Source organism: Mesocricetus auratus, unplaced genomic scaffold (assembly GCF_017639785.1).
Source record: "Mesocricetus auratus isolate SY011 unplaced genomic scaffold, BCM_Maur_2.0 Super-Scaffold_100025, whole genome shotgun sequence".
Lineage (NCBI taxonomy): Eukaryota > Metazoa > Chordata > Mammalia > Rodentia > Cricetidae > Mesocricetus > Mesocricetus auratus.
In genome coordinates this window covers 4,727,288-4,798,890 of record NW_024429206.1, presented here as the reverse complement: position 1 = coordinate 4,798,890, position 71,603 = coordinate 4,727,288, and the positions used below count along the sequence as shown (strand labels likewise).

The window sequence follows — 71,603 nt, the reverse complement described above, 5'->3', positions numbered from 1 at the left end:
TTTTCATGCATGGTGTCAGGGAGCCTTGGTCATGTCACGGCAGATGAGCCAAGGGGGTGCAGAGATATGCTGAACTCGATCAACTGCACAGACTCTTGAGTTTGGGGTCCTGAGCAGCAGAGCAGAACAGCGTCAGGGCTTGAGATTGGTAGGAAATGAGAGCAGTTGGCTCCTGTGGTGCAAGAGACCTAAGTTCTAGAGATCTGACTCAGCTAGCTTTGGGCACAGTGACACTGTGCTGTGCACTGGGGTTGGCTGCTAAGAGTAAGATTTTAGTGGGTTGGGGAGGGTTGGAAAGCCATTTAGTTAATCTGAACAGGCTTTCTTAGACCTCCAAGCCCCCAAATCAGGACATAGAGACTTATTACGATGAATACTCAGCCCTATCTTATGCTTGTCTTACTAGCTCTTATAACTTCCTCTACATTTTACCTCAGGGCTTTTTAACCTTCCTTTCATTCTGTGTGTCCTGTTCTGTCTGTCAGCTGCCTGGCTGACTGGCCCCAGATGTCTCCCTCTTTCCCCCTCATTCTCTCTTCTCCTGAGCCTGGGTTCCTCCTCCTACTTATTCTGTCTGCCAGCCCTGCCTGTCCCTTCTCCTGTCTAGCCATTAGCCATTCAGCTTTTTTGTTATGCCCATCAGGTAGGTGCCTTAGGCAGGCAAAGCAACACATCTTTACATTGTTAAATGCAGCATGAACAAATGGAACACATCTTTGCCCAGTTAAAGTGATATTCCACAATAGGGAGATCCTGGGGGAGGCCCAGGCTAGCCCACTCAGCTACCACCCGGGCCCATGTCCAGGGCCTTGGGTTGGCCCACCCTAACATAGATCTGCCCCATCTGTGATCTACTGGAGTGCATGAAGGGACTGGTCCCTCGGAACTAGAGCTGCATGATGTATGTGACTTGGGGCAATATCAGCAGGATACCTGAGAGGAATTTCTGTGAAGGTCTAGTATTGATGGTGTACCAAAAGTCAGAGGCCTTGAACCAGATCAACAACTCGTGATGATGAGTAAATGTGTTTGGTCAAAGGGTACGCTGCCTGACATGCCTCCCAATGCCACTAACAGGAGTGAAGATGTGAAGGAGAGGCAGGAAACACTGGGGAGCAAAATGGTTTTTAGTTTTTGAATTAATATTTTTATTTTTTATTTTCTTTTGGGGGGCACTGGAAGGGTGAAGGGCAGATATGGGGAGGACTGGGAAATCAGTGGGATTGGGCTGCATGGTGTGAAATTTCCAAAGAGTCAATAAAAAAATTATGTTAAAAAAGGAAAAGGCAGCTGGGCGGTGGTGGTGCACCCCTTTAATCCCACACTCAGGAGGCAGAAGCAGGTGTATCTCTGTGAGTTTGAGTCTAGCCTGCTCTACCGAGTGAGTTCCAGAACAGGCTCCAAAGGTACACATGGAAATCCTGTCTCAAAAAACAAAACAAAACAAAAAACAAAAAAAGGAGGCTCATACCTAGTTTTTCTGATTGCACTTTGTCTGTGCAATGGTCTCTGAATTGTCTTATTGCCCTGGTCTTTTAGACCATTGTGTCCATCCTGCTGTTACAAAAGACAAAATCATGAGAAAAACACATTTATTCCTAGCTCTAGAATCTGGAAAGTCTTACATCAAGGGACCAGTGAGAGCAGTCTTGCCTATAGCATCCTCCCATGGTGCCTCCGGGCAAGACAGAGCTGGCTCAGTCTGCCTTTGCATCACCCCCATTTCCCCAGTGAGGAACACAACATCCATTCATGACTGAGGCACCATCAGAGAGAACCCCCCTGAAACACCCTGTGTCTGTTACCCTGAGGATTATGGTTCCAACACATGCACCTTGGGGGACCATTCAGCCCACAGTAGCTTAGCTCAAAGACCTGCGGGGAAGGAGGGGGAACCGGGAAGCTTCCCTGTGTGACAACTCCAGTTTTAGATCAGTGTGGGGGAGCCAGCACATAAGCCTTGTACCTAGTCCCAGAAAGTAGCAACCTGTCTCATGAGGTGTCCACAAGACACAAGTAACAGCAGTGTGATTCCACACCCAGTGGGCATGCCAGGTCTCAGGGTGGAAGACAAGGAAGAGGAGTTCCCTAGAGAGTACAAGTCTTAAACCCATAGAGGCCACAGAGGCCTAGGGGGCTGATTGGAGGAATCTCTTGTCCGGAAATGGAAACTTGAAGTAGAAGTGATAGGATTTATTGGAGATGGCATAAGGTCTTTAGTGGCCCAGGCAGGGCAAAGCTAATCCACAGGTAGGTCTCATCGGCTAGTGCCCACCTGGACTTTGTGAGCATGCAGAGAGCTGCAGACAGAGCTAGGAAGAGAGAAGGGGTCCCAAAGGGATGCTTTAGAACGATGTGCATTTCATTAACTGTTTGTTCTCCAGGAGGGTGTGGAGTGGAAATTTGAAGCTCACTTCTTCCCACCAGGGACATCTGCTGAGAAGAGCCTGTACTTATTCCCAGGACAAGCTGAGCACAATGGCACATGTCTTCCCTGTTAGGTGAAACACCCCAGCAGGGATGTGCAGGCTCTCAGCCTGCCCTGGTCCACAGCTCAGCTGTCTCAGCATCTCTGAGAGGGGTCCATTGTCTCCGTGTCAAGTGTCCCCCACCCTTGCAGTCACTTCTCAGGATAAGAGCAGGAGGACACCCAGGCACTGTTCCCAAGGCTGCTGCCTCCAGGGCCCAGAGGGAAGAACAGCAACCTTTGGGCAAGTCAGTCCCTCTGGCCTCTCACTCTAGCAACCTGAGGGTGAGCATACAACTTTGTGCTCCCTCAGGAATCTGTGGCATGGGCATGGACGGTGCCTTCTGCGCCCACCTACCACTTTTTTCTTTTTTTTTTAATTTAAGTTAGAAACAAGCTTGTCTCACATGTCAATCCCAGTTCCTTCTCCCTCCCCCACCTACCACTCCTTTGCTCACGCATTTCAACCATGGACCAACCATGGACCATGCGTTGCCGAGATCAAAGGCAAGCTGGTGAAAGAGAAGGTATAGGTAGGTTCTCTACAACAGAGCATCAGCCTCCCCGCCTGCTTCTGTCCTGGGCCTGCACAGGCTCTAAGGCACAAGGACCTGTAAAAAGCCAGCTGCCCCGAGCATGCATGTGGACTCCCAGCTTCCCCTGAATGGCCGCCATCCCTCAGCTGCCCCTCCTCCAGCTGACAGGACATCTCAAGGATCCAATGAAATTGCATGTGTAGTTTACTAGTGTTGTCTAGACACCACTCCATGACCAAGCGCCTTGGGGTCCTTTCTAGATCCCTGCGGAATTCTGCAGGCCTCTTCATTGGAGGAGGCTGCTGAGGAGAGCTCACCTCACAACCCAGGGCACTGTCTACTGAACTTATCTCTGGCAGAGCTGAGAGAGTTTGTGGGTTTGCCCCATGCACACCCAGGTGTGTCCAAGACCCTTGCAAAAAGAAGACTGCATTCGGAGCCCCAGGACACTGCAGAAAGGGAGGGAAGTGACCACCGCGCAGGCGAGCAGTAGGCCAGCAGAGCCGTGGTTCAACAGGGATGCAACTCAGCATTTAAGTTCCTCCGGATCCTGCCTGCCCCGGCCAGGGCTCTACAATAAAGCTCTGAAAACAGCTCTAACCAGAGTTCCAGACCCGGACTGTGAACTCTGGCCCCAAGTGTACCACCATCCAGAGTCACACAACTCAACCCAAAGTTTCCTGCCACTTCAGAAGAGGGAGGAGCCTCATCCTACTGCAAGCTGCCACCCAAGCATCCTCTAGAAAAGAAGGCGGGTACCCTGTGTTCCAGATGAATCTCTGGTGTCAGACAGGAGCAGACGCTATCACATGAATCACACACAGGAGAAAGGTCTAAGGATGAAAACGGGAGATTCCTATGCTCACACCTATATGAGGGGACTCTGTCCCTTGCCATCACCCAGACTGGGCCTTACAATCATCAGCACCCATTACCTTCCTGCTCTCTGCTCTGCTGCCCAGGCTCTCATGCATAAGCGTGGCAGAGGAACTGGAGGGAGAGGGATACCCATGCCCCGGGCCTTGGAAACCTGCTGCATCCCCATGTCTGGAAGGAAGCATGGCTGTCCTGCCCACGCCTTCCCTCCCAGGCCCTTTCAGCCCATGTGTATATTCCTTGCCTTCAGCCCCGACTCACTGCTCAGTCTGCTCCTAGTAAGGCCTGCATCACAGGACCCACACATGCCTCCCCCGCCCTTAGCTGGGCAGCTCTCCCCACCCCCAGTCCCCCTCCCCTGCCTGCCCCCTGGCTAAGAGCATATTCTCTCTGCACGGAAAGACCAAGCCACTTGACATCTCAGGGCGACATTCACAGCACCTGTCCACCTGATGGTAGCACCTGACCCCTTCAGTGTGGTCTCCTCTCAGGGTCCTCCAACTCACATCATGGAGACCCACACCCTGGCCCTTCTACAGCTGTCCCTGCTCTGGGGCCCGGCCTCACACCAGCACATGTTACTCATCACAGTACTGCCCCCAGTCCTGGCAGTAGTTCCTTTCTTTGTGAAAAATGGCAGTCTAGACATTTCCCACAGTCCTTCCCGGTTCCTAGAGTCTACGGTTCACTCAGCAGGAGAGGCTCCTTACAGCCTCCAAAACTCAGCTTAAAAGTCAGCTTCCTCCAACAGGGACTCCGCGCATCTTTCTGCCATCCCGAGCCTGTTCTGCTCTTCAAAACTGTGTGCCTGAGGGTTGCAGCGCAGGGCAGTTTGTCCCGGCAAGCAGGCCAAGCAGGAATCAGCTGTGTCCTGTCTTTTTTTCCTTCAAAATTCTCTTTAGATGGGAGTGACCTAAATATACAGTTAGAGGTAAGAGACTAGCACAGCGGATTAAACAGCAGCAAGACCTGCACGTATGTGAACAACAACAAGAAAAGTCGACCTTCAATACAGAAACCCAAGCTAAGATAAAGGGGTGAGGAAGGCGCCTGCTTTGCTCTCACAAGTCAAATGTAGACTGAGCAGAGCCACCAAACAAAGCAGCCACCACCATGAGTCACATGATCACGGACAAAGTTCACCTTTGCTCAGTAGGTCAGCCCTCAAAGTCACCGTCCCCAGCATCCATGCCCCTGGGTTCCCTCACGTCATAGGAGGCAAAACCAGGTAGATTTGCAGAAGAGGCATATAGGTCCCTTCGCACAGTGGGAGACTTAAGTCTTCCTTTAGTAACTGATAAATGCAGATGACAGAAAGGCAGGAAGAACCTCACAGACAGGCGAGGCCTCACCTGGATCGTATCAGCCTCCGCACAATGCTGCCATGAGCAATGAGAGCCTATATCAGGAGCCATGAGACATTCCTGGACAGCCCATGGTGTTAGCGCTGCCCTCACCCAGCACAGCACAGTGCATCCGGGAGAGCCACACAGACACACGTGGAGCGCAGACAGCTGGGAAGTCCACACGTGTTCTGAGAACTGATGGGACGTGAAAACTGTGGAATCAAAAGGAACTAAGATAAATCTGAAGATGTCACATGAGATACGGAGCAGGTCAACTCATATGGCAGGTCAACGTTGAGCTCAGTACCGGGTACACACACAGCAGGAAAAGGGGAAAGACCCAATCACTAACTTCAGCCTCTGCCACGGGAAACTAGCTCAGGAGACAGAGGGGGAAGCCGCACTGCCTCCTTGGCCCACTCTTCAAAGTCTCCCTGTCTCCTTGGCCAAATTCTGTCGACCTCCCAGGCCAGCTATGACTCGTGGAGGAAGATGATGTCAACTGGGAGGAGCTATCTGAGGTGTGAGGGCCTGGAAATCCCTTGGGAACCATAATCTTCAATTTCTCAGGATGGTGGCTGAGTGCCAGGCGCCATGCCAGCACCGGCCACTGGTGATCTCACTGGAGCCCATCCCCACTGGCTTCCTTCTCTCTCTCCAAAAATGCTTTCCGCCCTAACCTTGAGTGCTGTCTCTAGTACAGTGCATCTGTGACACTTTGTGTTGGTGCCGGAGTGTGTTCTGTGCTCTGTAGCAGACACACATGGAGCTAATTGTCAGGAGCCATGAAAAGGAGTCCATTCCATCTTGCCTCAAGTTCAGAGAACTCAAATCTGTCTTATTATCTATAAGACATTAGCTTGGTGGCTACAGGATGTTTTGGCCTTGGTGGCAGGTGTCTCTTATCTAGTTAAAAATAGACTTGGGCCCAGGTGTGTTTACTCTTGACCCCGAAGGCTGGATGGCAGGTGTGGCTACCAAATACCTGGAGGATTAAGGAAAGTAAATCTCTTTGCCCCTTATACATGATAATAGACGTCTTCTGCCATTTTGTCTTCACTGTTGATTGAATGCTTAAGATCATGAAAGAATAAGCTAAGGGCACATTCAGTATGGATGGAATGGCCCTCCTGACAGCTATCCTGTGTCTGTCTTGGATTCTTAACCCCTTTATAGAGCCTTTCTCTCATCCACACTGCCCCTCTCAGGCACGAATCCGGCTGGCTCCGATTGCAGACCGGCAAACACAACTTCTGACAAATGGTGCAGCAACATGGAGCTAACACAGATGGCGGCAACAGCGAATGAGCTGACTGACACACGTGTAGCTGAAATGAGGCCCCAGGCAGCTGAGGAACTGAACTACATAGTTTACGTTTTGTGATGTTTGAGGTCTGGGGGAACATTCTGGCCCCGCCCCCTAGGGGGCTCAGCGACCTTATTTATGCTAACAAGGACCTACAACACTCATCATGGCCGCCCGGGGCCCCTCCCATAACCTGTCCCGACCTCTGCCTGTTATACTGGTTTGCTTAGAGTCTGTGGAAACCAGAGCACCAGCTTCCCCCTCTATCCAGAACATTCTTCCCCACACAAACCCCACTTTTTTTTTTTAACCTGCCTATCTGGTTTCCCAAACCAGGGTTCCCTCCTGGCTTCTTTGAGAGGCTATTCAGACTTGGACATCACTGAGCAACAAGAGGGTAGAGACACAAGACTGGCCTGAGGGGAGGCAGGGACGAACCCCATTCCAGTCACTCTCACTCACTTACAACCTCAGCTTTCATATCTGTAAAATGGAGGTAAGAAACGCCGGCCTCTTCCTTGGGAGGCTCACCGTCCTTGTGAATTACATGCATGGACCAAAAGAGCAGGTGAGCGCAAAGCTGGGGAGGCAGAGGTTTGCGTGGGCCAGATGCTGACATCATAACCTTATGGTTGCAGAATGGAGGACTTCGTTTTGAGCTGCGAGGATGGTGGAACCAAGTCCACTCACAGCAGACTGAGGAAAAAGGTAAAGCCAGAGAGAGCGGAAGCATCGCCAGAGTCCATCTGTATGGCAGCTCTGGGCTGTGTGTGCTGTTGCAAATGCTCTGGAACCGACGTGCCAGCAGCCTGTGCACCCAGAGGATGGTGGCGCAGGGCAGAGACTCGCAAAGGTGGTCACCTTCACTAAGCATGTCGTTTCTTCTTCCTGTCACACCCCGAGACTGGCCAGTCCTCCCTGAGTGAATCAGAGACTGGACTGTTGTCCTGTTTACCCCTGAGGGGTGCGCTCCAGATGGGGCAGAAGCAGCAGGCGGGTGCACCAGGCACATGCTGGGGACCCTGTAGGAGGGATAAGGCTACGGTCAGTGCCAGCGGTGAGTGCCCCTCTGTGTAGGCTTGAGTGGTGGATGGGACGTACACTGCGAGACTGATGGGTCCAAGAAACAGAGGGAAAAGGCGTGTGCAGGCTCCAGGCCAAGCTGCCCCCAGAAGCATCCCAGGAAGAAGACAGAAGGGCTCTGCAAGGGGCCTAGCTGAAGTCCGGGCAGGGGAGGCTGCTCTGCTCATGCCACTGTGCCCCAAGCCTCTGGACACCCCTCTGAATGCCACAAGTTGACCCTGGGGACTCAACGTGTGCAGGGGATGCTTGTGTTAGCCACAAGTGTTAGATGTGGAGGAGCAGCGAAACTGCGACCCTCTCAGCTGCAGGGACCAGGGAGACCAACTGGGCTCTCTACCCCAGGGTACACCATGTGTCCCTTGCCTGGCAATTGTGTCCTCCTCTCCTGGACAAATTGATCTATGACTGGGACCAAAACTCTCCCTCCCTCGTGCTTGGGTGACTGACTTCATCCCCCACTTCCTCTGTGCCCTCAGTTTCCTGGAGGTGTCTCCTCGAGGACGACGACAAGGCTGCCACTTTGGAGACACTTTCAGAATTGGCAGTGTGAACTAGCAAAGCACTTGTAACCCTCCCGGGGGTCTGGGGACGAACCCTTCTCCCACCTGTGCACAGTTCACTATGAGCCCAGGGAGACCCCTTCCCAGTCCACTCTAAGCCCAGTTCTGATGCACGTTTGGGGTCTGGTCCAGAGAATGAACCAGCAATATAAAGTCTAGGAGATTTTGGATACAATACGTCACTACCTCTCTCTGGGCTCTGGTATGTCATCTGTGCAAGATGGATGCTCTATTGTCCCAGGCTGGGGCATTGGGTGAGGAAGGAAGCAGTGACTGATAGAATTGTGGGGTGCCTACTCCACTACTGTGGGGAGGGTGCTTTTGGTTGACACAGATGCCTTTAAGTTACTTATCTTCAGTTATGTATCCCTCATCCACCCACACTCCTGTAATAAACTCTCAGTAATTCATTGGTTCACCAAGCTAGACTCAGGAGGGGTCGCTCCTTTGACACGTGTTGAGAGGGGCTGTCCTCTGAATCAAGCAGCTGCCCTCTAGGTGCATTCAGCTGCTGCCCTTTGCAAAAGGTCCTCCCAGCTAAGCTGGTCTGAACTCATCACCTGCCAGTTGCTCCCTACCGACTTGCACACATGGCCTGGAGGAGGAGCTAGAGACCAGAGACTAAAATGCGTTGAGGGCTCCATCTGTGTGGCTGAAGGGAAGCCCTCATCCCAGCTTTGGGGGGGGGGAGTGGTCAGTTCACACCCTGTAGGTACCCATCACCTATGATCTATAAGGAAGCCTAATCAACTCATGGGTCTCCCCGGCCCCTAGTGGACTTCGGAAGAATCATGCATGCCTCGGTTTGTCCTGGAGAATTTAGAAGGGTCGACACTGCTTAAGTCTCCCCTGGGAAGGAATTTTAGAAGAAAAAAAAAAGAAGCCTGTCGTTGTTGCCCTCTCTCGGGTCACTACGTGTCTGTGTGTTACACACACATGCCACCCCTGGGAACAATCACCCAGCATGCCTGGCTCACCACAAGACTGTAATCCTGTGGGTGCACTCTCCCTGCTAAGCAAGTGCCAGTGTTTGCCCCCTAGAGGTCCTGCTGAGCAGTGACATCCATTTCTAGCTGCCTTTGTTACACAGGCATTGGTCATATACTGACCCCAAGCATAAAGTTCCCCTCCCACTGTATCCTGAGAGTGGACTCTCCACACCTGCTTCAACTGGTGTGTGCCTTTTGCTACTGACTGGGAGACTCTGGCAGGTCTCTTTCCCAGAGAATACAAGCAGTGGTCTTTATACATCCTATTGATTTCCTGTCACATTCAGAATTAACTGCATTGTGTCAATTGTGGCTGTGTATAGTGTGTGTGTGTGTGTGTGTGTGTGTGTGTGTGTGTGTGTGTGTTCCATGCTGCTATATGGTCCTGTGTCATTTCAAACATGTTTCCCCTCTGCAGCATTCACAATCAATATCACAGACCTGAGATCTCTGAGGATCCTAGAAAACTTCTGAGGGAGACTGTCTCTTGAGACCACCCCCTGCCATCATCCCATCCTTTGCTTTGATCTCTGAGCACTTGTGTTCTCTTTTGGGAGACCCTGTATCCTGAATGGACTCTATCACTCAGCATAATTTTCAGTGACGGACAGTCCTGAGCCCCATCATTCCGATGCACATTGACCTGAGCTTGGTCTAACATCACAGACCCACCTCATTCTCATTCTTGGGGTTTTAATTTTAGCTCTCACAAATGACAACAACTGGGAGACTGTCTACTGCAGTCTTACTTTATGTTTCCTCAGCCAAGCACTGAGAAAAGTCCCAAGCACTTGATCTGCCACTCCTCCAAGCGCTCGGCTGATTTCAACCTTAATAATGAGTTACCACACGGCGGTTGCTCTGAACTGTGGTGACCTGGTGGTTAGTCAGGAAGCAATGGATATTTCTCCCTTACCCTTTCAATCCTTTCTTTTCCAGACCATGCATTCCACAGTATCCAGATTGTTCCAGAGAATCTCGTTCTCCCAACACACACACACACACACACACACACACACACACACACACACACACACAACCCTGCCCTTTCTCTAGCCATGTTCGGGTAGCTCGGCTCCAGTGTACCACCCAGACAGAAGGTGAACGTGCTCCCGCAAGTTGAGGACAAAGCCACCACAAGACCACCCTTGCATCAGACACCAGTCTCAAACGCAGTGGAAAGCACACAGAGAGGCAAGGAGAGCCCTAGATTCATTATTAGGGCTTAGTGTAAAGACACCCGTGGGTGACGTCTAACAGGGTCCTGAATGTGGAGCTTTGCACCCTCTGGATGGGGTCATAAGCTGTCACATCCCTTGCCCATCAAGTCACCGCTGAGCTTGGACGCTGTTACATTCTGAATGTGAAATAACCATACAGGTTCATGTGTTTGAGCACTTGACTCCCCAGCTTGTGTTTTGGAAGGTTTGGGGACTTTTAGGGCAGAAAACGTATTCACTGGGTTGAGGCAGGGGGTAGACTAGTCCTCTTTACTCTCCTTGCTATCCATCTGTCACACTGTGCTACACAGCTTGTCCCGAGGTATGACCAGTCCAGCCAACTTATCCTCATAGACTGAGAGGCACAGGTACCATGAGCCCAAATGAACCTCTTCCCACCTTAAGCCAGCCTTCTGCCTTCCCTGGAGGTCAGTTCACCCAAAGTCAACAGCCATCTCGCCCTATGGTTGGCAGGAGCACATTCTTTGTTGCACTCCACTGGAACACACTATAGACTATTTTTAGTTTCTATATTCCCCATACAGCTCCGTAAACAAGGGGCGGAGAAATACACCATCCAGGAAAGCATCTGCAGCATGTCCAGGGATCTCTGCATGTGGTCAGTACCTGAGTCGTCCATTCCATCCCATCCTGCCTCGTCTCACCCTGGGCCCCCAATCCCCACACAAATGCAGCTTGCTCACACAGAACAAATGAAGGACTGTCCTCCTTCAGGTATGAGAAAGGAGACCTTGAGGGTGGGTGTGAGTAATAGGTGCATAGAGCATGCGAGCCAGGACTACCTGTTAACCCTCTGATCAAAACCCCTCTTCCTCCTACTCTTCCTCCTCCTCCTCCTCCCGCTCCTCCTCTTCCTTCCTGGGAGAGACTCCCGTCTTCAACTCTGAGGCTGGTGTGAAGTCTGACTTCATGCCTGTGACTGGCCTCCTTACACTGCATGCCACCAGACAGTCCACAGTGATGCCAGAATCCTGCTTCTTCAGCTTGTCAGTTCAAGGGCTATCTTCCCAGCGGGTGCTGCATTCCCTCTTGGTCCTGTCCACATTTCCCAAGCCTTGCAACGACAAAGAGGCATCAGAGAGAATGGCTGACCCATCATCATGGAGCATTGAGCTACCCCTCTCGATGACACACACATGCCAAGTGTGGGTCTAGTAGGGGTCTAAAAGAAGGGGTCTTACAGAGTGGGGGGCAACCTCACTTTCACTCTCTCCATGGAGGCCAAATAGTTCTCTTTGGAAAACAGTTACCGGGAGCAAGCAGATAGAGCATTGCATGCCTTGGATGGAAAAATCTGTCCGCCACCACTTATACCAGCTATTTTCTGAACACTGCACAACATGGCGCATAGAATGGAAAGAGAAACAAAGGCCTGAGCATGCTAGGAGGAAGAGGGCTGGCCACACATCACCAGGCACAGAGACTACGGGCCAAGGGAATCCCCAACCATGGTCCTGTCCAACTTGACATGAAACAGGTTCGGGCAATACTCGGAGACTTCACAAGGAATCCAGGCAAGCAATTTGCTTACACAAAATGTACATAGAAAATAAGGCAATTCTGGACTTGAGGGAAATTTTGGATTTGGAAATTTGGAAAGACTGTACGACTGAAAATTGCCACAATGTCATTTTACACCTCCCCACCACCACCACCTCAGGAGCAAACATTTATCTAAAGACTGCCCCCACACATCCCTGATCTCTAGGACAATTTCCCAGAGGTACTTGACAGGAACTTGCTGTGACAAAACACTAGTAGTGAGAACTACAAGACCAAAGGCCCTAGGAGGGCAGAGGTAGCTGCCCAGGGTATTCGATGGAGAAGGTAGGGCTCAGCTCAAGGCCTCGGGCTCACAAGGGAAGGAGGTCACAGTTGTTGGATTGAATTAATGTCCTCACCCGAGTGCAATTGCTTTTGTGTTCCTCCCAGGAGAGAACAATGGAATGTAGGCATCCTGGATGAATGGAGAGCTACATATGTCTGGCATCTGCCATTCCAGGAGATGGAGTTCCTTCCCGCTCTGCCTCTCCTCCAGCTACTGTGGCATTTAGGACACTTTGCTATGTGGGAGATTGGGAAGAGGCAGAGACCAGGATCTGTGCCTCTTGCCTTCAGACCCAGACTGGAAGACAGAGGTCAGCAGGGACAAACCCAGGTTCAGGACAGACTCTTGACTACAGAGTGAGGGTATCCACAGGACTGGGGAAGGGTCACTTCCTATTTTTCACCTGCTTCTAGAAGTCAGCTATCAGCAGTCTTTGGGTAGGCTTCATTAACCATTTGTTGTTTGGCCTACAAACACATTCCGTTAGACAATGTGACACCATTCTCCTGGGGCGGTGGTGCTCATTCTTTCTGCAGGGGAGGCAGAGGGCATGGGCTCCAGTACAGGGTGAGGTCAGTGGGGACAGTGGCTGGTCCCCTTGGTCCCTTGTATGACTCAGACAACATCACACTGGCATTGTCTCTGGGATACCTTAAATCATCATTCCTAATCCCATGTCATCCTTGTGAGTAGAAGGATCCTGGCGTTGCTAAGTCACTGCTGGGCGCCTGCTTAGGCCCTGTGAGTATCTCTGCTCCGAAGCTCATGTGGGAGGAACCCTCTCAGATGTGGGAGGGATTCTTACTCAACTACTCAGCACTAGGGGTCACTGCTGGGGCTCTGCAGTGGAGTCAGGAGTGAGAGTCCAGACTCCTGGAGACAGTACCATGTCCTCCCTCCCTGCCCTCCAGCACCCACTGATCTGGTCCCATCTAGAAAAAGTATTCGGGGCCCTGTTAAAATGTAGCCCTGCTGGGAATCCCTCTGTGTCTGGATGTTGACCTCGTTATTTCACTGTCCCAAAGAAAAGCAGATGTATATTTGCTCCAGGAGCACTAGTGAACACATGAATGATCCTATCCGGGTGACTAGTCCTCTGTGGAGAGTGGCCACAGCTAGTTCATCCTTGGACTTCAAGGTCTATCTTATTCAGCTTATCAATCACTCACTACCCGGTGTAGGACTGGGACCCAATTTGGTCATTCCCCGATTTTCAAAAGACAAGCAAACAGGCAATCACGCGACTACACAAATCACTTTTAGGTTCCTCGTATAGGTGGATGCCATTGGCTACCTAAATCCACGACGTCAAAAACCATAGGAGGACAGGTATAGAATGGTCTCCAGCTTCTGACCTCAGGCCCCTCTCAGGGTCTGCACACTGAACACCTCTGAGTCCAAAATGTGTCAGTCACCATAGGAATTTGATGGGTGATTTTTCCATTTGAGAGTGTCTGACCCACAAGGAGATCAAGGGTGATCAACGTCTTGCTGAAGGCCCCTGACCCTGCAGGGCTCGGCATGAGTCTGAGAGCCCAAAAAAGCACAGGTGGTCGTGGGTGATGCACCAAGGCCACAGCTGGAACAGCAGCCACAGTCTAGAACTTTCTACTTATGCCAGTGGTTCCGGAGGTCAGACTGCTGGCAGGCCAGGTGTGATTCCCGCCACAATGGGTGACGTCACTCAGGTCCGAGCAACACCAGCGATGGGAGACTGTGCCCAGAGCAGTCAGTGTGCACCCTCTGCATCACAGACTGGGGGAGGGGCTTGTGCATCAAGCAGGAAAAGGGAGAGTGCACGGGAGTCTGCTCTCGACATGTTTCAGTGACCCTGCCGAAGGGGTTGTGCGCCTCGGGCTGATGTCTCTGTCACCCCCTTTTCTTGCTCTGCCATTTAGATGGGATCCTTCCTAGGAGGCCAATCCTTTATCGCAGGGATTTTCAAAGCCCTGGGACATGTTTGGTAGAACATCTACTGTATGGCACACAAAATTTGGGTTGGGGTGTGACTCAATGGAAGGGATCTCCCAGGAAAGGACTGTCCAGGCACAGCCTTGAACATGAGGACAATGCCCTAGCAGGTGCCGGGTGGTGGCTGAGAATCTCCACACTGCACCATCAGCTCTGCTGGCTCCGGGATTCAGGACTCGAGAGTTCAGGGCAGAAGTGGGAACTGGCTCAGCTCAGCCTCTTGTCTCACCCAAGGATGAGACTAAAATTTACATGGGGGGGGGACCCAGGATGGAGCCCATAGACCATGGCCCTGGAGGGCCACAGCCATAGACAGCTATGATGCACCTGGACCCCGGGCATACCCATTCTGTTCTCTGACACAAGACCTTCCACCTGCGAGTCCTGTTCATTTGACTCAGTGTGCTAGGTAAACCCTGCCAGACCCCTGTCTCTTATGCATGCCTAACTCCAAGTCCTAACCCACAGGCTTGATTTTTTTGGAGAAGTTGTCCACACTGCTACACTTACATTTACCATTTTAATGGCCTGGAAATGTGTGGGGGTTGATATGAAAATTCAAAATTGTTTGAGTCCCTAACATCATGCTAGGTGCTAAGCAAGGATTCAGTTACTCAACGTTGGATTTATCTTATCCTAAATCCCGTACATAGCAAGGGCCCCAGACGAATAGGAATGGACCCAGTAACAGCCTAGAGAGAAGGCTGTTTATAGCCCTCTGTGTTCTGTTAGAGCTCTGTCTGGGACCTGACGTAGTAGACACAGCAAAGGTCATGTGTGCTATTAAGGAGAAAAGATACTGCAAGGAGTCAATGTCGTGGGCAGAAGGTCATAGAGACTTCTCAGAGAAACAGGATGACATAGACATGGAATTGGACTTTTGGGAAAATGTAACGATCAGAGGCCCCCATCCACCTCTTCCTGTAGAGTGAAAATGTAATGATTAGAGACCCCCATCCACCTCTCCCTGCAGAGTGAAGGAGTCTAGGCCCTCGATGGGAGCTGCAGACATGAGGCGACACTGACAGTGTCTTGGAGTGAGTGGTGCGGGGATAACAGCCCCAGGATAAGAAAGGGCCCTGCGTTCTCTCCTCTACTCTACCCTCCCCTCGGCCCCATGGCTACCTCATCAATACCACTGCTCCTGAAATGCGGAAAATCACTCGGCAACAGTGAAGACTCAGAAAGGACCAGCTTGGGCATTGGCCTCCTTGGCCCCACCCCTTTCTCATCTTAGACAGGGGTACCCACTTGTAATTCTTCCCTGTTCTTCTTTCTCCCATTTAAGACTCGCATCAGCAAGGGCCTGGTGCATCCAGACACTTGACATCCTGGGGGCAACAGTGAGGCAGATGACTCTGCAGAGTAACACCCTGGTTTCTGACACCAGTCTACAACCCCGAGTAGGAGGAACCCTTCAGGGCCAGGCAAGGGGTCCTTCAAGGAGGACAGGAGGCCTCAGCATTTATGTAGGGGTTCTGGAGAAGGCCCAGGATGCTGGGAGCTTTGGATATGAGCAAGTGGGGTCCTGCCTTCCCACAGTGTGCCTCTCAGCAGCCCCTTACATGGAACACACAGCACGGCTTGACAACGTGAGGAGGGATGAAGAGCGGGGAGAGGGAACCCAGAGTGTGGGGAGGGGTGGTGAGCAGAGGCAGAATGCTCCCATGCTCCCCTCTGCTTCCTTGGCTTTCAATTTTGGGAAACCAGGATCAAGGAAAGGGCCGTGGTGGCCCAAGATCATAGGAAAACTCATGAAGTGAATGCATGTCCTGAGAAATCCTCCTCCGGCATAGGGACTTGTTTCTAGTTAAAGGCACAAGCCAGCTGGGTGGGGATATCAGAAATAAAGTGGCCCCTGTACAGGGTAGGCATGGAGGGGCCCTGCATGGCTCCACCCAGTTACCATCAGGCCCCTGAGTCTCTGGGTCCACGGGTACTTGAGAGTCAGCTTCTCCACCCAGGGTCCAGGAGATGCCCCATCCTCTGCTTCAGCTCACTGTCAGAGATGCCCCTGAAGCCTGCCCAGTGAGAGCCCAGACGACCTCCCTGTGGAGGACTGTCACACTCTTCCCTCAGACAACACCCTTAGCTAATGTCACAAGACAGAACTTGGTAGCTGCCCGGTGAGAGTAGCCAGATATCTGAGGAGCATTCTAGAATGACACAGCCTCCCAGCTAGCCTCCTCTTCCTCGGTCACTGCATCGCCCCTGGGACCGGCCTCACCCCCCCACCTTCCTGTGCTGCTGCAAACTTCTATAATGAGAAAAAGACCCCTTGGAGGGTCAATGACCCGCCTACCTGGCACTCAAGCCACCTGGCTGCATGTCCCCTCCTGTCTGTAAAATGGGGTTTGCATTGGTTAGATTGACTGGACAATTTAGGGAATTAACATTGTGTTCGACTCTTCCATATTGAATGATGCTCATGTGTATTTTATATTGAGTGTAAATTTCTAGGAGGCAAACCTCAGGCCCAGGGAGCCTCCCCTGGGTTCTACCAAACACCCAGGTAGGAACTGTGCCGACCTTTCTGAGTGTAGACCTGAAGGGAAGCCCGCCCATTTTTTCCTAGGACAGGATGCTCTTGGTGCCACCTCAGCAACCAACACCGCAGGAAAGCTGAATTACAGCCCTAACGTCGCGGGAGACACATGTCAAAACCTGACATCACTAAGAGTAATTTAGACTCAGATGTGTTCAGAAAGGAGAGGCTGAGGTTACAAAGTGGGGCGCCCATGAGGTGGGTGAGGACAGAGTCCCTGCTTTGGGGTGCCGCTAGGACTGCGGTAGAAGGGCATTGCCATCAAGTTAGTAGGGGACATTTGATAGCAGAAGGATGTGGCAATAGCAGGGCCAGGATGGTTCAAAAGAAACCTAGAGTGAAGGCAGCAATGGTTATGAAGGGACCCTCCCCTAGAGGAGGTGGTACTCTGGCCCTGGCTGTGCAGGGCAGAGGCAGGATAATTTCCTGAGTGAGTTCAGGTGGGCAGGAGGCAGCAGGAAGGAGCACCCCCCTCCCCTCCGAGCAGGTACAGATGCTGCTGCCTGGTCTCAGCCAGGCCTTCTTCTCATACAAGGTAAAGTGTCAGGTCAGTGAAGACCACACACATACATGACAGCTTCGTCCGCTACCAGGGAACCACCAACCACGGAGCTACTTTGTCCCCAGTAATCAACATGAACAGATCTTCCAAGGCTGCCCATCTGAGTCCAAGCAAGCAGACTCGCTGTGGTGGGGCCATGGACTACTTCAGAAGGTTTGAGTCTTGAGCCACAAGAGCCAAGGAGACCAATGGTCCTCCAGAGGCTCCCCCCTGCTGCCGATGAGGGAAATTCTTACAAAGTGGGACCTAGAAGAGACCCTTCACTCCTTCAAGAGGTTTCCTTTTGGGAACATGTCCTAACCTGCAGTGCAGAGCGGGGAGTCTGGGTCAGCTACACGCCATTCTCTTGGCCAAGCACTCCTTCTGGGTGCCTACTCTCTCCACAGCCTCTGTGGGGTGAGAAAATCTGGGGAAAGGGGTGAGGGAGCCCTTGGGAGGGAGTCCACAACATCAGCATGGACTCTGGTTCATGCTCTGTCCCCAGGGAGCCAAGCACGTTTCTTCCATCTGGTCCATGAGACCTGTGTGACTCTGGGCAAGTCATTCATGGACTGACTATAAATACGTAACGTTCCCCTCACCCCACAGGGCTGGTGGGGCCACAGGAATGGTAACAGCTCCTCCTGGGAAATTCCGTAATACCATGCTCACAATACCACGCTGAACCTAACAAATGGCCACTTAGCTTTTTGGCTAGAGGTAACAACTCCAAACACCAGGCTCCCTCCAGACTGGTGGTGTTGGCTGCTTAGGCATAGCCAGGAAACACCAGTTCTTTTTCCTCGGGTTTCATGTACACTCAATATATTAAGCTTTTTTTTCTGTATATAGATCCCCTCCACCATGGGGAGTTTTTATTCACTTTACATAGCAATCACAGTTCCCCCTCCCTCCCCTCCCCCTCAATATATTAAGCTTTTCACCCTGAGAATAGTAGACCAAAGGGACATTCCAACAAATAAGCAGGGAACCATCTGAGAAGAGAATGTGACGTCCCTTTCCCCATGGATTCTTATTGAGACCCGAACACAGGCCAGCAGGCAACTGCCTGGACTTTGGGCCACTATACTGCCTTTTCTCTCTAAAATAATCCTGGACTCTTGAAAGACCTCAGTACACCCCCCTTGAGACTCAAGGTCGCCCCAGTGGAAAATGCCCCAAGGTCGCCCCAGTGGAAAATTCCCCAAGGTTGCCCCAGTGGAAAATTCCCCAAGGTCCCCCAGGCAGGGAACAAGGTCAGATCGAAAAGAACATCTGGTCCAGAGTGCTGACACATGAAGCTGCCAGACTGTTGAGATAAGCTTAATTTTGACCTTGTGGTTTCTCCAGGAAGAAATTATGCCCGTGCTTTTTGCAATACCCCTATTGCTTGCCAAGATTATATATATATATGTATAAAGAAAACTGTCTTAAAGCCCGGTGCTCTCAGCTAGCTAAGGCTGCTGGAGTGCCCGCAGGCGCCTGTGTGAACAGTAAACCTCTTGTGGTTTGCATCCAACTGTCTGGTTATTGAGCTCGGGACATCGCGATACGTTGGACCTGATTACCTTAGGTCCTTTACTCTGACCCTTGAGCAATTTAAGTTTTCACCACACTGTAAGACCCTCTTCCCAATCCGGCTGTGGTTCAGCTGGCGCCTGAGGCAGCTGGGGGACCACAGAAGAAAAGAACACCTCAGCACAGGGGGAAATATGGTGATGTGTTCCCTGGGCACCAGTCTCTCTCTTTTGAATATGCTTTCTAAGCTTGCCGCTGAAGGACATATGAGACAGAGATGCTGAGACATTCAAACGCAGTAACCCAGAAAGCTACTGCAGTGCCTGCAAGAGATCCTTGTCAAGAGAATCCGGGACAGGCCAGGAGGCAGCCACCAAGGGCATCCTGCTATCTACCGCAGTGCAGGGTTTGCTGGGCTCCTCTCAGCAGTGCCACGTAGTGAGTGCTTTTGGCACACTAGCGGCCAAGTCCCAGTGAGCTAGGATGTGAGCAGGAGGGTGCAGCTCCCAGTGTGGCAGCCACAGCCAGCTCTCAACCTCACTCGTGTCCAGGCTGCCTCGGTGGATCAGTCAGATCTAGTCAACATGACCCTGGAAACAGTAGACTTCCCTGAACCATCCAGCCCCAACCCAGCAGCTCCTCCCAACCCCTTAGTCATCACTCTCTTCTAGGTTTGACCAGCTCAGGCAGATCTAATTATTTATGCAACTGTCACACGGGCAGCAGTTGGTCGGAATGTCCTGAGTTCCGGGCCAGTTAGGCATCAGGCAGACTACTGGTCTTTCAGGGTGGCCAGTGCTAGAGAGAGGAGGAGGGGACTTGGGTCCCTACCTTCTTCAGGGCTTCATTTGAGGATAAGGCACTGCCTGTCAAGTTTAAGGTGAAAATGGAGAGCCTCAAGTCTGAGCAATGTTCTTTTCTTCCTCTAGGTAGGGCCTCTTCTTCCAGAAAAACAACCATTCCCTCTCTTGCTTGTCACTGGCAGTTTTAAAGTCTGCTCTGTCTTTTTAAATGTCCTGTCTGTTTGCTACAACACAAATTTCAGTACAGATCAAAAACAACGGAAATGCTAATGTGTCTAAAACTCAAACTCAAAGGAGTCTTGTAAGTTCCAGGGAGCTAAATTGGACCCACCCAAACAGGTTTGAGAGACCCCAGAGAGTTCCATACAGCCTGGACTGCGACGTAGCTACTCCAGGATGTGGCAGCTCCTCAGCTTTTGCTGCTGCTGCTTCTGAGATCTTTGTTTGTAGCATACTAAGATGTCGTTTTAGTTTTCTTATTGTTTTTTCAGAAAGCGGTTTAAATTTACATTCCTGGAGTTCCATCAACGTTTTATACGAATGATTATTTCCAGGCTGTCAGAATCTTCGCTCTGCCTTATGAGTGACAAAGCTTTGTCAAAACTGATCATCTGGATTTCTTTCATATGGCTGCATTGATCTGTTAAGGTCAAACGTGGTTTACTTGTCGTTTGACCTTGTTCACCTCACTGAAAGTCTTCTTCAAAGGCTTCCGAAAACAGAAAATCCCATCATTCTATTGGTTCTTCTCAACAGGAATCTTCAGGTCTTCAGCTTTTTCATCCTGTCTTTGTAGGACTGAAATTGAAGCAGTGAGATTTGGGTTTTCCAAAGCAGGCACCACGTTGCCTCTGTGCCTCTCGGATTTTGCAGCGGCCCTGTCTTCGTCGTCTTTTAGTGAAATGGAACCATAGGAGTCGGATCTACTGGACTTCCTGTCTAGTTCATCAACTTCCTGTGTTTGATTTTTGGCTTACTAAAAAGTTTGCCATCTTTTCGTTGTTTTCCACTAGAACCAGAAAAAGCAGTGCAAAGCCACCCTCCAACTTGTGTTCCAGCCCTCCTAATGTACACTTCACTTAATGCCCCTTCATTTAACGCCGCTTGTGAAAGCCCATAGACTCACTCACCTCTGGACTAAGAAATGGCCCAAACTGGCCACCTAAAGGCTCTTTAGATCCTGATAGTTTATGGGACCTTTCTAACTTCTGCCAGTGGATGGGAACCTGCTTATGGCAGCTGCCATCTTGACTGAGGGCAACCATGTGGCCCAGCTGTAGGTATGCCCACTCAATGGTTTCCTCCCTCTGCTCAGCCTAGGCAGAGGGGTAGTCTAGCCAGCTTCTGCCAACAAACCCTACTGCCAGACATAATTCATTTTCTTTTTTTTAACCTTTTGTTTCTTTGACTCTAATTTCTTCTTTCACTGGCTGTTGTGCATGACTTGTTTGTGTAACGGTGTGCCTTTCCAGGGCCCGGTAGGGCGCACATTTCATGCAAAAACCCTGCCTGTTTCATCTGCAGTGGATTTGCTTTCTTGTCACTGGCAGTTTTAAGTATGCTGTCTCTTTAAATGTCCTGTTTGCCACAAAGCAAATTTCAGTACAGACACATCATAAACAATGGAAATGCTAATGTGTCTAAAATTTTCACAAGCTCAAAGGATTCTTATAAGTTCCAGGGACCTGCATTGGACCCACCCAAACAGGTCTGAGAGGCACCAGAGAGTTCCATACAGCCTGGACTGTGATGAAACAACCAGATACCCCAGGATGTGGTAGCACCCCAGCTTTTTCTCTCCTCCTCCCCCCATAAAGATGGTCAATGCCCCAGGTCAGCAGGAAGAAGTCTTGAGAACTCGACGCCCTTATTCCCTGTCCTGACATGCCTAGCTCCTCAGCTTTTTAATAATAAATAAAGGTAGGGAATATAAGGATTCAGGCATTATGCTGGCCTGCCCCTGTCACCTGGCAGAATGCACTCAGGCAGTGCCCTGGTCAGCCCAGGGTTCCATGGAGGTGCAAAGGACCCCTTTAAGAGAAAGACCCCACCCACTTAACGGTCTTTCGGCCTGCTTATCTCTTTCTGCTCTCTTCCCTTTCCCTCTCCTCTCTTTCCACTCTCTTTGCCGTTCTCCTCTCTTTCCTGTTGTTCCCCTGGGGCAGACCGGACTTTTCCTGTCTCCCTCTTCTCTCCTGTCCCCTCTCTCTCTCTGTCTCTGTGTCTCTTTACCTCTTCTCTCTTCCCTTCCCCCTTCCATCTCTGTTCCCAGTTGACCAACACCTACCCCTCCCTCTGCTCCCTTTCCCAATAATAAGCTCCATGTGGGTTTGTTGAAGTTTTGTGGTTCATGCTTCATCACCCGCTGCAGTTAACAGCAAAACAACAGCAATGGCATGTAGGTGCCAGGGGTTGGGGGAACCTCGATCCTGAGAGAACCCACCATGTTCTCAGCTTTACAGCCAGGACTGCTCGGCGGAGGTCCTTCTGGACAACTTGCTTTATCTGCATCTCATGCCCAGACCCACCCTAAGTCACAAGAGGAAGCAGGTGTCCAGGAGCTGGTGACAGACTCTTATGGCTAAGAATATCAAAAGCTGAGGTCTTGGAGAAGCAGACCACACCTCCCCTACAGCCCTCTTCCCCAAGTAAAGAACAACACACCTGTAGAGGAGTCTTACTCTTTAATTTAGAAACTTCCTCCCTCATGCCTAGCACATAGTCTGGCCCATGTGTCATTAAACCTCCCCTTCCAATCCCCAGAAATAGATAAGGCCAAGAAATTATCTTTGTTTCAAGATCTGAAGGTGTGTGTGTGTGTGTGAACTGCCTCCCTCCCTCCCTCCCTCCCTCCCTCCCTCCCTCCCTCCCTCCCTCCCTCCCTCCCTCCCTCCCTCCCTCCCTCCCTCCCTCTCTCTCTCTCTCTCTCTCTCTCTCTCTCTCTCTCTCTCTCTCTCTCCAGGACCCCTAAGCACACTGGCTGTAGCAGGACACTCTAATTCTCGTCTGATGAAGTTGTCCACTCTTCATGTGGTTTAGCTCATCCTGGCCCCTGTGCATCAAGCCCATGTTGGTTTTCCATAGTTGGTTTTTCTCCAACAATCTCCACACCCGGTTTGAAAAGCAAGAGTCTGTCCTGAGCTATTGCCCTCTCTGGAGGCCACCGTCACAATAGGTAATCCTAACTCTTCCAGATACAATGACCCCTCTGGACAGATGTGCTTGTATCTGCACTTGTAAGAAACGCGCAGGCCCTGTGAACACATCTCCATCCCAGACTAGGGAATAGATGGACTAAGGTTTTTCCAGATACAGGTTGCTTTGATTTCAGGCCTTAGGGCACCAGAAATCATGCCCCCTCCCCACTCTCCTTGCTGTGTCATGCTAACTCTCTGCACTTACCCCATGGAGATGGGATGGCTTTCTGCACAGCTCTGAACATTTCAAAGGCACCAAGATAGAAGGTCAACTTAATGGCTTTGATTCAGATGGTTTCCATAGGAAGCGTGATAGCAACGGTCAATGCTTCACCTTGGAATTAATAACTGTGTAGCTATTTCCTCTGAATTCAAACCTTCTCTCCTGGAGGGAGGAGAATGGTTCATAAGAATCAGGAAGGTGATGAATCTTAGAGACTTGGGTAACTCAGAACAGTTGGGGGATAAACAAGGGGCATGACTCCCCCAAGGTTTTATAAGCAGCAGTCACTGGAGAGAGGAGGCTCTGGGTACTGATGGAAGCTACACAGGCTGTGCAGGAGTGTTCCAGAGCTTTCCCTGACTTGGGACCCATACTGGGGTGTGCTTTTTGGTGAGGGGTGGCATCCTCTGGGACACCGGTGCCCCTTTTAATGACCACAACAAACTCATTGGTTCACAAAGCTACACTTGGGTGGAATCCTCTTTGATCAACCATCCAGGTCCTGTTTAAGATGAACCGAGTTTGCCCACATCTCCCCAGGAAAAGTCAGGCAACAGTTATCTCCACTTTGAATAAGGAGAAGGTATCAATGTCTCATCCCTGTCTGTCTGCCTCTCACCACCTTCCTCTCTTCCCCACTTCTCCAAATGCAGTAAGATCCAAACCAAGGGCTCACATGAGGTAAACCTTGGCAACCAAAAAATACACTGCCTGTCCAGGAATTGTTCAGCAGTGTCAACGGGCAAGCTGGGACAGCTCAGCCAGTAAAGACACTGACCACCAGATCTGTCGACCTGAGTTTGATTCCCAGGATTCCCATGGTGAAAAGGGGGAGAGAATCAACTCCTGCATCGTGCCCTCCCCATCTGTATATTGCATGCACACCCCCCCAAAACATTATACAATTGTAAAAGCAAGTTGCAGTTAACACCCCCACCTGCGCGGGTAGCTCCAACACCACTGCACATAAATGACTCCGTCTCCCTAGAACCCAGTTGTTCCGCTGACTGGAGAGGGATATCTGCTGGGAAAATGGCTCAGTGGTTAAGAGTATTTGCTGTGCTTCCTACAATTTCTTCCTTGACTGATTTTCTTTCTTTTTATATTCAGACAGTCCCAAAGCAAAGTCCTTCCCTGTCCTGAGTTATTGCCTTCTCTGGGGAACCCAGGTCCAGTTTCCAACACCCATGTAGAGCAGCTCAAAGCTGCCTGTAACTCCAGCTTGCCTCCGAGGGCATTTATGAACACGTGACAACACTCACAGATAATATTGTAGACAATTTTAAAAAAGGGAAAAGTAATAGAGGGGAAAAAGAGGAAAAGAGTCACTCATGGGGGTCGTACATAAAAACAAGGAGTGGAGGGGGTGTGCTTGCTACATGTCATACCTCATTCTCTTATAGTAAACTCACATTTCATAAAGCCACATCTCAACCGTGTGTGTGTGTACACGTGTGCGTGTGCATGTGTGTGTGCATGTGTGTGTGTGTGTGTGTGTGTGTGTGTGCATGCTTGTGTGCCACAGCAAGTTTGTGGAGGTTTGTCAAAGGATGATTTTCGGAGAGTTTCTTTTCCCCTCTTTCTCTGTGTTGCCCAGTCTGGCTTCGAGCTCCCAAGGCCCCCTGCCTTAGCCTTTAAGTTCCCTGCTCTTTGATCCCTATTAACTTATTCTCAGAACCAAGGGCTGGACCCAGGGCCCTGTGCTTGCTAGGTGTTTTCTTACTGAACCAAATCTCCGACTCCTGACTCTGGGGGGAAATGGGTGTCATCGGCTTCGGAGTTCGATGTGAGGTAGAGGTACAACTTCATTCTTTGTGCATAGATATTCCATTGTCACAACAACCTATGATGGTTAAGTCTTGGCAGTCAACTTACTGGGTTTAGAATGACCTTGGAAACACACATCGGGGCCACACCTGTGAGGGACTGTCTAGATCAGGCCAGCTGTGGTACCCATCCCACCGGCTGGGGTCCCAGACTGAGCTCAAAGGAGGAAACTGGGCTGAGCAAGACCATCTGTGTGCCCCTGGTTGTGGATGCAACGTGATCCACCTTTTCATGACTGTATCCCCTAGAACTGTAAGGCAGAATAAACCCCTTTCTCACATTGCTTTAGTCACAGTAAGACATGACTGCAACACCACTTGTCAAAGGGGCTGTTAGATGAGGGCTTTGCTAGCCAAATGAGGTCAACTCCAACTACACATTAGACCTCTCAGATGTACTCTGTCACCTATGCATGTCTATTCTTGGACCCACATCACTTAGAACTGGGAAGTGTGAGTCTCCGGGCTTGTTATTTTTTTCCCCTCTATTCCATCCTATGCCTGAGTTTCTGCACCAGAGATTTTGCCAACTAGCTGGCTGGGGCCCCTATTTTTGATCTGGATGGAAACCATGGGTAGGCAGGAGAAGAAGGAGCAGCAGGCAGCTGAATGCAGCAGCAGAAGGGTGCTCTATCAGTGTTCCTATGCTCTTTCAAGCCTTGGACATAGTCAGCTTTGCCACGCTGGTTAGTTTTAACCATCAACTTGGCACAGCCTAGAGTCACCTGGGATGCAATAGTCTACATCAGACTGGCCTGGGGGCATGTCTTGCAGCAGTGACTTGTCACTAAATAACCCTTAATGTAAGAAGACCAAGCCCACTGTGGGTGGCACTGCTCCCTAGGCAGCCCCTCCCCCTACTATTTAAAACAGAAGAACGCTATCCAAACAAGCAAGCAGGCAGGTGGCACTGTGCACTCAGCTCCCGCCTCTCAACCACAGTGGGTTGGGCGAGCTGTTTTAAGTTGATCCCTTTACTTCCCCTCAGTGAGGGACAATGACCTGGAAGCACAAGCCAAATAAACCCCTCTTGCCCTCCTGCGTTGCTCTTGGCCAGGATGTTTTATCACAGCAACAGAAAGGAAACTAGGATGTCTCGCCTCGTAGGACAGGGTTCCCCAGCAGCTGGGAGTTAGGGCTCCCAGCCTCAAGACCAGGGGACTCTTGGTCCTTGATGTTTGACAACTCCCTCGGGTCTTTTTCCGGAGACCAGAGTCTGTGGTTTCTCTTGCTCGGGAGGTTTTCTGCCCTTCCTTCAGTTGTCTCACCCAGTTGCTTCCTGTTCAAATATTTTGTGCTGAAGCTGCAGTTTGGGCTCCCGACAGGGCAACCCCACCTCTTTTTCCAGGGGTTGCCACAGCCACTGAGTCCATCCCATGGGATGGAGAACTTTGCATCCTGGGAAGAAAGACCAACTCAGAGGATGCGAAAGCAACAGCCTGTCATGGGGACAATGAAAGCACCACGATGGAGAATTTGGAAGCCTCCAGACCCGGGGAGAAAGTGAGAGCTGCAGCCCCGGAGAAGAAAGTTCAGACACAAAGAGAGGGAAATGAAAAGGCACAGCCTTTATTGGAAGAGACGAACAGCTCCTGGTGCGGGGGAGGTGACCCTGAGCTGGGAGTCTACCCGCCCTTTCCTTTCTGGACTCCCTCATCTTCTCCCTCCTGAGGCATCCTCCCTCCAGCGGGCGGGTGGATTCCTTTCTTCCCTGGGTGGGCTTTTTCCTCCAGCCTGTGGTTAGAACGTTGCAGCAGTTACAAAGTTGGGGTGGGAGGCAACCAGGAGCAGGAAGCCCCCCAGAAGGGCCCATCCCTGCTTTCTGAACCTGGCCAAGTTCCCCTGAGCAGCACCACAGCGACAACCTACACACCCTGTGCCCAGGGCCAGCTTCACTGTTGGAGTTCCTCTCCACCTTGGTGGCTGGGCCTCTCCCGAGGTCAGAGATCACCCTCCCCAACCCCAGTCCTGTTCTGATTCAGTCGCTTCTGCTGTCATGTCATCAGCTCCCAAGGATGGCCATCGGACTGATGGGTCAGTGGGCAATGTCCACGAGGGCCTGAGCTTGGTCCCCAGAATCCACATAAAAAAGTTGGGCATGGTGGCAGGCGCATGTAGCCCCAGCACTGGGGGGAGCAGGGCGGGTAAATGTCTGGGCTTGCTAGTCCAAGCCTACTGAGTGAGTCCCAGACCAACAAGAAATGCTATCTCAAAACACAAGGTGAATGGCACCCTAGGAGCCACGCCCAGGGCTATCCTCTGGCCCCCATGTGCACCCTTACACGCAAGCATACACGGAGAAAAGAGGCCACTGGGTTTCCATCATGGCTGGACCAATGGCATTCCCATTGGTGGTGTGTCAGGACCCTCTCTCTTCACCCCTGCCCAGCATTAAAAGTAAAAATAGAAGTACCACGTGGCATGGATTTACTAGACTGGAACACCCCAGTGGGTGTTCACCATTCATGATACCAGGCTTGCAGAATCGGCCTGGGTATGCCATCATCACATGGGCAGACAAAGAATGTGACACAGTTGCTGCAGAACACACACCAAGCTCCCGGGTTCTACCCTCAGGACCATGTAGACATGAACCAGGCCATCGTCACAGCTTCCGGGAAGTGGAGGCAGGAGGATCAGAAATTCAAGGCCATCCTCAAGCATGAGGGGGAAGGAGATTCGAGACCAGCCTGGGCTAGAGCCTTTGCCTCAGGAAAGAGGGAATTTAAAAGTGTCTCATCTACACAGTATTTTAGTCAGGGTCAGAGAGGTATTAAATTAGATGGTGGGGGTGGATGGGTGCTGCTCACTGTATTATGTGAAATTAGCCAGACTTGGAAATACAAATGGCAGAGGTTTAGTTTGTGAGCCCTGCACCTCTATAGACACATACTTATACCTGGACAGCAGAAGAGAGGGGCAGGGATGGGGGAGAGAGGGTGTGCAGGGGCGTGGGTGACTCAGCAGATGGTTGGGAAGGGGTGGATGCTGTTAGGGTACTTGAAAGTTGATTTTCTTGTACGAGACACAGTATGGTGCACATACACTAATAAAGGGAAAAAAGGCCCCTGAGGAGAGGCTGCTGTTGGGCTCAGTGGTACAGCATGGGGCAGGCATAGCACAGGGGAGGGTGTCTTCCCCCACCTGCTCACAGTGAGCCAAGCTTCTAGTTCTGGGTGGGAGGGGGTGGGTGGGGCCGGAAGTACACTGAGACTCCATGGGGGAAACGCCAGCCACCACCAAGCAGAGAAAGAGGGAGGCCTCTCTCCCAAGGGTGCTTTGGGTATCGGCATGGTGCCCAATGCCTGCCCAGGACACCAGGGAGTGGCAGCTACCTGGCGGGTCTCAAGGGGCTGACAGGAGTTTTACAGAAAGTGTAGAAACTGTGGATCAATTTAGGCTAGAGTGGCATCTAAACAAATGCATTCAGAAACCCAGAACATGTCTTTTCATCTGGGATTCGAAGCATCTATACACAGAAAACTGTACACACTTAACGTGTACCTACTGCCAAGTTTGGACACTCGGAAATCCTGTCGTACTGTCAATGCATCTGGGAGATAATTCACTGCAACCACGACTTTTAGTCACTGTTCTGTCACTGTGAAGAGACACCATGACTAAAGGCAACTCTTATAAAAGAAAGCATTTAATGGGGGGCGGGGCTACAGTCTGTGATTGTCATGCCTGGGAGCAGGCGGGCGTGGCACTGGAGCAGCAGCTGAGAGCTTTACATCCTGATCTGAGGGTTTTACATCCTGATCTGCAGGCATCAGGAAGAGAGAGAGAGAGAGAGAGAGAGAGAGAGAGAGACAGAGAGACAGAGAGACAGAGAGACAGAGGAGAGAGAGAGACTGGGGCTGGCACAGGTTTTTAAAAACCTAAAAGCCCACCCTCAATGACACACTGACTCCAACAAGGCCACACCTCCTAATCCTTCCCAAACAGTTCCACTAATTTGGGACCAGTCATTCAAACATATGAGCCTGTGGGGGCCACTATCAGTCAAACCACCACACCCACCAACAATCGAAACTACCCCTTATCTCTGTGTATGTAACTAGTACCAAGCAAGCACCCTCCCACTGAGCTCCATGCCTGCCCCTCCTTTGTTATTTTGTGACAGGAATTTACTAAATTGCCCAATCTAAACTCAGTAAATTGCCCAAGCTGGCCTTGATCTTCCTGTAGCCATAAACCACACACCACATATAACTGAGTGACCTGACTCTTCCCAGTGGTCCCACCCATCACCATCATGAGGAATGGCACTGATGGGTTGACAGATTACATGCCTACACGGCTATTTCTTCGGGACTTCATTTTTTAAAAAAGTAATTGTCTGATTCACATGAACAGTTCAGGGAAACAGTTCAGTCTCTCTGAAACTAAGATGAAAACCCAGAGATTGCTCATAACCTGGATTTTAAAAACATTTTTAAAGATTTTCATTTGGAGTTTGCATGTGTGTCCATTTGGGTGTGTTGTGGGACTAAAACTCTGAAGAGGGCCAGCATCTACTAGCTACTGGTGGAGTATTTTCACACACATATGCAACACAACATAAAAGTCGAGGGAGGAGTCTAAGGATGGCCGGGGGTGGGGGGAATAAATGAAGGCCATGGGGGATCTAAATCGAAGAGTATTCATGAACAGAAGCAGAGCTCTGGACAGAGGGGCAGGGCCAGCAGGAGAGGGTGGCAGAGGGAGACTGTGGGGTAAATACGCACACACACAAAATGAGGCATGTATATATACATATATATATAGTAAGAAAATACCCTCATTAAAACCACAATTTTGCACGCTAACTGCAAAAAATTAAAACAGAGAAGGAGTTTTCATTACTTTTATTATGTGGAGGGGGAAGTGGCATTCCACCACACAAACATGGAGGCCCGAAGGCGACTTGCAGGAGTCAGTTCTCTCCTTCCACCAAGAGTGATGCTGGGATTGAACTTGGGTTTTCAGGCTTAGCCGCAGATGCTCAACTGCTGAGCAATCTGGCTATCCCACAGAAAGCACTGTTGAATGAAAAATGAGCAAAGAAGATGAACAGCCGGCCTAGCTATGAGAAAAAGATGGCCAAAAATGTGACCTCAGTGTTGCTGTTGGGCCTTCTGAACCCTGGTCATCTGTCCACGTTCTCAGCCACTAGACAAGGTGAGCGATCCCAGAAATATCAACGTGCCCCCCCCCAACAAATGTACAGAAAATTCCCATTTCCAATTGTCTTCCCAGACCACGTACCCAGACACGGACAGAAACAACCCAAGGCAGGACTGTGATGATGAAGCTGTCTGTACTGTGTTTGTTTGTTTGTTTTGTTTTTTTGAGACAGGGTTTCTCTGTGGCTTTGGAGGCTGTCCTGGAACTAGCTCTTGTAGACCAGACTGGTCTCGAACTCATAGAGATCTGCCTACCTCTGCCTCCCGAGTGCTGGGATTAAAGGTGTGAACCATCACCTCCCGGCTGTCTGTACTGTTTTACAAAGAAACTTATTGTGGGGCCTCACCAGTTTAGAGCGCCGGCTGCTCTTGAAGGATCTAATGCCTAGCATTCACATTGCAGTTCACAACCACCTGTAATTCCAGTTCCAGAAGAACTGATGCCCTCGTCTGGCTTCTGTGGGTACTGCACTCACACGATGCACAGACACGTACAGGCAAAGCACTTGTAAAACTTAAAAGAAATTTTATATTTGATACTTGACCACTTATTTTACCCAGGTTCCTCTCATCTTGCCTCTTGTTTTCAGATATTTGGAAGCCCCCCCCCAGGACTGAGGAGATGATTTTGTCAATAAATATAATTATCTAAGTACAAATTCAATCCCAGAGGTACTGAACCGATTCATCTCTGTGGTGAGATTTCTATACTGTTTAAAAATTATTGGACGTAGTTTAGGTGTAAATTGTTCCTTTACATCCACAGAAAAGTAGTCACTACAGAAAATGATCACCATCCCCACCACCCCTACCTTCCTCTCTTCAACTACGGGCATGCATTACATAAAATGTGTAGATTTAAATTTGTTCAGGATCTCTTGTCCCTTTCCCCTTCTCTGGGGGACAATGTATGTTTCTCTTATTGTCCTTGTTTCCTAGCTTCTCTGGAGGTGTGGATTGTAGGCTGGTAATCCTTTGCTCTATATCTAATACCCATATATGAGCGAGTACATACCATGTTTGTCTTTCTGTAACTGGGTTACCTCACTCATAATGGTTTCTTCTAGTTCTATTCATTTGCCAGAAAATTTCAAGATTCCATTTTTTCCCACTGAGTAGTACTCCATTGTGTAAATGTACCACATTTTCTCTATCCATTCTTTGGTTGAGGGGCATGTAGGTTGAGGGGCATGCTTCCAGGTTCTGGCTATTACAAATAATGCTGCTATGAACATAGTTGAACTGATGTCCTGTTGTATGAATGTGCATCCTTTGGGTATATGCCTAAGAGTGGAATTGCTGGATTTTGAGGTAGATTGATTCCCATTTCTCCTGTGGGAAGAATATTGGGCATTTTTGTTGTTGCCACGAAAGGATTTCCTTCCTTCCTTTCTTTCTCCTTCCTTCCTTCCTTCCTTCCTTCCTTCCTTCCTTCCTTCCTTCCTTCCTTTCTTTCTTTCTTTCTTTCTTTCTTTCTTTCTTTCTTTCTTTCTTTCTTTCTTTCTTTCTTTCTTTCTTTCTTTCATGTATGAGTGCTTTGTTTTCATCCATACCAGAAGAGGGCACCAGATCTCATTATAGATGGTTGTGAGCCACTATGTGGTTGCTGGGAATTGAACTCAGGACCTCTGGAAGAGCAGCCAGTCAATGCTCTTAACTGCTGAGCCATCTCTCCAGCCCCAAAAGGATTTCTTTATCAAGACCGGATAGCCTTCCACCATGCATACGTGGCATGCCATCTGTTCAGTTCATCTATTGGTAAATACCCTGTTATTTTGAATCCAGAGCCTGGTGCAGGCTAGGCAGATGTTCTACTAATAAACTATGCAGCATCCCCAACACAGAGGTAGAATTTTGATGAAAACATGGTGTTTGGTCTTTACATCAGCTGGGAAGTTTCCAGCCCGTGCCTACACGGTACCTTTCCATTTACCCAGAATCTTTTAACTTCAACAAAAGTTGGTAGCATGTCAGACCTCCTTGGGTGGGGCCATTCTTAAGCCCTTTGCTTTTTGGAATACTATTGGGAGAAACTTGCTTTTCAAAATCACCCATTACCAACATCAATAGACGTCCACACACAGCCACATGTTGCTTAAGGTTGGGGGCACATTCTGGGAAATCTGTTGTTGGGTGAGTGCCATGGAGAACTCACACACACACACACACACACACACACACACACACACACACACACACCAAGAAAGCCACAGTATCCCTGGGTGATGTGACCTTGTGGGACCTGACCAAGGCAGTACTCTGCCACCTCCATGGCTTGCTGTTGTTTTACAACTTCTAAAAAGAAAGTCAGGTCTGAGCGAGTGTAGAGGTGGTTCACAGCAAGGATCCAAGACATGTGTTTACTGCCCGGCTGACATCAGAGATAATACAACTCACCTAGATGATGGGGGGCGTGCAGGGGCCCTTGGGCTCACAAGGGCCACCCCAGAGGAGCTGACCCTGGACTCTGCTGCCTGGAGCAGGTCACCCTGAGGATCTCTGGGGCCTCCAGAGGCTGTCAGTCACAATACCTCTGCTACCTGTGCACAAGCACTTCCCCCTCGGTTCTCACTACCACTGACCCTGGAGATAGGCAGTCTCCGACATGCGTTCTCTGTCCTCAGAGACAGGAAGGAGAGACCCAGACGTCTGTGGTGGTTGAGCCTAGAGACCTTTCTGAATAAGTCTACAGACTCTGTATAACTCCCAAGGTCCCCTGACAATGGCAGAAGTCGGGGGCAGGAGAGCAATGTGCTGGGCAGGGATGGCAGACAGGACATTGGTGCCCATGTGGAGAAACCATGCCAAAGTCCCATGAGAAGCAGTCACAGGCAGGCCGGGGGCACTTGGCCCCAGAGGCTGACAGAACCCCTGCTGACAGACAGATCATGAAGGCTAGAATAGTGTTGCACTTAAGAGCAGATGCCACCCACCACATGGTTTTGTGTCTTCTTGCTGAAGGATGCTGTTTCCAGGCAACACACAATGCTCCTACACCCCACCCCACCCGGAAGCTGCTACTGAAAGGTACTTATGGCAGAAAGTCCCTGGGGTGCATGGTTTGCCAGGGCAGCAGAGGAGAAAGGGTAGTCACGAAGGCCTCTGAACCTATTTTCCATTGCTATAATGAAATACTGAAGGCTAGGTAATTTGTAGAGAAAAAAAAGTTTGTTTGGTTCACAGATCTGGAGGCTTAAGGTTCCACATATGTTGGCCCTTTTCTTGCTGGAAGAATACTGAACTGACAGGGGGTATCACACAAGGCAGGGGGCAGGGATCACACATCTGTGTCTTCAGATGCCACTCCCTTTCCTTAAAAAGCCTGCCTCCTACCCCAGGCGGGTGACATGACGACCCCATCCTGATGAGTCATAACTACTCCTAATCTGACCACAAAGGCCTCGCCTCTACCCACCATTTTCAGATGGGTTTCCACGCTCTTAAGACCTTACAGTGGGAGTTAAATGTCAAGATAGTACACCCAGGAGGCGCACTCCCAGCACTGTGTACAAGACCATCTCTTCAGACCCCCCCCAGCCACACGCTGTTTTAGAAACAAACCACTGATCAGGACCGGCTGGTGCTGGATCTCTGCAGTGCACCCCCACCCCACCCCTCCAGACACCAGAGCAGATCATTTAGGTCAATCTCTGCAGCCAGACCTTGGCAAGGATGTCCTTGGGAGGGGCACGGGAGAAGACTAGAATCAGCTAAGAAGGGTGCCCTGCCCCGGCTGACACTGGGCAACAGGACTTTAGAGAATCTTGGGTGTGAAAACTGGTGGGTAGTGATGAGCCTGCCTACTCCCTACTCTGGAGAGCTTTGTGACTCCCTGGCTGGCCTGCCTTATCTTTGGGGTCCTTTCAGAACTAATCCCAGGGCACCTCTGGTGGCCCCAGGGCCACACCAGTCACTGTGACATTTGATTCTACAGGTGTCTTCCCCCCCAACCCCCCTTAACCCTGAGGACCAAAGTGCCGGCCGCCACACCATTCATTGTACTTTATGAGAGAGTGCCGAGAGCTCACTGGAACTAAGTAGGCAAATTGACAGCAGTCTTGCAAATGTCTTGGGGGAACTTGAGCTCGCTGGTTTTGCACAAATAAATGCTTGAAAATGTCGTGAAGTGCTGATGACTCAAAACCACAAACAAAGCTGAGCGACACACTGCACACAACTATCCACTGTGCGGAGGCTGCCTCACTTGAAATCCACTGGAAACACGGGGTTCTGCTTATTGTGCCCTTGTCCAGCATACACAGGGGTCCTGGGGTTGAGGCCCAGCACTGAAAACTGAAAAAAAAATACTGTTTTATATCGTTTGATTGTGGGGTGGCCTATACAGGCTCATGGGTTGAGTACTCAATCCCCAGATGGTGACACTTTGAGATGTGGTCCTCGATGGAAGGCCTAAGATACCAGGAGTGAAGACCCTAGAAGGCTTTAGCGCCCCCCCCCCCATTCTGGTCTAGTCCCTAGTTCCAGATCAGCCATGATGTGAGAAGTATTGCCCGTAAGCATCTGCTGCCAGGGAGCAATCCACTCAGCTATGCCTTCCTGACCAGTATGAACTCTGTGAACCTAAATAACCCTTCCCTCCACTGGCCTGTTGTGACCAAGTAGCAGTCCAGTGACCTTGTGGGAAGTGTGGTACTGAGCTGTAATGGCCTGCAGCTCCAGATTGGTGCGGGTTGGGCACCTCCAGGAGCCTGTGCAGGAGATGGGCACACTACTCAGGAGACTCGAGAGGCAATGGCAGAACCAGAACAGTGGGGACCCACATAAAAACAAGCCTCCATTGGAGACCTTCAAGTAAGGCAGATGTCAGAAAGAAAATGGAGATAGAAGTTTTCCCCCTACAAGGGGAACTCCAGGGTTGGGTGGGAGGATGGGGGGACAATTCCTCGGGAAAGTGCTTCGGGCATGAGCACAGACACGTGAGTTTGATGTCTGACACCCACATATGAAGTGCACATCTATAGCCCTTGGTGCAGTAAGTATTCAGGTCTGACTCTTATCTCAGGAAATAAGGTACAGAGCAACTGAGGAAAATGCCTTGCAATGTCGGACCACTTCATGTGTGTGCACATGGTATGGGCATGGGCATGGGGACACACGCGCCTGAACACACACACACACACATACTCACACCACTCTTGTGCATGCACGTGTGTAGATACATACATGCACATAAAGAGGTGGAAATCCACCCAAGCTCACACCAGGAAATAACCCTAGCTGAAATTGCTATGTAGCTGGCAGCGTGAGTGAGTCCTCTACCCTATTTGCTGATGGGAGCCCAGGCTGAGATCCAATCGTGCATCACTTGTCCCACTGACAAGGAGGACACTTGTTGACAAATTAGCATAAAGACAAAACAAGAAGTGGTCTGCTGGTACCAACAAGAAGAGAGCATCTGTTAGAAGCAACCCACACACGTGTTCTAAACACAGAACTCAGATGACGGGGCAGTAGATCTTGAGACTTATACATAGCAACTGTGACCAACCCAGTTGACCCTCCTGTCACAACATGCTATGGTACTACTAGCTCCCTATTAGGACATAAGACATGTGTGTTTTTTCTTATTGTTGTGACAAAATACAAGTGCAACTTAAGGAAAGAGGGGTTCTTTTGGCTCACAGTTTGAGGGTATACGGTCCATTATGGGTACAAAAGTGTGAGATGAATTGTTTCATTTTGACCGTGGTCAGGAAGCAGAGCGTGGTGGACGCAGGTACTCAGCTTGCCTCCCCACCCCCCCCTTTTTTTTTTTTTTTGGTTTTTCGAGACAGGGTTTCTCTGTGGCTTTGGAGGCTGTCCTGGAACTCACTCTGTAGACCACGCTGGCCTCGAACTCAGAGATCCGCCTGCCTCTGCCTCCCGAGTGCTGGGATTAAAGGCGTGCGCCACCAATGCCCGGCTCCCCACCCCCTTTAAAAGTTACTTTATGTGTATGGATCATTTGCCTTTGTGTGTATCTGTGTGCCGCATGCATGTGGTGCCCACAGGGGCCAGAAAGGGAGTTGGAGCTCCTGGGACTGGAGTTACACATGGTTGTGAGCTGTCCCGTGGGAGCAAGGGATCAAACTCAGGTCCTCTGGAAGATCATCCGGTGCTCTTAACTGCTGAGCCATCTACACACACACACACACACACACACACACACACACACACACACCTTCCTCATTTTACTCATCATGAGGTCCACAGGCAAACCTACCCAGAAACCCCCTCGCAGACCCAACCAAAGGTGTATCTCCCAGGTGATTTCAACTCCCAGCAAGCTCCCAGGACACAGTACAGATCAACTCCAGAGGGTGGTATCCCAACACAAGCAGCAACATGCAATTCCTCCAACAGGTGTTTTCTGAATGTTTGCAGGGCTAGAGGAACACAGAACTCCAAACCAAGGTGCATCCTTAAGAGAGGAATGCTAAGGTGGACCATGATGACCTGGCCAGGACAGAAATCTAAAAGATGCTAGGGACTTGACAGAGGGCAAAGGTCAACCTGGGCAACCACCGTGGCAGACCATGACAGAGCTTAGACCCTGCTCAGGCTACCAAAGCTAGCAGCTACAACAGACTATATTTTCTCACTCAGGGCAGCTGAGGTAAGGGAGGTAGAGCAGGGAAGTTACAGGTGACTGGGAATGTGCAGTCAAGCCTACCTCCCCCAAGTCTGCCCAGCATTACCCTTTTGCCCAGCAGGGACAGCAGCAGCTTCCCGCTACACCACCCAGGCCCCAGCAGTAGACTCCTCCAGATAGCCTTATGGCTCCCCGGGCCTGTGACCTTTGCAGGCCTTCTCCACAAAGGAGTCTTGGACATGAAGGTTCTAGAGAAGTCATTGACCCGCCCTCTTGCCCTTCAGCAGACTAGCTCCATCACAGTTTCTGTAGGCTAGCCCCTACCCAGTTCTGTAGGCTAGCCCCTACCTAGTTCTGCCATTATAGTCTTGTGCTCATTACCCTAGGGCTGTGCGCACCTGCAGCTTCCCTAGGAGACACAGGTCATTCAAAATCTTTCCAGAGAACCTAAACTTCATATCTTTCTTTCTTTCTTTCTTTCTTTCTTTCTCTCTCTCTCTCTCTCTCTCTCTCTCTCTCTCTCTCTCTCTCTCTCTCTCTCTCTCTCTCTCTCTCTCTCTCTCTCTCTCCCTCTCCCTCTCCCTCTCCCTCTCTCTCCCTTCTTCCCCCAACTCTGTGACCTACTATCTCCAAGGTGACCAAGAGCTGCCTCAACTAGCTCATCACCCTTGTGATAGCCCAGGATGACTTACAATGGGACACCAACATCCATCATCCCCCCCCAAACAGGGCCTGCTGAGTAAACAGAACAGCTGCATGGTGGCTGGGCAGAGGGGCAGGTGCAAGGCTGGGTACCCAGTGCCCCTCTACAGGGACGACTGGGAACCTCCACCCACTGCTTTTGCGGCAGTCCAGAATGGTCCCTGCAGCTGGCCTGTGCTATGATGTCTCTGGATGTGGTGCTCCAGTTCACTGGCCCAGCCGAGGGGTCCGAAAGCCTTTCTGTGAGGGTTTCACAGCCTCCTGATTCTGAGCAGTGCTGAATACTGCAGCCATCTCCTTTGAATCCAGCTGCTTGGGAGTGTCGCCTTCTGTCCCAGGTGTGGTGGAGTGTGGGAAGCTGTGTTTGTGGGGCTGCAGTGGGAGCCAGCCCATGGTTCATTCCTGAGAGGGGGCTAGCTAAAGGAGTTAAAGGGGAATAGCTGCCAGGAGGCCAGACTCAGTTACTACCGATGTGCCCTGAGCCGATGCTTCACCATTCTTAGATACCTTAACCAAAAAGGGGAACATGGCATCAGGTATAGGGAACTAACAGACTTTTCTTCCTCATTTCTCCAAGGATTCACCTTAGATCAACCTAGATTCAACTTCTCATTACCTGGCCTTGAGGGTCAGGAGTAACCACACCTCAGACCAGGTCTGTTGTTATTTGGATAAGACAGCCAAGGCCAAGATCGAACATCCTACTGCAGCCACACCTTTGACCTTTAGGTCAAAACTGAAGACAGTTTTGAATTCTCTGACCTTGAGGCAAGATGGAGTGGAGATGCACCTGCATGTCCCCAGCGGGCCACAACCTTCCCACGATCCAATCCCCGGCCCAATGGGATTCCATCGGAGAGCTGTGGGGCCAGAAGTCAAACTAGTGCAGCCCCAAGGTCCTGTCGGTCTCCTCAGGCACCAGTGTTAACAGGACTCAGCCTTCTCCCTGCTTTCCCAGCTTCCCTGATGTGTGTGTGTGTGTGTGTGTGTGGTGTGACTGCAAAGTCTCCCAAATCAAAAGCTCCAGCCATGATAGTCATGGTAGAATTATGCTGTTGGGGGCCCATGCCCAACCTCTAGCTTACAGACTCTGCAAGGCACCAATTTCAACATGAGCAGAAAAGAAGCCTGTGGTGTTTTACCAATCATAGGAAACTGACAGCCGTTCCTACTAATAGACGATGGAGATAACATCACAGTCATTTCAGTAGATGCAGAAAAAGTATTTGATGGAATTCAACACCAACTCATGATAATAATGATAATAATAATAAAAGATCCCTCCATAGTAGCAGCATGTATTGGAGCACACCTGGAATCCCAGCTTCTTGGGAAGCAGAGGCCTTCCCCGGGCTACAGAATGGGTTCAACCAAGGTCCACCAGAGTAACTTAGTGAGACCCTGCCTGGGGTTGTAGCTCATCGGGAGTATTTGCATAGCAAGGACCTTATTATAAAAGGGCATAGATTTGATCTTCAGTACTGGGGGAAAATAATAAGGCCTCAGGGAGTCAGCCGCTGGCTACCTCCATAACGGTGGTGCCACTATTACACAGATGGGCACAACTTGCCTGGAGATTGGTATTATAACTCATTCACAGCTGGGCAGGACCGGTGATGCCTAGGCTCCCTGTACCTAGTGGCCTTCACAGTGAGGGGCACCTGGCACTTAACAAGCTAGCCAGTGGAAAGGAAGCTCGTGTGTCAGTTCCTTGTTGATTTCTGTGTATATTGCACCCATGTTGTGTGGTGACTTCAGCAACAGGGTCTTGTCAGTGAGTTCTGAAGAGCATCAGGAGAAATGGCAAGAGCCTGTAAAGTTTGGGGGCTTCCTTGACTGACAACTCCTAAGAGGAGCCTTCCTCACCTGGCATGAGGCTTTTGTTAGTGACTCTTTTGTTGCCTCTGGGATTGTCATTGTCTAATCTTGAAGGATGTCCTGCCTTCAAAATGTTTTTTTTTAATTGGGCTAATTGATAGTATGTGTTCTCACTGGTTTTCTGTCAGCTTGACACAAACTAGAGTCATCTGAGAGGAGGGAGCCTCAATTGAGAAAATGCCTCAAGATCAGGCTGTAGGCAATCTCAGAAGGGATCCATGCACTGTGGGGTGCTCCCTTTCTGGGTTGGAAAGAATGTAAGTGCCAGAAGACAGAGAGAGGGGCTGTGAAATGTCTTCTATGTACAACACGGCTCACAGTGTGCTAGGAGGAGCCTTTAGAGCCAAGGGGCCACGGGGTAGGTGGTCAGCAGCAAACAACTGCCTGTGCAGGCTGGTCCCTTCGTGTCCTTGGGTGTCTGTGCCACTCCAAACGCCTCTCTCCTGCAGGCCATCCCTCCCATCCTCTCCCAGCCAGTTAACAATTAATGCCCAGAAGTTTAGAGCACCAGTCAAGGCTGTATGTAAACATATGTGGGAAACAAAGAAGCTAAAATGTATGAAAGCCTTAACCCCATAGCATCTGGAAGCCTAAGGTGCTGCAGGCAATAAACTGACTCCTGGAAGCTCAGCCTCAGTGTCCCGTCCTTTGTTCAAATGTCCATGACAGCAGCAGCTCTATCTGCACATTGCCCCCTCATAACCAGCTGAGTGGGTGGGGCAGGGGCTCACAGGGCCCTTCCTCGAAGAACTGATCTTTTGGCAACAGATCCTGGGAGAGAATGGGGGAGGGGCACAGCACTGGGGAGCAAGCACAAAGGGGTTTGATGGTTAGTTCCAAATCCTGGGGTCACACAGACGGCCCCCAGATAAACTCTACAGAACACTAAACAAAGACTGGCAAATGGAAAAGAGATTTTGTAGGTGACAAGTTGGCAAGGCAGAAGAGGAAGAGGACAAGTAACCAGAATGTATTGTAGATATCAGAATAGTCCACACTGTACTTTTGTTAGCACCATATTTAATGAAGAACTTAACCCAGCATTGAGCAGGAGTGGGTAGCCACCATCAATGCATGAGGCAAGCAGGGTTGGTTGGCAGTAGTCGGTGGTGTATAAAGGTGCGCTGCCTCTTCCCGAGGGTGCTGGCTCATCAAAGGGGGATGCCAAGCAGTCAAGAAGAGTGGGATTCCATAGGACCAAGGAGGCAGAGACCATGAGTCTACCATGACAAAGCTGGCATTGCTCCTGTCCCACACAGAGCATGAGTTCAGGCATGGGACACCATCTCTACCAGTCTTCCATTTGCAGTTTTGTTTTTATTTGTGAGACAGGGTTTCCCTATGTAGCCCTGGTTGTCCTGGAACTCACTCTGTAGACCAGGCTGGCCTTGAACTCTGCCTTCTGATTGCTGGGTTTAAGAGTGTGTGCCACCACCTCCCGGCTATATAATTCCTTCTTAAAATGTCAGTTTTAGCCAGTTCTTTACAGCCACCATTTCAGAGAGAACCACAGTCTCTAGTGACTGAACAGACACAAAATCAAGAGTCCCATCTCCTAGCCTGTGGTCTCTTGTTCCTCCCTCTCCTTCACGTTGCCTCTTCCCGTTCTCCAGCTCTTTCCTTTGTGGCCAGTGCATCAACCTCCCTCCAAAATACTGGCTTTTGGGGGTTGTATTCCCGTGTTAGGGGCTGGAGAAGCAGCACAGAGGGGGTGCTTGCTGTGCCACAGGAAGACCGAGGCTGGCACTCCCATGACAGGCTGGTCATGGTCTCATTCTTGTGACTCCAGAACTGAGCCAAGTGGGGACAGGAGGATCGCTGAGGCTCTTTGGTCACAACCCTAAGTGAAAGACAGGAGCTCCAGGTTCAGCGAGAGACGTGTGAAGAGACTCAGTGCTGCTCCCTGGCCTCCACACAAGTGGGCGCGTGTGCACCCCCAATAAGATAAAGCATAGAAATCCAAAGTTAGTCCTTTTCTACCATCTCCTCTTGCAATTCTTTTGAGCTTTGCCACTTGGAATGGCCCTGGCCAGCTCACACAGTTATAGCCCGTTTCCCTCTGCCCTGTGGGCTGCCCCTCTCATATCTGGTTGATTTAGATTAAGTATTATAGTGTTTTTGACAAATGTTAGAAGGGATCACTGTCAGGGATGCCATTGCCCTACAGAGAGAGACACTTGGTGGGGACAGGGTATTAATGTGGCAGCTCTGGTCTGCCTCAAGCACCCTGCGAGATGAGGTGCAAGCTCTGCACCCCACTTGCAAGTCAATCCTGCCCCAGGAGAGACACTGGGCTCCAGGTCTCCTTGATGCAAATTGTTTCAAAAGGTAGGTGCATGGGTCCAATCTCTGTTTTTTCAACTGCCTCATGGGGCATTTGCAGCCTCAGAAAAGCAAACCCAAACACCAGGGTCACGTTTCTGGTTCTCCTCCCACCACACACGGGTCCAAGCATCTCAGATTGTGCCTCTCACACTCAAAGCTATCTTGTTTTACCTTGTCTATCTAGCATGTTAGCTATGCTCAGTAAGAGTCACACAAAAGGTATCATATTCAAGGCAGCATAACTACATCACTTATGAACCCCTCCCTCTAGCCTTATGGTTTAACATGACACCCAGTGCAGCATAAGTAGGTGCTATCCTGTCTGCTCAGGGAATGAGTTTGTACATGTTCAGTACATACACATACACAACCCTTTCAACAGCGTGCACGCACATGTGTGTGAATGTGCCACAGTTTGACCTTAACAGACTAATCCAACCATATGAGAGAAATCCAGATGACCAGTTTTGACAAGGCTTTGGCACTTACTGAACAACTCACGAGGCAGAGGGAAGATTCTGGAAGCCTGAGAATAATCATTCGTATAAAACATTGGAGGTTGAAGGACAATGTGTGGGAGTTGATTCTCTCCTTGCACCAAGGTCCCTGGGGATCGAACCCAGGTGTCAGTTTTGGCTGCAAACCCCTTCACCCACTGAGCCATCTTACTGGGCTCAGACAAATATTTTTACAATGTCAATCTAAGACCAGGTGAGCCACAGGAACAAACCCCACAGATCTGGTGAGGCAGCCAAATGTATCCAGAACCAGTCACTGTTGGGTCACATCACCTTACGCACGAGTTCCCGACAGACCTTGAATCGGCACCCTGGGTATCTGCTCCATAAACCCAGGGAGTGAAGCCGAGATGCCACGGAGTGCTGGGTCCACAAGCCCTGCCTGGGGACAGCAAAGCTGTCTCAGGGAAACTGGATGCCAGTTGCCACTTTGTGAAGACAAGTGTGCCAATGCCACGAGGCAGCCCCTTCAATACAGCAGCATTCCCGTTTACCTCAGTGAGGCAAGGGTTTCTCTCATCAGATCGACAGAGCTGACAATCACCACAATAAAAGCCACCATGTTTGCATGCATGCCTTTACTGAACAGTCAGTTGGGGGAATAGATGACATTTGCACACACTGTGCTTGCGAGGAACATTCAGGAAGATTTTACATGTGACTTTTGTCTTCTAAGCAATTTTTACCTCTCTAGCAAAGTATCAAGCCAAAAATCAGTCTTCAGAAAGGGAAGTTTGCCCAGAAGCCTATTTTTAGTCTGTCCCTCTTATCTGCATACAGTGTCATGTATCACAAGTGTGTGTGTGCATATACGTGTGTATACATTTATAGATATAAGGGCTCTGGCACCAATGATCATCAGATGCCCGTGTACCCAAAAGTGTCTCGGTGTTGACTGCACAGGCAGAGCTATCTTGTGTGTCACTTGGGGCAGAAGCCCCTCTCAATTTATTTTCACAAGTGAATAGCTTTATTTCTTACAAGACAGATTGAAAAGCTGCACCCTCAACACAAATTTTGCCAACCCACCCACCCTTTTCGGGTGTGTAATCGAAGTTAATCCCTGCTCCTAACTCCTAAAAACAAGCAAACAAACAAAAGACTATAAGAAAACAAAAGTTTATCTATAGAAAACTTTGGAGTCATTTAGAGACAGTTTGACTGGGGAGCCTCTGTCCCCAGGAGACAGAAAGGCTGAGTGCGTTCTTGGTTTTCTTTATGGGAATAATGGGGAAACGCTTATGTGTCCCTAAGCTGCTGACTTTTAAATCAGGATTTTTTATGACTCCCCCCACAATGCCCTTCAAGTCCTCACCAAAGGGCTAGCAACAGAATCTCAATTACCTAACTCACAAGGCTATTCCTATCCAGTTACAAATGTCACAATGCCAACACAACCTGACACGTTTTCTATTTCAAATGGGGGGGCAAAAATAAACTGTAGGGGGGGAAAGGCACCCAGCTTGGAAAGGAAAAATATAAGAAAAAAATGAGTTGGCTGTGGGTTTCAACATTACCACTTTCTGTGTGGCTTAAAGGTAATAGAGATAGTCTGACAGCGCTGGCGCTGGCTTCTGGTGGATGTTCTTCCCCACGAAGTAAGCCAGCTTGTGTGCATAGTGGCATGGAGCGGGGACTCGGATGACACCCTTTGGGAGGAAGGAAGCAGAAAAGACTTTGGCTGAACCTTCTATCAACTCAAACATTGCAGGGGCTTTCCCCAAGTTGACATTTTCACAGGTGTCAATCTGGAAGCCTCAAAATTGCTTGGTTTTAAAGAACGAAGGGAAACCAAAGTTTAAACATGCATGGGGCTCACCGGCAAATTGTAGTACATGTGGCAGAGTCTGTAGGTTAAGCACTGGACCTGGTTGGGAGTCAGGCCTTTGGTATCATAGATGACGTTATAGTGAGTGGGCATGACAGTTCCACTGTTTGAAGACTGACTCACTATATAAAAGTCATACCTGAGAGAAGAGAGTATGTGGATGGACATCAGCTTACTGGGATGGGAAACTAAACCATTCAGCTACCAACGTGAGGGAGTCCCCTTATGGGTGAGCTGCCTTTAAGCTTAGAAACCCATGTATCTGGTGAAAACACAATTTGATAAAGAAACCCGTGAAGAGGACGGATAAGCTATTGACACAGTAATGCCCATGGGATTCTCACAAATCAGTTGATAAAATGCCTGCTTTGAAAGGATTTGGACCCAGGGCAGGTCCACAGCACACATATTAAAAAGCAAAGCAAAACAAAAAACCCTGGGTGCACAGCACACATTGAAATGGAGACAAGAGGATCCCTGGGGCTTTCTGGACAGCCAGATTCAGTGAGACACAGTCTCAAACAATGATTGAGGAGGAGGACTGAGCTGGCTTAGGTTTTATGTCAGTCTAACTGCTCGGGAAGAGAGGATGTAAACTGAGAAAGTTTGCCCACCAAGTTAGTGTGCAGGCAAGACAGTAAGCAGCGCTCCTCCATAGCCTCCGCTCAAAGCCTGCCCACAGAGAGGGAGAGAGACACAGACAGACGCACGCATGCAGCCAGGCATGCATGCACACACACACACGCACACACGACACGCACACACGACACGCACACACGACACGCACACACGACACGCACACACGACACGCACACACGACACGCACACACGACACGCACACACGACACGCACACACGACACGCACACACGACACGCACACACGACACGCACACACGACACGCACACACGACACGCACACACGACACGCACACACGACACGCACACACGACACGCACACACGACACGCACACACGACACGCACACACGACACGCACACACGACACGCACACACGACACGCACACAACAGACAGACACACACAACAGACAGACACACACAACAGACAGACACACACAACAGACAGACACACACAACAGACAGACACACACAACAGACAGACACACACAACAGACAGACACACACAACAGACAGACACACACAAACAGACAGACACACACAAACAGACAGACACACACACACAGACAGACACACACAGACAGACACACACACAGACAGACACACACACAGACAGACACACACACAGACAGACACACACACAGATGACGCACAGACAGACAGACACACACGACACACAGACAGACAGACACACACGACACAGAGACAGACAGACAGACACACACACGACACACAGACAGACAGACAGACAGACACACACACACACACACACACACACACACACGACACACAGCTGCCTTGCTGCCTCCAGGTTCCTGCCCTGCTTGAGTTCCTGTCCTGACTTCCTTTTGGTGATGAACAGCAATGTGAAAGTGTAAGTTAAATTACCCTTTTCCTCCCCAACTTGTCATGGGGTTGGTCATGGGGTTTCACCAGAGCAACAGTGACCCTGACTAAGACAGACTACTTGTTCAAAGACATCAGAAATCAGCATGGGGCAGGGACAGGGGCAGCTGCCGCAGCTGCCAACTGAAAACTTGGGTGATTCTGCCGAAGCAATGGAGAGCTGGCTTACCACTCCTCCCTGGTCACCACTTGGTCAACAACAGTCCCCGGAGGTGGATTCATGACTTTTTTATTATGTTCAACAAAAAACCTGGTATTGATCCGTTTCTTCACCACGATGAACGTTAGTTTGATGCTTTGAAAAGAGGACAAAAGTGCCATTCTATAAATCAGCCTCCCCTCAGAGCAGATGTGGGGGGGGACATCATATGCTCAGGTAGGATCAGAGGGAACCCAAGGTGGTGGGGGGCCACTCCACATAGTCTGGCCCCCACCCAGGCAGCAATATCTACTCAGTCCCCCACATCAGAGGGGAAAGTTTCCTCCCACAGAACCTCAGGGGCATTTTGCAGTTATCCCAGACAACAGGCCTCATGGATGTGGACAGAGAACACAGCAGGACAGGCTGTCTAGATCAGAGACTTTAGCAGAAGAAGGAAGTGACTATGCATGGACATCTATGATCTCTAAAAGGAACAAATGCCCCAACACTGGAACAGAAACCAGGCATGGTGGTGGAGGCCTGGGGTCCCACCTGCGGGGGAGGCCAAGGTAGGAGGATCAGAAGTTCAACACCTGCTGCTTGCCTAGTGGATATGAGGCTCTTGTGTTCAGGGCCTAGTACTGCAAGAGGAAGAGGAAAACCACAGGAGGAGGAAGATGAGGAGGGGGGAGAAGGAGAAGGGGGAGGGGGAGAGGGAGGAAGAAAAGGGAAAAGAATGAGAAGGGAAGAGGTTACTGGAGGAGGAGACAATGTCTGATGACCAGGACATGAAAGGCAATAGGGAAAAAAATTCTCAGAGGAGACACACAATCTTCTGGCTCCAGGAGGAAAGTTAAAAACATGAGGGGCCATGTTTTCTGCACTAAACCTGTGTCTGCACCAGGTTCTTTTCACTGTGCTGGTTGCAGAACAGATTTTTCTCCGAGTCTAAAGTACAGAGGCCACCACCATCTACTCACCGGGGTTCACACCCACCTAGAACCAAAGAACTTCTGGAACTGCCGAACCTCCTCTCCCAGCAGGTCCTGTAGCTGGCCATCCCCAACTCCATCCCTATAAACCACCACAGTCTGTGGTTTCTTTTTCTCATTTGTGACCCAGGAATCCAGGGCAGCTGAACAGGAGTGGGAGAAAGCCGGTAAACACACTGAGCAGGAGGGTTGACTTCTGCTTCTCTAACAACTTTTAGATTGACCTTTCAAGTGCCTTAGCTTCCTGGAACTTCATCATCTACAGCCTCAGGCTAGCCTGAGGGTTCTCGACACTCATCTTGGCTGAAGTTTTGAGACAGACAGGTATAAGGCGGGGAGACTCCACCTGGTGGGCTGCTGGCCTTTCCCTGGAGCCAACCCCTACCTCACCCTTACCCTTGCCCTCCCCATCCTTGACACACACTGGCTAGGGAGATAGCTCAGCCAGTAAAAATGCTTTGAGGACATGAGTTTGATCCATCCCCAGAGGTCATGTACAACTGTCAGACATGATGGGGTATGCTTGTAAATCCTAGAGCTAGGAAGATGGAGATGGGATGATTCCCTGGATATCCCTAGCCAGCCAGCCTAACCTAACCACGAACTCCAGGTCAGTAAAAAAAGCAAGGTGGGTGGTGCCTGAGGAATGACACCCACAGTTGTCTTCTGGCGCACGCACACACGCACGCACTTTCAGTCATAACTAGCAGCTTGTGTCCACTTGTGGAGAACGCCAGCAGGGAGTTGGTTCAACAGTCTTTTTGGGCACCAACCTTGCAGGCAGCTGTGCAGATCATTGACAATCTCCTCTCCTGCATCCTGGAAGAGACACTGGGAATGCCACCTGTTTTGCAGAGAAATTGATCAGTCTCAAACTTTGTTTTGCCATTTGGATTCTGAAATAATCCACAACCACCTCCTCCTGGCCAATGTCACCATCAGAAACAAGATCCAGTGAAGGATTTTGCATGCTGATCTGGGCATTTTAGGGGTAGCGGTGGAACACATACAAACAGCTTGAAAACATTAACTTGCTGTGGGACAATGCAGCCACTGTGATAACTTCTGCATCCTTCAAGCCACCCATGGCTTTTAACTTCTACTCCCTTACCGGGAGTGGGCACATCTGGTCCCGGGGCATTAAATGATGGATTCATTTCTCATCAGTCATCTGGTCAGTAATTAAGATCCCAAGACAGAATCACCTTTTTCTGGCTTGACATTCTCACTGCCTTATCTGTCAGCCCACTCTGGGGTTGACAAGATAGTACAGTTGACCAAATGCTTACCATGAAAGTGCAAGGGTCCCAAGTTCAGATCCCCAGCACCCACATAAAAAAGGCAGGCATGATGAAAACCTGCTTATAATCTAAATATTGGGGCAGTGGAGACAGGAAGTTTCCTGGAGTTCATTGACCAGCCCAACCCACTCCAGTCAATGAGCTCCAGATTCAGTGAGAGATGCTGATGCAAAAAAAAGAGCATTGGAGGAAGACATCAACATCCAACCTCCACACGCACCTCTGTGTGTGTGTGTGTGTGTGTATGCGCGTGTGCACAAAGTACATATGCACACATGTGCATAAACACTATTCCTTCCAGCAGCATGTTATTTTCTAATTACAATGACACCTCAGAGCCAAAGAACATTACTGGGTTGAAATCAAGGGCTAGAGAGCATGGCATCAGCCATGGGGTGCCAGTTTCCCACCCCTAAACAAACAGGAACAGATCTTGCTGTCAGTTGACAGGCTTTTTTAAAAAAATTATTTGGAGCCATGATCGTGTCAAGTAGTTAAGGTTGACCTTGAACTTTCTATCCTCCTGCTTTGGTCTGCTGTGGGGGTGGTATGCCATCATGCCTGGCACAGCTACCACTTTTGTTTCTGGTGGACAGTAAAGAAAATAAAGGGATCCACCCAAACACTGGGAAAGCTGGGGGAAGATAAGTCCATCACAAAGTTAGAAGAACACAAATTAATGCCCAACTTCCCAGATGGTCTAGAGCAGTGGTTGCCAACCTGGGGTCATGACCCCTGAGGGGGAGCTTAAACAACCCTCTCATAGAGGTCACATATCAGATATCCTGCATATCAGATATTTACATTATGATTACAGTAGAAAAATTATAGTTAAGAAGAGGCAATGAACATTTTATGGTTGGGGGTCACCACAACATGAACTGTATTCAAGGGTCGCAGCCTCAGGAAGGTGGAGAACCACTGGTCTAAGAGAGGAGCCAGTTCCATCCCTCCCACGGGCTTCTGGAGGCTGCTAACTCAGGGCCTACCCTGGGGCTCCCTCCCTCACCTGGTTAAGTCTTCCTTGGTGCTCGCCACCAATGCTGCAATCGACTTCTGCCGGTTCACAATGTCATGGAAACAATCAATTCCAATGAACATTGTCTTCTCCATCTTGATTTTTAGTTTTTGTACAAAAGATAGTAAGTTGGGTTAGAACAAAACAAGAGAAGGGTAGACACTTGGGTTTCACTACAAATGTGTTCAATCAGAAGGAGACAGGATTCTACATACACCCGTGTCCACCTTCCAGAGCGCTCCTCCCATCTTGCAGTTCATCTGCTGGGCGATCTTGGTGACTATGGTGAAGAGGTTCCTGTCAGTGCGCAGGGTCGACGCCACCACACACTGGCTGGGGATGGGGTTCTCGATGCACAGGAAGGTTTTTATCTCCTCGTATCTCTGCTTGTCGTTGTTGGGCAGCACACACACCACCTCCGAGGAAGACAAAGAGGCATTTTAACTGCGACACAGCAGCACAGCAAATGAAAACCATCTCCAGGTGTAGATGTTGGCTGTGGAGTAAGCCAACACCACCTCTAGGTGGGAGGAACATCTTGAATTACAGCACAAAGCACACCCCTGCCTCCAATCCCAACCCCAACTCCCATGAAGCCACAGGGAAGAAAAAGATGGAACAATTTGATTGTGTGGGTCCATGACTTTAAAAAAATAAAAAGTCACAAACCCCTTTATTCTGGTTATTCAATGTCTAAGAAATCACCATGACATCATTTTTGTTTTATTTCAAGGTGGGATAAGGAAGCTGGGTCATTCCACCAGGCTTAGGTACCTTGGCCACACACAAGACCATCCATGTGCAGGGCACCAGCCATGTGCCTTCCTTGTCTCCGATAATTCTTACAGTAAACCACTGGGATAGATACTATTACCTCAGTTTATCACTAAGCAAGTAGACTTGGGGTTGTGGACACCCCATAACTTACATAGCTCCAGAGTCTGTTAAACAGATTGGTTCCCATGTGACCTATCTATGAATCCATATTTCTAAAAATATATATTAATTTAATTTGTATGTGTGAGCATGCTTGTTTATATGCAAGCACAGTCATGAACCCATACGATAGACAGAGGCCCTCTTCCGATCTCCATGGGTAACTACACTAACATGCGCACACACACACAGACACATGACACATAGTTTAAGTAAAAATACATGCAAGCTGCCACTTTAGAACTGTGGAGACTGCACGTGGCTCGGCCACTCACCATCTGCGTATCTTCTGAAACATGTTTCTGTAACATTTGCCTAAAGGAGCCAGGGCCCTCCTTGAATTTATACCTGGAAGACAATCATACTGTCTTTTTAGAAAGGTGGCAACCAGGGAAACCTCAACAGTGCATGAAAGAGAGAGCCAGACACATAAAATGCTAAGGTAGGCATCTCACTTAGTACAAGTCTTTAAAAGGGGGTGGTGGTGGCGAGTGTTTGGTGATAAACCCGAAGGTCAGAATTCAGTCCCTGCACCCCTCCTCATGCTAAAAGTTGGGAGCCAGCTCCTGCAAGATGACCTCCAGCCTCCACACACACATGCCGTGGCATGTGTGCTTCCCCTAGCCCCAAAACTAAGTAAATGAGTAAATGTAATAAAAAAATCTTAAGAAATCAAAATAAGAACATCTCGGGACCACCACCAGCTTGGAAGTCACCACTGGGCTGCAACAATGGAGGGGGTAAACTGACAGGAGAGAGGAGGACATGGAGCAGCCTGAGCAGGCTCAGCAGAGGAGTGCTCCCAGGTACCCAGCGATTGACAGACACCCAACAAAAATAAAAGTTTTTAAGTAACCACATGAAATGACTATTGTTTGTCTTTTCCAAATAAAAGTCATTTTTTAAAAGTACCTATTCTAAGATTTCTTTTTGGATCAAAAATAAGCAAAGCTCTAAAGAGGAAAACATGATTCCCACAAAGTAATATTCTGGCAATTCGGCTTCTGAGAGTCACCAACTGGTTCAGACCAGCGCGCACACCCCAGTTCCCACTTACATGGCTGCCTGCGCCACCGTTATATGCATGGTGTCTGTGACTGCCCTGAGTTTGCTCACTAGCAGGTTGGCCTCCTTGGAGCAGTTCTCGGTGTGAAGGACCACCCAGCGCTTCAAGGGCTTTGGTCTAAGTAAGGCTATGCTCCTTGAGTCGTTCAGCCAGTTCTGTAGTTTCGGATTGACCATATACTAGAAAGGAGTAAGACAGAGAGAACAAAATGGCCCACTGATATCATCTGGTTCCTTCCTGCTGTGTAACCTTGCTGTTTCCTACCAACACCTTAGCATGTCCATTTTCTGTTTTTCCTTGTGAAAGCATGGGTCAATGCTGCCATTGAGCTGTAAGATTCCCTGACTCCACCTCATGATTCCCATCTCAAATATGGAGTGGATTTGGTATTTAAGATGCAGGTGAGGGAAACTGGGCCTCTAACTCAGGTAGCAAGTGTTTCCTTGCACCTATCAGTACCAGATGACCCTAGTCTCCTACATAGACAAGCCAAAGCCTGGTGGAGACAGGCAGATGAGACAGGCGCCAACCCATCTCTTGCGCCTTCCCACTCTAGCCAATCAAACCTATTTCCTTTGTTCAGCTTCCATCCTGACATGCTAGCCCTTCTGACCCTACACTGATGCTCTGGGGCTCTGGGAAGCCCTCCTGGCCCAGGGAGCAGCCCAAACACATGAACTTAGATTCCCAGCAGCAATGCCCACAGTTCTTTAAAGATGCAGTTCAGAGCTCATTTTGGCGCATATATGCTCTTACTGAATGTCCATCCTCTCTTTAAAGAGGGCAGTGGTAAAAAGCAATAGTCATGGTTATTAATGTGACCAATTGTACTCTCGGTGTCTTGAGCTGAAGCCAACTTTAACCTGGCTTACCGATCCCTTATCCTGGAAAAGTCGTACTGTGTTCAGAATTCTTCCTGGCACAGACAGACAGTTGTCATCAAACTTCATACTCCACGGCAGGAACTCGTCTTGTACGTTTGGATTTCTGAAAGAAAAAGATCACAATAGTATTCCTACCAAGCAACAAAATAATGTGGGTAGTTTCCCTTGAGTTCAAGGTCTTCCTCTACAATAAAATGCTGCAGGCAAAGTCCCTGAACTCCAGTACGATGTCACCTTTTCCAGGTCACAGTCTCTCCCTCATCCAAAGCTAACAGTTGAGTTGTCAGAAAGATAGCGGTGTTCTACCTACAAATGACCAAGTCTGTAATCACTGTTAGGTGTTACATGCATGCATATGCATGAGTGCTCACCTATGTAGATTCTAGAACACTGGAGGTTTTTCCCTGTGGCTCTCTCTTATTTTTGAGGCAGGATCTTCCCCCTGAGCCTGGACCTCACTTGAAATAGACTGGCTGGCCAGCAAGCCCTTGGGACTCACCTGTCCATGTCCCCCAGCACTGAGGCTACAGGTATGTGCCACTATGCCTGGCTTTTCACATAGGATATAAGGTCCCTGTGCTTGCACAGCAGGCACCTTACCATCTGAGCTGTCTCTCCAGTTGTTTTGAGGCAGAGTCTCTCCACGCTGCCCAAGCTGGGCACAAGTTTGTAAGTCCCATCTCAGTCTCCAGAATGCTGGACTAAAAACCCGAGTTTCCATTCCGGCTCACAGTCATCATCATCTTTAGTAGAAGAATCACAGGTGCCAGAAGGCTACACACAGGTCTCAACCCGAGGAAAATGCCACATACAGGCTCACACGCAGCAACCAAAGAAGGTACTTACGTCTGGATGCCATTCATAAACTTGTTCAGTGTGTTCCTCCTATTCATCGGGTTCATCCTCATTTGGTCAGTCAACAGCGCCATAAGGCTATGGTTCTTAGCTACCTCAGTCACTATACCTTTTGGGAAAAGACAGCAGAAGTTACAGCCTGCAAGTGAGGCTCAGCTGGTCCCAGAGATGACAGAAGGCTGGTATCTAGGGACAGAATAGCCAACCACCCCAGAGGATGCAGTTACAAGTCAAAATTATGTGGAATGCCAGGGCTTCCACTTTGCGGTTAAATCTGATGCTTAAAGAGGGTTGATAATGGTATCCAGAGACACAGAGGCCATACCTGTCAGGTAGCACAGCTGAGGGACCAGGAACACAGGCTCACGAGGTGTAGACGTCTGGCCCTTCTTCCACCTGCCCCAGCTCACCAAGAGCGGCTGGTTCGTGTCAATTATGTGAATGTTGTACTGCTGCTCCGCAGAGGCAAGAGACACAAGGGGTCAACAAAACTTCAGCAGCTCCCCAGGAGGAGAAGTGTGGGTCACACGGGACATGAGGCACACCACCCACAGTTCCCCCACCACCAAAGGAAATGCATGGGGAACTTTAAAATTCTCTCTACATGGGTTATGCAAGATCCTGCTGGCCTTTATAAGCATCTGTGGCCAAAGGGGAGTGCTCCATAAAACACGTCATCAAAGGCCTGTGTGGAGACGGATGACAGACTCTTCTGTGGTGTCTTGTGCATGTGTGTGTGTGTGTGTGTGTGCGTGCATTTAATGTGTCTGTTTATATGGTACATCTGTGTTTGTGGTGTACACATGTGTTTGCATACATATGGACTAGTGTACTTGCCTGTGTGTGTGTGTGTGTGTATTGGTCAGAGATCAACACGGAGTGTCCATCCCCCCCTTTACTCTCCATCTTATCTCTCGAGACAAGGTCCCTCTTATATCTGGACCTCACAGATCAGGTGGAAAGGCCTACAGGTGTCTGCAGCCCTGCCTCTACATGCCAGCAGCCGGCTATAGACACTGCCAGTCCTGGATTCTAAGTGGGTGCCAGGGATTAAAACTCAGGTCCTTCACGCTTGAAAGTCAGGCACTTCACCCACCACAACACCAGCCCCAGCACAAGAGACTCACAAGAAACTCACACAAGCAAGGGAGGGCAAAGCCTTGGTCCTCCTAAATGTCAAGTCTATCCCCAGACTCCCTCCTGTGCCATCTCTCCTAAACTTAGGCCCTGTTTGCAGCAGGAAAAGAAGATTTCCAAAACAGCATCACAAACAGAGCAGAGGCTGCCCCCTTCCTCCCAACAAGGGCCTTGCCACAAGTTCTGGCTTGTGCATCAGTGAGCCGCAGGAGAGCCCTCACCTTGGACAAGCGGCTTCTGAGGTAGCGCTTGTGCCTGAGCCCTTGAGCTGGGAGAATGAACTTTCAAAGCATACGGTACCACTGCGAGATATGTTTCCCCAACACGGCCTGTTGCTATTCATTTAAAACTTACTGTTTATCTGTGTATGTGTCTGTGTGTGGGTATCCCTGAGTGAGAAAGTCTTGGGTCAGACCCAGGACTTTCTCAGAGGCCCTGATGAAAGGACAAAGGGAGCTTCAGTCCAAGCAAGGCTGGTCTGATGTCGGAGGCAAGGCTGCTTGCCGTTCCTGGGTAGCGATTCTTCCTAACCCTGGGCTGTGGTTATCTGTCCCAGGACAGCCGTTTCTGAAGCGTCCCTCTCTCTCTGCCAGCTTTGTCTGCAAACAGTGTGCATAAAGTTGGAGTTCTTAATAAACATGCCTGGCTTAAGACATCAGCTTATGCCAAGACCTCCTGGCTTCAGGTACTGCTTTTGTTTATTTAATCCCTGGCTCTCCCACTTGACACCCCACTGTTGGGGGACCCTTATTCCTGTAGGCTTGGGACCTCTGCTGAAGAATTCACATCTCTCCACAGCACAGCCAGATGCTCTAGAGCATCTCATGACTTCTGCCTCGTCCCAAAGCCACAGAAGGTGCTGTCCCAAGCCAGTGACTGTGCTATGTCCCCACCTTCTCTGAGACCAGTGCCTTTGCATGGGTCTCATCTCTTCTCCTACCCCCATCCAGGCCATCGTCCTTTGACCCCAGAGCTACCACCTCACTAAATTTTCCAGCCAGCCCGCCTCTGTCAGCCCGCCTCTGTCAGCCCGCCTCTGTCAGCCCGCCTCTGTCAGCCCGCCTCTGTCAGCCCGCCTCTGTCAGCCCGCCTCTGTCAGCCCGCCTCTGTCAGCCCGCCTCTGTCAGCCCGCCTCTGTCAGCCCGCCTCTGTCAGCCCGCCTCTGTCAGCCCGCCTCTGTCAGCCCGCCTCTGTCAGCCCGCCTCTGTCAGCCCGCCTCTGTCAGTCAGCCTGCCTGCCCCTCTCTCTTAGTTAACAAATAAAAGACAGTGGTTCCTTATGACATATTCATGCATATGTGCTGAATTACACTTTGCTGGTTTGTTCCCATTACCCTGTCCCCTGCCTTCTCCCCTTCCTCAATCCCCAAAAGTCCCCTTTTGCTTTCATGTCTTCTAAATATATGTAACATGGAGCCAAGCCATGGATTCAACTTACACATCCATGAACAGATACATGGGTAAAGGACCCTGGTGCATGTATATGATCCATACAATACTAGAGAGGAGAGGTGGGCAGTGTAGGATGAGGTGACAGAGGGTGGGGAGGAGGATAACAGGTGTCTACAAGATTAGAGCGCATGGTGCAGATGCTGAGAGTGTCATCGTGAAGGTCCATCATTTCATATGATACATGTATGCTCTGCATATGTGTGTGTGTGCGAGCGCGCATGTGTGCATGCATGTGTGTGTGCGAGCGCACATGTGCGTATGCATGTGTATGTGCGAGTGCACATGTATGCATGCATGTGTGTGGTGGGCATGATCACACACACTAGCAACATACATGTGATATATATTCAATGGTGCATATATCACAATACACTCCACCCGATGCCATTGGATCACAGTGCAATCTGATTCATGCCAGTACATAAAATGTGACTCAGGGTGGCTTCCACCCCACTGTACAAGGAAGGGGAAGATGCTTACACTGTTCCTGTCACACCTTTCCTGGTGGCAATTCCTGACAGACACATCCTGAATGTGGTGCCTGAGCCCCATACTTCTCCCTCATCTTCCCAGCTCAGTCCTTTCTGCTTTTCCGAGACACTGTGACCTCCTCACTAAATGGCCACATCTCCATAGATAGAACAGATATATTAATCCATATCTCAGGCATCTAAATAATATAGATTTACCTAACATGAGCAGCTTCACCATTTAAATATTCAAAGATCGGAATCCTCACCTCCCGGTAGTAGTCTACGAAGGTGACCATGCTGCCATCAAACTTTCTAAACCTGTCTCTGGGACTCTGCTTCCAGTCGATAGCATCGATCCTGTGGGTCTTATTGTTGTACCTGTGGTGGATGATCACCAGGTAAGAGGTCAACTCTGACCACTCACAGCACACAGACATGCAGGGAAAAAAATGTATCACAAATTCTGATATACTATACAAGCTCAGCCATTCCAGGATCATGTCCTTGTTTTTTGAGAATATCAGGGTCGACCAGTTGACCATCGACATGGCTTCATATCTCATCTCCCAGGAAAGAACACCAAGGCCCTAAGTGGCTACTCATTTGCTCCAAATCTCCCAGTCCTGCTCAAGGCAGTCACAGTGCTCTTTGTCTCTATACACTGACCTGGTCACACATTTCATATAAACTGACTCAGAGAAGACACAATCATTTCTGACTGGTTTCCTCCGCTTGGCATAAGGGTCATTTATGCCACAACCACCACTGGTATGTCATGCATTCCTGTTTCAAAGGAATATTCCATTGTATGGTCATACAATGCCTCATCTACTGACAAGATATGAAACATCAGGTTTGTTTAGTTTTGGGCTGCGATGGAATTTATGGTCATCCATGCACCACTTTTGGTGGGCACGAGCTCTTCATTTCCCTTTGGAAATACCTATATAACTGAGTGGGTTTTCTGGGTCATGAGTAAAATCATTGTCACTATGGAAGACTTTTTAGGTGCTTTCTGGAGAAATCTTTTTATATCTTAAGGTTTTATACTCTAGTAATACTTTACTTGTGGTTGGCTCTGATTTGCCACATCTGCAGTGGACTGTTAATTACTGCTTCTTGGCTGTTCACGTGAGTGTCAAGTATCACTCTGACTTGCTAGCATTTTCTCCCTTCCTGTCCATTTGCCTTCATGTTTTGACAGGTGCTTACAACACTCTACCTATATTTTTCTGTTTTTCTTTTTTGGTTTCTTATCTAGGAGGGTTTTGCTTGAATCTAAAGTTCAGATGCTTGTAATAAAATTATATTTTTACAAAGTAAGTCTGCTTTGAGTTCCCAAGTTAAATTTGAGTGAGCTTTGTGTGTTCTGTAGGGAGGAGAGGCAGATACCCCCAGTGCACTATTAAAAAGATTATACTTGTCCTTAAGTGACTCACACCCCTGTCAAACACAAGGGCCTTAGACGCTCAGCCCATCACTCTGCTGGCACCAGCCTATCAGGGTTCCTGTGTTTTCTAATAAGGTTTTAAAGTCAGGCAAGTCAAGCCCTTGGATCTGCTTTTCTCACTGGTTCTTTGACTGCATTTACTCATCAAGTTTAAGTTTGTGATAACAGACATAAAGCAAAAGATACTTAGTCTACAATCCACAACCCCAGAGAAGATAGAACCCTCTCTTCTAGAAACAGATGGAAGCAGATGCAGAAATTCACAATTACCCAACCATTGGGCTGAGCTCCTGGAGTACAATTGAAGTGAGGGAAGAGCAATAATATGAACAAAGGAGTCAAGACCATGACGGGGAAACCCACAGAATCAGCTGACCCAAGCTAGCTAACCCAAACCTGCATAAGACTGGACTAGATTCCCTGAATATAGGCGACAGTGGTGTGGCTGGGACAATATGAGGCCACTGGCAGTGGGTGCAAGATCTAACTCTAATGTACAAACTGACTTAGTGGAGCCCATTCTATATGGAGAGACACCTTGCTCAGCTTAGACACATGGGGCAGCGGAGGATACCTTGGTCCTGCCTCAATGAGATGATGCCACAGACTTAGTAGACTTCCTAGGCGAGGCCTTACCCTCTCCAAGGAGCAGATGGGAGGTGGGGGGGGCTTAGTTGGAGGAGAGGAGGGAGGGGGAAACTGGGATTGGAATGCAAAAAAATGAATAAAAATCTTCAGATCACATTCCTAAAAAAAAAGTTTTTGACATAGAAGGAGAAATGAAGATAAAGCATCTTCAGAGGTGGAAGCTGCCCTCGGGCTGTATCTAGCAACAGATACCAACAGTTTAGACCAGGGATGAACTTGAGCAGGAAAACCATCAAGGCTCAGGAGCAAGCAGAGACATGCAAGGGCGTAGAGACAGACACCAGACACGTACCCAAGTGAGAAGGGTAACATGTTGCTTGTCGTTTTCCTACTTTAGTCCTGAGCTTCACAAATGTTGTGTTGCAGAATATCTGTGTAAAGATGTGTTTCATTTGTTTATCTATGCAAAGATGTGTTGGATTTGTTTAATTATGCAAAGATGTGTTGCATTTATTTAAGTATATATAGATGTGCTGCTGTTTCACCTTGCCTGCCTAAAGCACCTGATTGGTCTAATAAAAAGCTGAATGGCCAATAACGAGGGAGGAGGGATAGGCAGGACGTCTGGGCAGGGAGAGTAAGCAAGAGGAGAAATTTAGACTGGGGTGGGGTAGAAAAGGAGATGACAGGGAGACACCAGGGGCCAGACAGACAGACACAGAGGAAGCAGTAAAGTAGGACATACAGGATGAAAGAAAGGTAAAAAGCCCTGGGACAAAACATAGATGAATAGAAACAGGTTAAATTAAAAGAACTGGTGGGACAAGCCTAAGCCAAGGCCAGCCATGCATATTTAATAAGTCTCTATCTTTATTTGGGAGCTGGTTAGCAGCCCGAAGGAAATTCCAACTACAAATGTGTGCTGTTTGGACATGACAAGAACTTTTGTGACAGACTAAAGAGGTGGCCAGAGCAATTGGTAGGTGTCTAAAATGCACTTACTTAGTGCAAACAATGGATCCCACTACCTCTTCAGAGATTTGTTTCCGTAGATTCCTCACGCCTTTCTCCCTCTTCTCAAATATGAGGTCGTACACAGTTTTCACCTGGAGCAGTCTGTGAGTCACATCAGCACACAGGGTCAGCCTGTTCTCATATGGTAGGATGGAGGTGTTGTAGCTGCGCTGGATATCCATTCTGCAAAGAGAATCTTTACACAGAGACCACTCCCAGCATTCCTTGTCAGAACTGGGGCAGGGCCAGTGCCAGTCACACGGGAATTGCTTTAAGTTCCTTGTTACCAGGTACTACTGATCTTTAGAAGGACCATCAAAGGGAGGTCAGTCATGGGTGGTCCGTGGCCTTTGTTAAACTGTACTTACCAACCACATCACTTAAAGTGTCAAGCTAGATGTCATTGTTTTGTTGTTGGTGGGTTTTTTGAGATAGGGTTTCTCTGTGAAACAGTCCTGGCTGTCCTGGAACTAGATCTATAGACCAGGCTGGTCTTGAAACCACAGAGCTCCACCTGCCTCTGCCTCCTCAGAGATGGGACCAAAGGCATGCACTACCACCTCAGCCTGCCTAAGCACCTTGAACGCTGGGATTGCTTTTAATGACAACCTTTTCACCTTAAACTGAATTTTGTAATTTTTGGGGGGGGGCAGACAGGGAGTTCATCCGTAGTCCAAGGCTGACAGTGCGAATCTTCGCTGCTCATAATCCATGGGTGTCTCTTTAAAAATCCCACTCCTTGCTGCAGGCTGTATTGGGTGAGCTAGAGGCAGTGCTGGAGAGCCTACCTGAGTAGTGACAGTGATGGAGAGCTGGAGGGCTGACCAAGCCAGCCACCACCCAAGGCCCAGAACCAGGCCTGCAAGCTGGCCCACCTCAGCATTCACCTCATCTATGAGCACATGAAGGGGATGAATCTACAGATTCAAAACAGTATATCCAAAAAGAGCCCCAATAAGAGTCCATTACAAGGGGTAGAGCAGAAGCCAGAGATCTTGAGCCAGACCAATGACTCGTGGCAATGAACACTTTCAAGTAAAGATGAATATATCAAGGAGTAAACTATATGACTCAACTGGCCACACTACAGCTTCCATGAGATTCTTTTGTTGTTATGTTCGGTCTTTGGTTTTTGTTTTTGTTTCCCCCCCCTTTACATTTTGTTTTGTTTTGGGGAGGAGGGAGTTAAGTGGGATTGGAAGGCAGGATGTGAAATCCACAAGGAATTAGTAAAAGAATAAAAAAATAAAAAAACTGCACACCACTTCAACTCAGAGTAGTGGCCTCAAAGGAGATTTCCTAATTAAATCTGTAGACACCGATTTACCCCTCCTCCCCATTTTCCTCAAACCTTGACGCCATAAGCTCATCTTTGAGTTTTCTGAGACTGGAATCGCTCTGCTCCAAGTCCATCAGCTTCAGCGTTCTAGAAGGAGAAGAGTGGGTTTGTGGAGAGGATCCCAAGTGTGACCTATAGTGCGCAAACGCGTGTGCACACACACACACACACACACACAAAGACACATCAGGAAAACTATCATGACCTTGTTTGAACAATGAACACAGAGCATTAAGTAAGACACATGAAGTGGGGCCCAAGGGGAGCCTCAAGGGGGGGCACGAGAGGGGGAACTAAGCAGGGAGTCTCAAGCTTGGCCTTAAACTTGGCCTCAAACATCCTTTGCTCACAATTCTGAACTAAAACATCTTGCAGATTCCACGGCCCAAATGATCCTTCGCATATTTAGCCATTATAGTGAGTGCAGAACAGAACGCATACACACTCCAGAGATACATGGGGTGGACACACAGTGTGGATGTCTGTTCCTCTTTCCAGACAGGTGGCAGGCACAGGAAGTGGGTATAGGCAGGAGGACAAATGCTGGGGCCTAGATACCGAACTTGCACATTGTAGCTGAGGTTCAGATATCATTTTACCCAGAAGACCCTTGTCTGCTCAACAACATGAGGCCTTGAGAGCACACACGGTTGAAGGAATGTGGCTGTGTTCACGTCCATGGTGGGGGAGCACCCCAGGGATCATGGTGGGTGGGGAAGACAAAGTCTCATGCACCTTCTAAAGAGGATGTTGTAATAGCGAAGCCACTCTGGGTGACTGGGGTGGAGTTCACTGGAAAGCTGGATCCTGATTCTCACTTTGTCATCACCTTCAGTCTTACTGACAAGCTCCATTTCCTAAGGATTTCAAACACAAGGAGGGGGGATGCTGAGGAGACAGTTCAGTCAGAAAAATCACTCATTGAGCAAGCCTAAGGACCTGGGTTCAGATCCCCAGTTTTGGCCTCATACATATACACACCTGCACACATACAAGAACACCCTCACATACTTTAAAGCAAACAAAAAATGGAGATATTCAAGAAAACTAGGTCCCACTGAATAACAGTCAGCACACCACTCAACTCCCCACATGGAGGTGGAACTTTTTCTCACATATTCAGAAGATACAATTTGCAGATATCAAGCACCACAATATTATAGTTAAACTTTTTTTTGGTTTTTACGAGACAGGGTTTCACTGTATTGTTTCAGAGGCTATCGGTCCAGCCCGGCCTCGAACTCAGAGATCTGCCTGCCTCTGCCTCCCAGGTGCTGGGATTAAAGGCATGCGCCACCACCGCCCAGCTATAGTTAAACTTTTTTTTAACTTAAGCTCCTGAAAGTAATTGGTTTGGCCAATTAATATAAATTTTAACCTGAAAGGGAAACTAAAAATATATATAAAGAAAATAGAACCCTATCCTAACTTATTTTGGACAAATTTTTAATGAAACAACAAAATGTCAGTATTGTGTGTACATACATGTGTATATACATAATGTGTACGTACCTGTGTGTGTATACGTGTGTGTGTGTGTGTGTGTGTGTGTATGTGTGTGTGTGTGTGTGTAGGCCAAAGACCAATGTTCTGTCTTCCCCAATCGAAATCTACCTGGAGTTTGAGGCAAGGTCTCAGTGAACTTTGGAGGGCATGAATTTAAATAGAGTGGATGTTACAACCAGCCCCAGGGATCCTCCCATTTCTGCATCCCCAGACAGGTGTACACTGAGCCCACCTACATTTTTACGTGGGTGCCAGGGATCCAAATTCAGGTCCGCACACCCGCACACCCGCACACCCGCACTTTGCTGGTTGAGCTACCCCCTCCCCCTGCCCCGCCTCCCCCTCTTGCCCTGCGCTCCCCCCCCCCCCCGGGCCCCAGCACTTCTATCAGCACTTTTAGCCTGTATTATGTTTAAATCCCACTTAACTTCTACTTAGGTACTAAAACGGGGGACTTCAAGACATACGACGTTCAAACTTGGGCATCAGGGTGTATGTGTTATCAGTCCCACCGCACCGTCCCGGACACTATCGTTCAGAAGATTCTTATAAAACAGTTTCAAACATTACTTAACCAAATGCTGCAGCCTCCGAGGTAACAGCAATGAGTTTCCATCGAAAATATGGCACTTGCCAAGTGTAGACTGATGTCTGAGCAGTAAATTAGTGCGGATATTTATATCCTTTATGTCTGGTTGGTAGTCAATATTGTACTTATATGCGATTTTACAGTCACAGGTCACTTGGTAATGGTTTGTCTGTAGCTTTATCACTTGGCCTTCTGTCCCTAGAAAGCAAGGCACATTTCTTTAGACCAATGGTTTTCAATTTAGGGGTCAAACAGCCCTTTCATGGGGACTGCCTAAGACCATTGGAAAACACAGATATTAACATTATCATTCATGACAGTAACAAATTAAAGTTGTGAAGTAGTAATGAAATAATTTTATGGTTGGGGTGGGGTCACTACAACACGAGGAATCTATTAGCGAGGGCTCCAGGGTTAGGAAGGTTGAGAACCACTGCTTTAGATACTGTAAGTGGAAAAGAAAAGCGCACAACCCACCCAGACCCCCTCAACAGACCATCACATCTGAAAGCGATGCTTTCAAATGCTATGTGGCGGCGAGAACGCGGTACCCGTTTACAGTGACTGCTCAAAGCTTTACAGACTGTCAAATACATGTTATTAGTGTGTGTGTGTGTGTGTGTGTGAGAGAGAGAGCGAGAGAGAGCGAGAGAGAGCGAGAGAGAGCGAGAGAGAGCGAGAGAGAGCGAGAGAGAGCGAGAGAGAGCGAGAGAGAGCGAGAGAGAGCGAGAGAGAGCGAGAGAGAGCGAGAGAGAGCGAGAGAGAGCGAGAGAGAGCGAGAGAGAGCGAGAGAGAGCGAGAGAGAGCGAGAGAGAGCGAGAGAGAGCGAGAGAGAGCGAGAAGGCATGTGCTTGACGTCGGAAGGGTCGAGGACAGCCGTGAGTGTCGGTCCTGACCCGCTACACCTTGTTTAAGGCAGCGTCTGTTGCTCACTGCTGCATATGCCCTGCTAACTGGCCTGAGAGCTTTGGGGGCTTCCGTCTCCATTTTCCATCTTGCAAGAGGGCTGGGATGACAGACACACAAACGCTACTGCATACTGCTTATGTGAGCCCTGGTCCTCGGACTTGCATCGAAAGCTTTTTTTCCTGCTGAGCCTCCTCCCCAGCTGTAAGTCACACTAGCTATTTTTAAGCCAAAATTTACAACTAATAGTTTTATAGAATCTCTTTCCAGGCCACCCTTTTTTTCTTTCTTTCCAGGTCATACCTCTCTTTGAATCTTTGACGTGTTTCAACATCTTCCTGGTGTTTATCACGAGGTCTTGGAAGATTCCACGTGACCTTTCAGTCAGCTCCCTTGATACTGCTGTGCGGTGGTGTTCTACACAGGCACAAATACAAACAGCACAGACACAGCAAAATGGGGGAAGAGGAGGCTGAAGAAACAGCCTGGTGATTGGAGCACATGCTGCTCGCTGCTCCTGCAGACACCCAGGTTTGGTTCCCAGCCCCTACACTGGACAGCTAAACAACTGACTAGAACTCCAGCTTCAGAAGATCCAATATGCTCTTCTGGCACCTGCGCAAATACGGGTACACCCACACGTATACACATTCTTACAAATAAAGCTTTAAACCTTTCAAAATCACAGCAATGTCAACTGTCTGCTAGTAGCTAAGTCAGTCAAGGTTGTCAAAGATGAAAAAGCTCTCCAGAATCTCTCCCTAGCTTACACAGCAGCTCCCTGGGAAGTTGGCTCCTGCTCTCATCAGTCATTCATTATGGGATGTGTGAGACAGTGGTCTGGGTACCACACTGCCCTCTTGTGGATACTGGAATGTGCCAACCAAAGGTTTAAAAATTTAGGCTTTTCATACAAATGGACTGATTACTTTTTTCTACAAAGGGCAATGGGCATGGGAATTCATCCCATTTTTATTACACTCAGGTGTATAGAGTTTTAAATATTTATTCAGCAATGACTAGTTCTGAGTAACAGTGCACAGTAGTGAACTGTAAAAGACTTTCCATGGACTGTGTCCTCAATGGCTAAGGGTGCCCATGACTCAGGTTACAGACGTGTCATAGCTCAAAAGTCACCACTCCTGGAAGTGTGAATCCTGTCCGGCACTGGAGTCGGCACTTCTTCCATAGGAAACACTTCACATGTGTCAACGCAACGAGTTCCTGGATACCCAGTGTGCAGACCCGTCCTCGCGAAGTGACAGGAAACAGCCCCACCACACACCACACACTTTCCAAAGAATTGATCACAGCCCTAGCAAAGTGCCATGGGGTGATAGACATGGGGATTTCCGTTTTATGAATTCAAATTTACATCTGCATTTCATGGGTTCTGGGGGTTCTTATTGGTGAAGACAATATTTACTAATGCCTTTCTCTCACTTCTTGCTTGGTTTTTGAGACAGGTTTCTTCCTCGTAGCTCATGATGATCTAAGTCTTTTGATCCCCCTGCCTCAAGCTCCCAAGGGCTGTGATTACAGCCACAGTACATGGCTCATTTATGTATATATGTATGTATATATATTAAGATTTAAAATGTTGGCCAGGCATGGTGACACAGACCTCCAACACAAGCATGGTGGCACAGACACCCACATTCATATGCAGATGCACACATAACAATGGCAGTTGGTAAAGTGTCTACCATGTAAATGTAAGGACCCAAGTTCAGAACTGTAGCACCTATGTAAAAAGCTGTGTACTGGTGACACGTGCCTATATTCCCAGCACTGGGGAAATGGACACAGGAGAACCCCAGGGGCTTTCTGGCCAGCAAGTCTAGCAGAGATGGAAAGCTCTGGGATTAGTGAAAGACCTTGCCTGAAAAAAAAATACAGCAAAGCAGCCAACATTAACCTCTGGCCTCCATGTACAACACACACACACACACACACACACACACACACACGGTACAAAGATAGATAAGAAAGATACATTAAGTAATAAAAGATGGTCATCTGCATCTCAAGATGCTTTGCTATGGGAACAAAAATGGAGAGCTGGTCCAGAGACCAACTGTGCGAGCCACACACACTCTTGGCGGGGGACAGCAGCCAAGGCCTCTGGCTCCCTGTGACCTGCACACTGGTCCCCAAAGATGCTACAAGGAGGACAACACTGAGATGGCTGGCTGCTCAAGCTTTGCCGTGTAGCAGCTTAGAATATGGATGTTTTCACAAGCTAACCCCATCTAAGTTGCAAGACGGTGACATTGCCCGTCAGACAACAGCAGCCATTTCTACTTCATTGGCTTTTAAACTGTGAAGAGAATGACTCATCCTGCCAGTCACTGTGGGACTACTGAGGACAGCCACCCAGAAATATGCCATTGTGGCTATCTCCATGCATGAGACACCTTTGTCCCCATCACCTCCCTCTGCCCCCTCACCTAGAGGTGGGAGTCTGCCTTCTGCTCCTCTAGGTTCCTGTGATGCAACCACTTGGACTTCCTCCTGTGGCTGAGGTAATGGGTCCTGGGGCTGTGGCAGCTGAGCTCCAGGCAGGGATGGCCAGATGTAGGGCTGTTGTGACTGGGAGGCCTGTCGCTGGGAGGGCTGGGATTTGAGTTTTTGGGCCCAAGTCATAGTTGGCGGCTGGGCCTGGGGTTCTGGTGACAAAGCTCCAGGCTGGGATGGCTGGACACGGAGCTGTGGGGACTGGGCTGTGGGCGGTGAGGGCCTGACACAAGCCTGTGGTGGCTGTAGCTGGGCTCCTGACCGTGGTGGCCCAGCTCCTGGTGACTGTAGCTGGGCTCCTGACCGTGGTGGCCCAGCTCCTGGTGACTGTAGCTGGGCTCCTGACCGTGGTGGCCCAGCTCCTGGTGACTGTAGCTGGGCTCCTGACCGTGGTGGCCCAGCTCCTGGTGACTGTAGCTGGGCTCCTGACCGTGGTGGCCCAGCTCCTGGTGACTGTAGCTGGGCTCCTGACCGTGGTGGCCCAGCTCCTGGTGACTGTAGCTGGGCTCCTGACCGTGGTGGCCCAGCTCCTGGTGACTGTAGCTGGGCTCCTGACCGTGGTGGCCCAGCTCCTGGTGACTGTAGCTGGGCTCCTGACCGTGGTGGCCCAGCTCCTGGTGACTGTAGCTGGGCTCCTGACCGTGGTGGCCCAGCTCCTGGTGACTGTAGCTGGGCTCCTGACCGTGGTGGCCCAGCTCCTGGTGACTGTAGCTGGGCTCCTGACCGTGGTGGCCCAGCTCCTGGTGACTGTAGCTGGGCTCCTGACCGTGGTGGCCCGGCTCCTGGTGACTGTAGCTGGACTTCCTGATGTGGTGGCCTGGCTCGGGGTGGCTGTGAGCCTCCCCGTCTTGCAGAGGCCTGCATGTGCATGGGAACAGAAATGAGGAGCCGTGTTCCTTGTATTCAGTCCTTACCCAAAAGCTATAATTAAGTCCTACTTTTCAAAACACCCAAATTCTACTAAGGAATCATTTTTTTTGTGCACCAATCCTGGAGGTACTGCAATACCAGGTCCATTAATGGAATGAATGGAGCAAACTCCTATTCCAACTCCTAATTCCATCAAAACAAACATTCACCACGATAAAGTAGGTTTCATCCCAGGGATGCAGGGATGGTTCAGCATATGAAAATCCATCAATGTAATCCACCATATAAACAAGCTGAGAAACAAAAATCACATGATCATCTCACTGGATGCTGAAAAAGCCTTGACAAAATCCAATGCCCCTTCATGACAAAGGTCTTGGAGAAATCTGGGATAACAGGAACATACCTAAACATAATAAAAGCTATATACAGCAAACCAACAGCCAACATTAAACTAAATGGACAGAAACTCAACTTGATTCTGCTAAAATCAGGAACAAGACAAGGCTATCCACTCTCTCCATACTTTTTCAATATTGTACTTGAAGTTCTAGCTAGAGCAATACGACAACAAAAGGAGATCAAGGGGATACAAATTGGAAAGAAGAAGTCAAAATTTCACTATTTGCAGATGATATGATAGTTTACATAAGTGATCCAAAAAACTCTACCAGGGAACTCCTACAGCTGATACTTTCAGCAAAGTGGCAGGATACAAGATCAACTCAAGAAAATCAGTAGCCCTACTATATACAGGCAATAAAAGGGCTGAGAAATCAGAGAAACATCACCCTTTACAATTGCCACAATCAACATAAAATACCTTGGGGTAACACTAACTAAACAAGTGAAAGACCTGTATCGCAAGAACTTTGAGTCTTTAAAGAAAGAAATTAAAGAAGACATCAGAAAATGGAAAGATTTCCCATGCTCTTGTATAGGTAGGATCAATGTAGTAAAAATGGCAATCCTGCCAATGCAATTCCCATTAAAATACCAGCACAATTCTTTACAGACCTTGAAAGAACAATAATCAATTTGTACGGAAAAACAAAAGACCCAGGGGTAGCCAAAACAACCTTATTCAACAAAGCAACATCTGGAGGCATCAGCATCCCTGACTTCAAGCTCTATTATAGAGCTGTAGTCCTGAAAACAGCTTGGTGTTGGCACAAAAATAGACCAATGGAATCGAATTGAACACCCTGATATTAGTCCATGCATGTATGAACATCTGATCTTCAACAAAGAAGCCAAAAGTATACAAGGAAAAAAGAAAGCATCTTCAACAAATGGTGCTGGCATAACTGGATGCTGGCATGTAGAAGAATGCAGATAGATCCATGTCTATCACCATGCACAAAACTTAAGTCCAAATGGATATAAGACCTAATTTTAAAAATCCAATTAATATATTATCCTTGGATAGAGGACATATCAGATATTAACTGGTAAGAACAGATACTACACTTGATCTTAGCCAAAAGGCCAAGAAGCGATAAGGAGTCAATTTTTAAAATAGCTTAGGGGCTTCGTACAGATAGCTGCCCTATCCATGCCCAGGTTGAAGCAAGAGCAACCCAATTTCAAAGTCAGCCTGGGCTACAAAGCGAGATCCTCCTTCAAAAAGATGCAAAGAGAGGTGTCGAGTGTAACTGGAAAGTTACACAAGGGAAAAGGCAGTAGAGAGAAGGGTCTGGAAGGAATCCTAAGACACTAGTCAGAGCAAATGTGTGACAGAATTTATTTGCTGGAGGTGGGAGTGCTATGTGGGAGAAGTAGGGAGGCAAGGTGTTCATGGACATCTGTGGGGAGGTCAGGATGGAGTCAGGAATGGAGTCTGCCTGGTGGCATGCCCCTGAACACTCGTCCACACATGAGACAGTACATGAGGCCAGGGTGCTGGCTGGTATCACCATTAGAGTACCCCAGGGCATCAGGAGAAGAGGCCTGCTGCAAGGAAGAAAGCCCAGGAAAGGGCAGCCAGCGGGGGCTGCAGTGAGAGAGGGAAGGAATCTGTCTTGATCCTACTGCAGCAAGAGGGCAGATTCAAGGCCAGAAAAGCAAGAGGCCTGCAGATTTGTCGAGGAGGGGGTGCTGGGAGTCAGACGAGGCAGCTTCCGTGGAGGTCATGGGTACAGAGCTCAGCTGGAAAGAGAGGCTGAGAACCAGGGCTCTGCAGAGGCCACCGGGGAAAGACATCGGAGAGCAACCTGCTAATACACACAGATGTGGGGAATTTCACTTAGCGAAACCCTGTTGGTTAGGAGCCAATAGAACTGAAGCAGGGGTGTCTGGGCTGAAGTGGCCCTCGGTGTAGGCAATGCTTGCTTTAGGGACAGCCACTTAGGTTGCCAAGGAGATCCCACCTGCCAACCTGTCTCTGCTTCACAAATTTAAAAATGAAAGATGATGACAGGACCTACACAGGCAGTGAGGTCACCCTCTCTGTCTAGGCTTTCTCTGTGGGGTGGAGAGCAGAGGTGCCATTAAGGGAGCTTGAGGGGGCCAGATGGAGAAGCAGTTGATGTTGACTTCAGAGTCACCTCTGAGCTATGAGTCAAAAGTCAGAAACTGAGACTGAAGTCTAGCGAAGGGGGTTGAAGTTCAGGGCAGAAAAATTGATTAGAAGGGACCAGAAGCCCGGATGGTTAGGTAGTATAGCACCCATTGACAGTCGCCAAAGAGACCTCGCCAGCAGCTATGACCGTTCACAAAGGCTAAGTGGACATTGGCTAGAAGAGAACTGGTCACGCCACAGGTCAGAGTCACAAGTGGTAAAGACAGGCTCTGCCTTCAGTAAGAATCTTGGCTGAAGTCAAGGCAGTTATAAAAACAAAAAGCTGCAGTAGCCGTTCTCAACCTGTGGGTCGCGACCACTTAAAGGGGGAGGGTGGTCAGAGGACCCTTTCATGGGTCTGAGACCATCCTGCACTTCAGATATTTACAGTAGGGTTCATAACAGCAGGAAAATTACAGCTATGAAGTAGCAAGGAAATTAGTATCGTGTGGTTGGGGGCAGGGAGCCACCACGACATGAGCAGGTGAATTGAAGTTGCACATTGTTAGGAAAGTTGAGAACCACTGCTCTGCGGGACTCCAGGTTGAAAATACAAATGTTCCAGAGAGAGTTGAGTCAGCCTTCTCCCACCCATCCTGACAGCCTGGTAGGGTGTCCCATACAACTTTAAAAAGAAATGAGAGACATTACGGGGCCATGGGCAGCTGCTCCGGGTGCCTCAGGCTGTGAGATCCTCAGGGATTGGCTTCTGCCTTGAGCATGAATCCTGGCCCGGCCAGACATGGCAAGGATGATCCGAAAAGGCCCTTAAAGGTAGAGGGTCTGTCAGAGACCTCTGTGAAATTGCTGGGAAACTTAAAAACAAATGATCGTGTCAGATAGTTACTTTCTAGTCACCCACAAAAAGCCCCCTTGAACTGGTAGATCTGCTTCCTGGGACAGGCTGTGAGTGCCCTAGGGATTGAAGAAGTTTGTTGAACAGGGTTCATGCCTCCAAACAGACCCATGAGAGTGGCTGCTGGGATGCCTGCTCCTTCTGTCCGTCCTGCTGCACAGGTGAGGGTGTTCTCGACCAGCAGGCAGAACCAGCTTCCAGGGGCCACTAACTTGTACCTCAGAAGCCTGGGCTCTGTGTCCCCTGAGAGCTCCCCGTTGCTTCTCTTCACCCCTGCTCTTTTTGGCCTGACTCCCAAGCTCACCTCCTCACAAAGTCCAAGCTGTTTGAGACACCAAGGCTCAGAACCACTTCCCGCAGCCTCTGTCCAGGGGCAACAGAAGCCTCCTCTCCAGGGCAGGGTGCCCACGAGAACTCAGCTCCTCACCTCCTGAAGGCACAGCCCTGTGCCAGGGCACAGTCACCAAAGGGTGTGAAAGAAAGGGACAGGCCTAGCCTCCTGCAAAAGGGGCAATGCACAGGCCAGGTCACCGTCTGAAGGCCTCCGATCTCAATTTCAGCTCTGCAGTGGGCGTCTGGTCCCACCCCCATCCCCACCCAAATGAAGCTAAGTTTAACTTGCACCTGGGTGGCTCAGGGGCTGGGGTGAGGGCACAGGGGTGGGGGTGGGGTGGCTCTCTACACTTGCCAGCCCTCTTTGAGCCCATAAACAGCCCTCAGTCCTTAGTAACTTCGATAAACCCCTGCAATTAGCTGCAGCTGTTGCTCCTCCTTGGCGTCAAATGGGGCCACACCTGGAATCATTTAGGGAGCAGATATCTGCAAGTAGATTCTCCTTCATTGGGGCTTTGGGGGATTTTTGAGTCATTAAAAAAATAGGTAGTGCCCTTTGCCCGTTTGTTGTTCTTAAACTTTAGTCTTGGTTTTTGGTTTTTTTATTTTTGTTTCTCTCCTCATTTTTATAGCTGCATTGCTGTGTCTTTAAATTCTTGATATACATTCTGGACACCCATTTAAACCAGAGAGATATAGTCACTAACATCTTTTTAACTTTGGTAAGGCAATTTTTTCTGCTAAAGCATTATATGTGTTCACCTTTGTTTATGTGTCTGTGGGGCACATGTAAGCCAGGATAGGTGTATGGAGATCAGGGACAACCTGGGGGAAATGGCTCTCTCTCCACCATGTGGTTCTGGGTCCACCTCAGGCTGTGGGAATGCATTTACCACCAAATCCCTTAATCCCAATGTAAGGGAACTATGATGATTCAGTGTAGGTACAGAACGGGAGATGGAGTCAGAAAAATGACTATCTACAGCATTAGCTATTAGTCACTGTGTGTGGTGCGCCCATGTGGGAGGCACCCTGAGGGACTGTGCACGTGTGTGTGTGTGTGTGTGTGTGTGTGTGTGTGTGTGTGTGTGTACATACACATATGAAAACTGCCAGTCAAGGAAGACTATCCTCTTTATAGCTCTTCGTACTGTCCTGGAGGACAGGGTGTCTTAGTGAATCTGGAACTTACCTACCTGGTCATGTTGCCTGACCACTGAGCACCAGGGCTGGCATCTAATCCCCAGCACTGGAGCTGCAGATACTTCCAGCTGTTTCCATGGGTGCTGGGGATCCAGACTTGGATCCCTTGGAGGCTTGTGCCACAGCACTTTCCCTCCTGAGCCATCTCCCCAGCCATGGCCATGATCATTCTTATGTGTTGGGAATCTCATGTTCTCTGCTCTTTGAAA

At 49.3% G+C, this 71,603-nt stretch overlaps 1 protein-coding gene and 1 non-coding gene across 2 annotated transcripts; both read right to left on the bottom strand.

Moving 5' to 3' along the window:
• Nucleotides 1-42,602: 42,602 nt before the first annotated feature.
• Nucleotides 42,603-70,416, bottom strand: Piwil3 (piwi like RNA-mediated gene silencing 3). The gene is made up of 21 exons (XM_040731543.1): nucleotides 70,163-70,416; nucleotides 69,654-69,817; nucleotides 65,506-66,430; nucleotides 63,359-63,472; nucleotides 62,136-62,347; nucleotides 60,790-60,911; nucleotides 60,067-60,141; nucleotides 58,704-58,898; nucleotides 55,930-56,041; nucleotides 52,928-53,054; nucleotides 52,594-52,711; nucleotides 51,736-51,850; nucleotides 50,855-51,042; nucleotides 50,073-50,145; nucleotides 49,077-49,277; nucleotides 48,853-48,956; nucleotides 47,316-47,386; nucleotides 46,547-46,685; nucleotides 45,578-45,703; nucleotides 43,859-44,006; nucleotides 42,603-43,688 (listed from the first exon to the last, which is right to left on the bottom strand). Exons 2-21 carry the CDS (start codon nucleotides 69,744-69,746, stop codon nucleotides 43,572-43,574), a joined length of 3,375 nt encoding a protein of 1,124 aa, XP_040587477.1. The 5' UTR covers nucleotides 69,747-69,817; nucleotides 70,163-70,416; the 3' UTR covers nucleotides 42,603-43,571.
• Nucleotides 67,745-67,942, bottom strand: LOC121134075. The gene has a single exon (XR_005871105.1). It is a non-coding gene; the product is annotated as a U2 spliceosomal RNA (small nuclear RNA).
• Nucleotides 70,417-71,603: the final 1,187 nt, after the last annotated feature.

Coding starts and splice junctions, on each gene's coding strand:
- Piwil3 (XM_040731543.1), bottom strand. CDS start 69,746: ATGTCTGGCCGGGCCAGGATTCATGCTCAAGGCAGAAGCCAATCCCTG. Junction 53,055..55,929: donor TCGTAGACTACTACCGGGAG/GTGAGGATTCCG, acceptor TCTGCGGAGCAG/CAGTACAACATTCACATAAT. Junction 50,146..50,854: donor ACGGTGGCGCAGGCAGCCAT/GTAAGTGGGAAC, acceptor ATTGTCTTCCAG/GTATAAATTCAAGGAGGGCC.